The sequence below is a fragment of the Cenococcum geophilum genome, assembly GCF_001692895.1.
Source record: "Cenococcum geophilum 1.58 unplaced genomic scaffold K441scaffold_13, whole genome shotgun sequence".
In the NCBI taxonomy this organism is placed as follows: Eukaryota; Fungi; Ascomycota; class Dothideomycetes; order Gloniales; family Gloniaceae; genus Cenococcum; species Cenococcum geophilum.
In genome coordinates this window covers 1,434,047-1,503,012 of record NW_027137571.1, presented here as the reverse complement: position 1 = coordinate 1,503,012, position 68,966 = coordinate 1,434,047, and the positions used below count along the sequence as shown (strand labels likewise).

General features: G+C 41.9%; 12 protein-coding genes across 12 annotated transcripts; 7 read left to right on the top strand and 5 right to left on the bottom strand.

Moving 5' to 3' along the window:
- Nucleotides 1-22,792: 22,792 nt before the first annotated feature.
- K441DRAFT_657107 (uncharacterized protein) lies at nt 22,793-24,231 on the bottom strand. The gene has a single exon (XM_067648121.1). The coding sequence runs from the start codon at nt 24,053-24,055 to the stop codon at nt 23,078-23,080; it is 978 nt and encodes a 325-aa protein (XP_067505950.1). The 5' UTR covers nt 24,056-24,231; the 3' UTR covers nt 22,793-23,077.
- Nucleotides 24,232-24,339: 108 nt separating this feature from the next.
- K441DRAFT_607538 (uncharacterized protein) lies at nt 24,340-27,395 on the top strand (the record flags this gene model as incomplete). Its single annotated transcript, XM_067645443.1, has 8 exons — nt 24,340-24,457; nt 24,508-25,315; nt 25,377-25,382; nt 25,444-25,931; nt 25,996-26,031; nt 26,095-26,243; nt 26,312-26,648; nt 26,760-27,395. Exons 1-8 carry the CDS (start codon nt 24,380-24,382, stop codon nt 27,393-27,395), a joined length of 2,538 nt encoding a protein of 845 aa, XP_067505949.1. The 5' UTR covers nt 24,340-24,379.
- Nucleotides 27,396-27,773: 378 nt separating this feature from the next.
- On the top strand, nt 27,774-32,231 carry K441DRAFT_47055 (uncharacterized protein). Its single transcript, XM_067641859.1, has 8 exons — nt 27,774-28,265; nt 28,319-28,598; nt 28,654-28,971; nt 29,043-29,202; nt 29,253-29,294; nt 29,397-29,468; nt 29,523-32,008; nt 32,077-32,231. Exons 1-8 carry the CDS (start codon nt 27,931-27,933, stop codon nt 32,122-32,124), a joined length of 3,741 nt encoding a protein of 1,246 aa, XP_067505948.1. The 5' UTR covers nt 27,774-27,930; the 3' UTR covers nt 32,125-32,231.
- Nucleotides 32,232-32,338: 107 nt separating this feature from the next.
- Nucleotides 32,339-32,680, top strand: K441DRAFT_552161 (palmitoyltransferase; the record flags this gene model as incomplete). Its single annotated transcript, XM_067643131.1, has 1 exon — nt 32,339-32,680. A coding segment is annotated over one exon (342 nt), but the record flags the coding sequence as incomplete, so codon positions are not given.
- Nucleotides 32,681-33,640: 960 nt separating this feature from the next.
- On the top strand, nt 33,641-34,358 carry K441DRAFT_47057 (uncharacterized protein). Its single transcript, XM_067641860.1, has 2 exons — nt 33,641-33,667; nt 33,716-34,358. Exon 2 carries the CDS (start codon nt 33,794-33,796, stop codon nt 34,241-34,243), a length of 450 nt encoding a protein of 149 aa, XP_067505946.1. The 5' UTR covers nt 33,641-33,667; nt 33,716-33,793; the 3' UTR covers nt 34,244-34,358.
- Nucleotides 34,359-34,503: 145 nt separating this feature from the next.
- Nucleotides 34,504-36,912, bottom strand: K441DRAFT_47039 (uncharacterized protein). Its single transcript, XM_067641856.1, has 2 exons — nt 35,062-36,912; nt 34,504-34,944 (listed from the first exon to the last, which is right to left on the bottom strand). Exons 1-2 carry the CDS (start codon nt 36,811-36,813, stop codon nt 34,765-34,767), a joined length of 1,932 nt encoding a protein of 643 aa, XP_067505945.1. The 5' UTR covers nt 36,814-36,912; the 3' UTR covers nt 34,504-34,764.
- Nucleotides 36,913-37,900: 988 nt separating this feature from the next.
- K441DRAFT_551901 (uncharacterized protein) lies at nt 37,901-40,373 on the bottom strand (the record flags this gene model as incomplete). Its single annotated transcript, XM_067643122.1, has 3 exons — nt 37,901-39,915; nt 39,973-40,039; nt 40,263-40,373. 3 exons carry the CDS (start codon nt 40,371-40,373, stop codon nt 37,901-37,903), a joined length of 2,193 nt encoding a protein of 730 aa, XP_067505944.1.
- A 2,219-nt stretch (nt 40,374-42,592) lies between these two features.
- K441DRAFT_552349 (MFS general substrate transporter) lies at nt 42,593-44,610 on the bottom strand (the record flags this gene model as incomplete). Its single annotated transcript, XM_067643142.1, has 6 exons — nt 42,593-42,812; nt 42,866-43,294; nt 43,349-43,677; nt 43,731-44,005; nt 44,065-44,219; nt 44,279-44,610. 6 exons carry the CDS (start codon nt 44,608-44,610, stop codon nt 42,593-42,595), a joined length of 1,740 nt encoding a protein of 579 aa, XP_067505943.1.
- Nucleotides 44,611-48,198: 3,588 nt separating this feature from the next.
- Nucleotides 48,199-50,227, top strand: K441DRAFT_552316 (RNA-binding domain-containing protein; the record flags this gene model as incomplete). The annotated part of the gene is made up of 9 exons (XM_067643139.1): nt 48,199-48,574; nt 48,633-48,685; nt 48,776-48,783; nt 48,835-48,928; nt 49,039-49,191; nt 49,253-49,304; nt 49,392-49,837; nt 49,887-50,040; nt 50,094-50,227. 9 exons carry the CDS (start codon nt 48,199-48,201, stop codon nt 50,225-50,227), a joined length of 1,470 nt encoding a protein of 489 aa, XP_067505942.1.
- A 369-nt stretch (nt 50,228-50,596) lies between these two features.
- Nucleotides 50,597-52,159, bottom strand: K441DRAFT_607528 (mitochondrial carrier). Its single transcript, XM_067645442.1, has 4 exons — nt 51,566-52,159; nt 51,176-51,497; nt 50,994-51,124; nt 50,597-50,941 (listed from the first exon to the last, which is right to left on the bottom strand). Exons 1-4 carry the CDS (start codon nt 51,741-51,743, stop codon nt 50,667-50,669), a joined length of 906 nt encoding a protein of 301 aa, XP_067505941.1. The 5' UTR covers nt 51,744-52,159; the 3' UTR covers nt 50,597-50,666.
- Nucleotides 52,160-52,258: 99 nt separating this feature from the next.
- K441DRAFT_46816 (uncharacterized protein) lies at nt 52,259-54,819 on the top strand. The gene is made up of 3 exons (XM_067641835.1): nt 52,259-52,322; nt 52,375-52,580; nt 52,638-54,819. Exon 3 carries the CDS (start codon nt 52,725-52,727, stop codon nt 54,558-54,560), a length of 1,836 nt encoding a protein of 611 aa, XP_067505940.1. The 5' UTR covers nt 52,259-52,322; nt 52,375-52,580; nt 52,638-52,724; the 3' UTR covers nt 54,561-54,819.
- A 1,768-nt stretch (nt 54,820-56,587) lies between these two features.
- On the top strand, nt 56,588-58,381 carry K441DRAFT_46896 (aureobasidin resistance protein Aur1). Its single transcript, XM_067641845.1, has 3 exons — nt 56,588-57,130; nt 57,280-57,875; nt 57,931-58,381. The coding sequence occupies exons 1-3, from the start codon at nt 56,697-56,699 to the stop codon at nt 58,242-58,244; spliced, it is 1,344 nt and encodes a 447-aa protein (XP_067505939.1). The 5' UTR covers nt 56,588-56,696; the 3' UTR covers nt 58,245-58,381.
- The last annotated feature ends 10,585 nt before the right edge of the window (nt 58,382-68,966 follow it).

The window sequence follows — 68,966 nt, the reverse complement described above, 5'->3', positions numbered from 1 at the left end:
ATCTTTATATTTTCTAAGCTAACTATAACTATATCGCCTTTATAGAATAACGCGCTCTTATCCCTACGGGTATTAGCATTATCTTTATAGCGTTACTATGAAATCCGGGCTAGGGCCTTAAGCTATATTAATATCCGCTTAAAGCGGTTGGCCATAGAGTCTACGCGGAAGAACTCCTTCTTTGCTTATACTAATAGTGTTAGTAGGCGGGGACTAGCAGGCTTAATTCTAAGGCGAGGGTTAAAGCTATAGTTTATAAAGAACGGGGAGATACCTATGCTCTTGTTGACTTAGTTATTTATAGTAAACTTAGTAAGCGGTAGGTAGTTAACCTAGTTATCCTATATAAAGCTAACAAAAGCACGGAGGTACTTATTTATAACAGCGTTAATAATTTTAGTTTAGCCGTCCGTTTTTAGGTGCTAGGCTAAGCTTAGTTATAAGGTTGTCTTAAGGCGTTTACTTAGTCGTCACTAGAAGTCGCTAATAAATTATATACCGCGATTAGAGATAATCGTGCTTGGTACACTATAGAGCTTATACACGTTATTAATAAAGCTATTAACTAGCTCCTTTATTAAGAGTCCTATTACTAAAATAAGGTATTATATTTTAGTTAGGCGGTCTATAATAATAAGGATATATTTATATACCTTACCATAGCGTTAGTATACTAGTAGCGTTATAATATAGTTAATTAAAATATCTATCTATAGGCGAGCGGGTAGTTCTAGTGGCTTTAGAAAACCGGGTAGGGCAAAATAGGGGGTCTTAGTACAAAAGTATAGAGCACAGTTTTTAACAAAGGTAGCCGTAAACTGGGAGATTCCTAGCTACCAGTATATTTGGTTTAAAAGGTTAAGGGTTTTAACCTAGCTGGGGTAACTAGCGGGGCCGCTGCTATAAGATTAGTAGATAACTTTTAGGCGGAGGTCTAGGGCGTTAGGGATAAAGAGGCGTTAGCGGAAGTAGATCTATCCGTTAATAATACTGTATTCTGACTTATTATAATAGAGTAATTTCCTAATCTTCTTTGGCTAACGGCGAGCTTTCCGATCTTATAGGGCCGCCACTATATCTTTTATGAGTTCGTTCTCCTAGTATTTTAACCAGATTAGCTTATCTAGTGACTTTTCGGCTATTTTAGGGTCTAGAGTGGCTATAAACTCTACGTCATCGAAGTTGCGGGACTTATGTAGTAATTCTTTTAAGATTATAGGGTTAACTTTCTAGGGCGGTATAACGACTTAGGCTCGGTGGCGGAGGCGTTTGTTATTAGTATCCTTAGGTCTTATTCCTAGCAGCTAGCTTAGGGCGTTAAGGAGCGTGGCTTTGCTGCTAGGTCTATATATAATTATAAAGTTAAACTATAAAAGGAACTCTGCCTACCAGACTTAGCGCTAATTTAGCTGCTTAGTATATCGGGAAAATATTCGCAGGATAAGATTCAAGTTGACTTTGGTGTTCGCGTTTCGCGTAATTGACATGCAATTTAACCAACTTGACACGCAATTGACCAACTTAACACGCAATTAACTAACTTAACACGCAATTTGACCAACTTAACACGCAGTTAACCTACTTAATAACTTTAAAAGCTAACTATATATTCCTTAATATACAATTAAGGTAAAGTTATATACTAATTACGCAAATGAATTTTTACATAGTTTTATTACTTAGAGGCTCTGCATAAGGCTCTACACGAAGCTCTACACGAAGCTCTACACGAAGCTCTATACGAAGCTCTACACGAAGCTCTGCACGAAGCTCTGTACGAAGCTCTACACGAAGCTCTGCACGAAGCTCTGCACGAAGCTCTGCACGAAGCTCTGCACGAAGCTCTGTACGAAGCTCTGCACGAAGCTCTGCACGAAGCTCTGCACGAAGCTCTGCACGAAGCTCTGCACGAAGCTCTGCACGAAGCTCTGCACGAAGCTCTGCACGAAGCTCTGCACGAAGTTCTGCACGAAGCTCTACACGAAGCTTTGCATAAGGCTCTACACGAGGCTCTACACGAAGCTCTGCGTACAGAGGCTCTGCACGAAGCTCTGCGTACAGAGGCTCTGCCCGAAGCTCTACGTACAGAGGCTCTGCGCGAAGCTCTGCGTACGGAGGCTCTGCACGAGGCTCTGCACGAAGCTCTGCACGAGGCTCTGCGCGAAGCTCTGCGTACAGAGGCTCTACACGAAGCTCTGCATCGGGTCCCCGCTATATTCCCGATAGCCTCTCCTATATAGCCACCTTATTTTTTTTATCTATCCATCCTTCCTTATATTCTCCCTACCTAGGGAGGCACTAGAACGGCAGCCAGCAGAGGACCGTCGCTAGAACTAGACGACCGTTACCAGAACCAGACGACCGTCGCCGTCGCCAGAACTAGAACACCGTTACCAGAACTAGACGACCGTCGCCAGAACGAGACGACTGTCGCCAGAACGAGACGACCGTCGCCAGAACCAGACGACCATCGCTAGAACTAGACGACCGTTACTAGAACCAGACGACCGTTGCCGTCGCCAGACGACCGTTACCAGAACCATACGACCGTCGCCAGACGACCGTCGCCAGAGCTAGACGACCGTTGCTAGAACTAGATGATCGTTGCTAGAACTAGACGACCGTTACTAGAACTAGACGACCGTCGCTAGAACCAGACGACCGTCGCCAGAGCTAGACGATAACGACTAGCTAGCGAACACTATAAANGATTTAATCGATCGATCGAATTAAGGCAGTATAGACAGGTAGGCACAAATAGGGAGATGCTGACAGGTAGGCAGATGCTGACAGGTAGGTAGATATAGACTGGTAATTAGATATAGATAGGCAAGCAGATGCAGACAGGTAAGTAAATGCTGACGGGTAGGCAGATATAGATAGGTAGGCAGATGCAAATAGGTAGGCGATGTAGATAGGTAGGCGATGTAGATAGGTAGGCAATGTAAATAGGTAGGCGATGTAGATAGGTAGGTAATGTAAATAGGTAGGCGATGTAGATAGGTAGGCGATGTAGATAGGTAGGCGATGTAGATAGGTAGGCAATGCAGATAGGTAGGCGATGTAGATAGGTAGGCAATGTAGATAGGTAGGCGATGTAGGTAGGTAGGTAGATAGGTAGGTAGATAAGTCAATAGGTAAATAGGTAGAAGAGAACCATTGCTATATTATATTAAATTATCTAAAATAATATTTATTTTGCTAGCCTTATAAATAGCCTTAAAGTAGCTTTTATTTATTTAAAATATGCTATTAGTATAAAAGAGGTAAATATAATTGTAGTTGCCAAATGTGCAGATTGCTGGCAGGTTTCGCGCAGGTTGCGCGCAGACTGCGCGCAGGCTGCGTGTCAAAAAAACACGACATAGGCTAGTCGGTCGAGTTGCCAAATGCCCTCAACTGCGCGCCAATTGCGTCAACCACCAACCATTGAGGCCATTGGTAGGGTACCATATTTTGCCGATGTAGTTATAAATATCTATAGGTTTTTATGGTCGGTAATAATTTTAAACAGCTCCTTAGTCCCTTATAGCTTAGGGCGCCATTCCTTTAAAGCCTTAATAATAGCTAAGAGTTTTTTATTATAGATCTTGTAGTTATATTCTAGCGTAGAGTGCTTTACGGAGAAGAATGCGACTGGTCTTAATTTACTATTATCGCTGTACTAGGAAAGGACTCCACTAGAGGCCTAATTTAATGCGTCTATCTCTACTACTGTTTTCTTTATATAGTCGTAGTATGCTAGTACTAGTGCTAAAGTAAAGGCTTTCTTAAGGGCCTTAAATGATTTGGCTTGTTCTGGTCCCTATAGCTATCCGATATCCTTCTTTAGGAGTTTTATTATTAGTATAGCAACGGCAGAGTAGCCTTAGATAAATCGTTAGTAGAAGTTCGCGAAGCCGAGAAATTATTATAGTTCTTTAATTAACGTTGGGTTCTTCTATTCCTATAAGGCCTGTACCTTCTTAGGGTCTATAGTTATGCTATTAGTTAAGATAATTAAGCCGAGGTATTTTGTTTTAGTAGAGTAGAACTTAAACTTATTAATATTAATCTAAAGTCCAGCATTGCCAAGTCTTTAAATAACTTTATTTATATACTTAGTATACTTGGCGCGTGTTTTAGAAAAGATAAGGACGTTATTAAGGTAGGTAGTGTAGTAGTTATTAAAGGCGTTATATAAAATATAGTTAATATAGTTCTAGAATATAGCGGGTGCGTTATAGAGGCTGAATAGTATAACTAGCATTTTATAGAGTCTAAATTGGGTAATAAATGCTATAAGCTACTTATAGCCCTCTATAATCCAGATCCGGTTAAACGCAGTAATTATATTAAGTTTTATAAAGTACTTGGCACTATAGAGTGCGTTAAGTGTCTTATAGATTAGTGGCAATAGGTACCAATTCTTAATAGTAACTATATTTAGGCCTTAGTAGTTATAACAGATTCGCACACCGCCGCCAGGCTTAGTAGCGAGGAGGAGTGGTGTGGTAGCTAGTAAGGTTAATTCGCGGATAAAACCCTTATCTAGTATCTTATTAATCCACTTCTTTATATACCTAAGTTTAGTAGGTAAAAGTAGTCTGTTTTTATAGTATAGGGCCTAGTTTCCGGGGATAATCTTAATTTTGTGGTCCTATAGTTAGTAAGGGGGTAGCTTGTCTGCGTTTTTAGGGAGGAAGTGCTTAATATATTCGCGAAACTCCTTTAGTAGGTATTATAAAATATCCTTACGGGTTAATCCTGGTTTACCTTTTAGGAATTTCTTAATATTAGTGTCGATTATCTTCTAGTATAGAAGCTTGGGCTTGGTTTTTAAATTTATTTTAAGGAAGTTATAGAAATAGGGGGGCAGTACCTTGCGGGCTTCCTCTATTATATAGTTACCTTCCACTAGCTAGCAAAAGGATTCTTCTAATAGGTTCAGTACCTCTATTAAGCCTATAGGTAGTTCCTTAAGCAGCTGTCGGTGCTCTTCTTGTTTTATTAATTCTACTAACTCCGTTATATAGATCCTTATTACCTTTACGCTTTTTTGTTTATAAAACTAGGCAAAGTTTATAGCGCGTACGTTTATAATATCGTCTAGATTAGGGCGTATTTAGTCTTCTCCTAATGTTGCGGCGGGGCTAGCTCGTCTTAGTCGGCTTTTAGGAGCGGTTTTTAAGCGGCGGCCTTATATAAGGCGTGTGGGGAGTAGGTATGAGGTTAGGCGTTACAGTGGCTCGGTTTCTATTATCCGGGTCTTAGTAGTTCTATAGCCAGTCCTTGCTATAACGCGAGCTGTAGTGTGTGCGTATAGTATATAGCTTAGTTCTAAATGTTAGGCTAGGCGACTAGGGTTTAAAGGGTATCTAGGTTAGCGTTAAACTCTTAGTGGTAGCAGCGTAAAGCGGACCTTCTTTTTTAGTCTCGGTGAGGCTAGCTAGCCTATTATTTTGGTCTTAAGTGCTAGGGTAGTCCGGTCTTCTGCTACCTCGTTGCTTTACAGCTATATAAGCTCCCCTTTATTAGGAACGTCTTCTACTATTAGGGCTTTGTATATAGTCCTAGGCACTAGGCTTAGTAGTGCCGAGTATCCACGCAGGGCGTCCCTGCTACTGTCGGTTATCCCCTACGGGAGGTAGTGCCTAGAGTAGTAGTCTAAGTTAAAGCGGATCTTAAGCTTCCTAAAGCTAGGGCGGGGCTCGTGCTTTTAAAGCCAAGGCATACCTAAAATAATTAGGGTAGTGGGCGAGAGTTTAGTAATAAAAAAGAGTATGGCTTTAGTATGGAGGCCAATTAATATTTAGGCGGTGAAGTAGTCCGTAATAAGCGAAGTTAGGATACTATCTGTAAGGCGTAGTGGCCTAGGTGCTAGCAGCTTCTTAGTTATAACGTTATACTTTCTTATAATAGACTCTACGTTAGTAAATGCCATTATAGTACTACCGGAGTCCACTAGGCTTATTATATTAATATAGACTTAGGGGTATAGGTTACGCAGTAAAGAGAGTTGGGTTTAAATAAGGATTAATTTCTTATTACTGTTTACTAATCTAAGATTAAGTAATAGTTTACTAATAGAAAGGACTAATTAATCTAGTAATAGGGACCTAATCTTCTTATCTTCCTCCTTATATAGTTTAGACCCTTAGATATAACTTAGTCTAAGGGTTTGCCTTTTAACGACTAGGGTATAAGGCTGTCTTAGCGGGGCGGTCTAGTGTCCGTCTGGCTGGCGGTATTAATATTAGTATTGGTTGGGGTATAGGAAGACGATACCTTGCCAATAACGTGGCCGTGTTCGTATTTATTAGCGCGGAGTTACTAATACTAGGCGTTATTAACGGGCTGAGCTTCTATATAGGGTATTGTTTAGAGTAACTAAGCTATAGGGTTAAAGGGGGGGGTTATCTACCGCGGCTATAATAGGCTCCGCGGTTACCGCGTCTATAATAGACTCTACAGTTGCCGCGTCCGCGGTTATTAGTTCGCGTTATTTAATAGGGTGGTATTAGGACTGGGTTTACTATCTTAGCGGGGTTATAGGCGTCCTTTTAGTGACTAGGCAGGCCATAGGCAAGGTATAGTCTATTATTAAAGCGGCGCTTACACTCCGTGTCTAAGATTCTATTAAGGTCTATAGGTTCTCTAGTTACTACTAGGGTTAGGGTTAACATAGGGGTAGGGGCTTAAGTAGGTAGGCGGTAGTTAGCGTTCTTCTTAAGGTTGGCTTAGTGTATATAGTTCGCGAGGTTCTTAGCAAATATATCCATTTGCTTACTTTAACCTATATAGTCGTTATTGTTAATTTCATAGGTAAGTCCAAGTACCAGCTCTTCTATCTTTAAAGAGATAAACTTCCGAAGTAGGTCTATCTTCTATTTGTCTGTCTTCTTAGCGCGGGCTATTAGCTTATTAAGCTCTCCCTTCTAGGACCAGTAATTACGCTCGCCTTAGGGGAAATAGTTAAGCTTATTCTTTGCGACCTAGGTTATATTAAGGACCTTATAGTAAGTAGTAAGGTCTTTAAGCATATCTTCCTTAGCGGGCCATTTCCACGCAGATGTGTTGTTTAGGTTCTTATGTATAAGCTCTAGGCCCTACTTAATAAACTTATAGGCCTTGTCCTCTAGTATACCTAAGATATAAAGAATCTAGGACTAAACTATATTAAAGTAGTCCCAGTTGCGGTTAAAGACTCCCTTAATCTTAATATGCTAGGTCTTAAAATTAGCTTATTATTCTAGCGGGGTACCTTTTCCGCTAAATATTAGTAGGTCTTTAGACCTCCATTTTTTCTACTAGGTTACTACTATTGTTATAGAGGTTAATTGTTTTAGAACGGCAATAGTCTTTGCCTAGGAGTTAATAGTTCCTGTCTAGGAAGTAATAAGGGTACTAAGGTTTTTGTTAGCTTTCTTATTGGCGGTGTTTATATTATATATGCACTATAGTCCTACTTTAATATTATTAAGGAACTTATTAGTATAGTTAGTAAGGGTAAGGTAAGCTTTGCTGGGCTTAAAGGTCTTAGGGTATAATAGGGAGCGGCGGATTGTCCACGTAATATTAGGGTATATCTATATAAAGAGGTCTACGAAAACGTTGCGGGGGTTCTAGGTTTTAGCTATTTCGGCATTATTAGTATCGCCTATTTAGGCGCTAGGTAAAAACTAAGGATCGTTCTAGGACTATACTGGGGACGTATTAGTTTTAGCAGAGGCGCGCGCAGGTTGCGATTGCTCTAGGGTGAAGGTTAATTGGCTAGGGTACAGGGAATCAGTAATCGCGACGGGGCGCAAATTAAAGATACCACAAACTGTTACAGTGCTGCAATAAAGTAGACTAAATAACTACGTTGTGGTATAAAGAGGAGAAGGTGAAAAGGGGGTATTGTATATAAATAGTAGGGCCAGCCGCCAAGGCACTAGTGGTGGGCCAGCCAACAGTAGGAAATAGTATGAGACAGTATGGAACAGTATGCGTCAGGTCAGTGCCGTGACATTATCTGTGCCTTTAATATACTAAATCTCGAAATAGTATTCTATAAGTATCTCTGCCTATCTAACCTATCTTTAGTTAAGTTCCTTTATTATTAGAAATCCTATTAGGTTTTTATAATCTATCTTAACTATAAATAGTTTTTCTATACCTTATAAGAATACTTTTTATTTCTTTAGTGCTATAACTATACCTAATAACTCCTTATTGTAAATGTTATAGTTTAACTCTAGTAGTATTATCTTCCGACTATAATATGCCACTAGGTGTTATCTATCTTAATATTTTTATATAAAGTATACCCCTAGTATAAAGTCTAATATATTTGTCTTTATAACCGTCTTTAGTCCTAGTTAATAGATCTTAAGAACTAGCTCCTAGGTAAACAATCTTTTAACTTTTTTAAATAATTTCTTCTATTCTTCTCCCCATACTTATAGTTCTTCTTTCTTTATTAATCGCGTAAATAGTTTAATATCTTTTAACTATTACGCTATAAACCTTTTGTAGTAATTGCAAAACCCTAAAAACAATTTTAACTACGTAATGTTCTCTAGTTCTTACCAATTTACTATAGCCTTAATCTTCTTTAGATCTATACTAAGTTGGCTTAGTTTAATAATAAATCTAATAAAATTGGTCTTCCTAGTAAAGAACTCGTATTTTTTAATTGCTACTAGTATCTGTTCTTCCTATAATCTCTTTAAAACCTATTTAACGTATTCCCCGTATTCTTCCTTAGTTATTAAGTAGATAATAATATTATTAAGGTATACTATAATAAATTTATCTAAGTATTCTCCTAACATATTATTAATACGCTTTTAAAACGTTACTAGTGTATTTATAAGCCCGAATTGCATAACTAATAGTTTATATAGTCCTTCCTTTAACCTAAAGGCTGCCTTTTATTTGTTACCTTTCTTAATCTAAATCTAATAGTACGCCTATCTTAGATCTATCTTTATAAAGATTTGCGCATTACCTATCCTATCTTAGATTTCGCTAATTAAGGGTAAAAGATACCTATCCTTCCTGGTAATACTGTTTAACTATCTATAGTTAATACACAGCCTTAGTTTACCGTTTTTCTTTAGTACGAATAGTACTGGATAACCCGCTAATAACTGCAATGGTCTAATGTATCCTTTTCGTAGATTTTCCTAGATAAACTCTTTTAATGCTTTACCTTTTTCTTTAGTAAGCTTATAGATTAAAAAGAACCTTAAACTTATTCCTAGTTCTAATTCTATCTTATAGTCCTATACTATATACTCTAATAGCTTTTTACTCTCTAGTAACTATAGTTTTTTACTATACTTATAGTATCTCTTTAGTATATAACTTAAGCCTTACTTAGTCTCTTTATATATCGCTCTAATTTAATACTATACTAACTTAGTCTGTTATTATATCTTATAGTGTTAAGTATCCCTAATATTGACCTAACCTATAATCTAATTAATCTTTAGATTATATTCCTGTAAGTAAGGCATTCCTAATACTGCCTTATTATTCCCTAATAGTAATATATTAAAAGACATCTTAATTTATCTCCCTTTAATAGTTAGCTAAATTGGTCCTATTTTAAGGTTAATAATGCCTCCTCTATAGGCTATTAGATCTTCTAAAATTATCACTAATAGGTAAGGATGCTCCTTTTTCCTATATAGTAATCCTATTCTTTTAACTATTGCTAATAAAATATAGTTCCTTATTACTCCGCTATCTATTAATACTTTAAACTACTAATCTTACTATTTAACTTATAAATTTAGGTGTCTTTCTTAAATTCCTTTAAGGGTTTAAGGCTTTACTACTAGCTCCTTTTAGTTTTATAGGCCTCTACTTTTCCTAACTATTGGCTACTTAATCCTGTTTATACTTAGTCTAACTTAGGCTAATACTTAGTTCGCTTTTTGTCTTTAATATACTATAGATATATATTCTCTAGGCATTCCCACCACTGTTATCCGTCTAGGTATTCTTCTATAAGGAATCTTCCTAATTAAAGTATTAAGTCCCCTTAGCTTTATACTTTTACTAGGTGCTAACTATATATATACTTAGTGTTTTAATATTTCGCCTCGTCTAATAACTAGTATATCCTTACTAGGTACTTCCAGTTCTTATCTTTTAGTACTTTATATATATTACACGCATTATCTATATACGCTATCTATGCCAATATATAATATACTTAGTGTTTTAGGTTAACTCTTAGCTTATCTTTACCCTTAAGTTTAAACCTTTCTTGTATTAATCTAAGCGTTGCAACTTTATTTATAGGTACTATAATTTGCCTCTCGCTTCTCTAGTCCTCTAATCACTCCTCTAGATCTTTTAACGTTATAATTAAGGCTCCTTTAATATAACTTATAGCCTTTTCTATAATCGGGTAGTCTTAGATAACTTTCTTATCTAACTATATATAGAAATCTTCCCACTTATCATTATATCGTTGCCTATACCACTTTTAGTATAGCTGTTAAAGTATATACGGTTCGTTCGTAAGGAAGTATCTTCTTATTACTACATTATAATAGCCTTTTATATATCATTCCTCAAACCTAGTTAGAATCCCTAAATCCTCTTCTTATTCCAGTTTAGTAAGCCATTTAGCTTTTAGTATACCTATTATAACGGAACCTTATAGCAGGAACTACGATGGGCTTATTATTAGGCTAGGTATATAGGTAATACAAGTATAAAAGACGACAACGTAATAATAACTGGTAGAGTGGTTGCCTAATAGATTAACTCTAATTATATTCTAAGAATTACTATAAGGAAGGAACTATCTAGGTAGGGACTAAGGGTCCTTAAATACATAACCGTACTCCTATAAAATCGTCCTTATACATAATATACGTATACTCTATTTACTCTGTTATAGATTATATAAATCCTATAGATTATATAAATCACGTTACGTAACCTTAGTTACTATTCCTCGTTATATAGCTCTATCGGCTCTATTCTAGACTGTGCTTAAATTAACTAACTAGCTTCTTCTAACTCCTCTCTAAGTAGTTATAACATCGTACTTAAAGCGTCCGTAACACCTACTTTAGGCTTATTAGTAATCCTTTATATAGGTGCTTTGTCCCTTATATAACCTAATATACTAGATCTCTTATCTAGTTTTCGATCTTACTATAAGGTAATTCTTACTCTAAATTCCTCTATAGTTTCTTTCTTTTTACGTCTTATAAGTAGATCCTTAAAGTTATCTTACTTAATTTTAGTATTAACTCTTTAATCTTTAGGCCGAACGCTACGTTCTCCTAGTAAGTCTTCTAAGTCTATATACCTATCTCCTAGTCTAACTATTATTTATGCTATAGATTCTCTAATCTATAAAGAAGCTCCTTGCCTCTTACTTATAGGTTCTCTTATTTATACTCTAAATTCTTAGTCCCTTAGATTTTTTAATCCTAAGCCTACTTTTAACTTAAGCTTAGCTCCTACCTTAGTTTAACTAGGCTTAGGTGTTCTTATCTTATCTTAAGAGTCTTAAATCTTACTTATTTTATCTTAAGAGTCTTATACCTATAGGAAACTCTATCCTAAGCTTATTTATATATCTTTAAACTAAGCTGCTACTCTGCTCTATTAGTTATTGTCTATTATAGGTCCTTAAGCTTACCTTATCTTATCTTAAGAATCTTAGTCGTTTCTTATCTTGTCTTAAGAATCTTAAGCCTTTAGCTTTTTGCCTTTATTAAGTGCCAAAGTAGCTCGCTGTCCTACTTCTCTTACGTCTTGCGAAGCAATAGACATTATATCTAGTAGGGTCTTAATCCCTACTACTATTCCCTATTCTATAGTGGAATTATCCTTTACCTCTTATATAACATCTCTAAGGTCTATATACTCCTAGTAAGCTACCCTTATTACCTTATTATTATAAAATATTTCGCCTATATTGAATTTATTATCCTTAATATCCGATCTACGAACTAGTTTATTAGTTCCCCTATATTTTAAGGATTTTAGCTTTTATAGCTAATAGCTTACACTATATTTAGCGTCTTTATAAATTTAGTATGCGTTATTATAACAAAATGCAAAACTTCTAATTAAACACTCTTTTGTTCCTTATAGTATACTATTATCCCTCTATATATATATATCTTCTACTACTAGTTTTATTACCTTTATTATATAATATCTCTAACTATCTTTATAATCCCTCGCGAAGTAACCTTATTTTCCGTAATTTATATAAGCTCTATCTTTAAACTATTAACTTTGCTATAGAATCCGCCTAAACGTCTTCTACTGCTAAGATCCCTAGTTTAGCCTCTACTCCTTAGTCCTATAATTACTAGATCCTTAACCTTTAGGTTTTTATAGTCTCTTACTCCATCTTTTATAGGCTTCTTTAGTACTACTTAGGTCTATTAGCTTTACGCTATACTATAGTTTTTAACTTAGCTTTAATCGTTGCGTACTCTACGTCTTATATAATTATAAAACTCTATCCTAGCCTCTCTTAGCCTATTCCCTTTAGTAGATCTAATTATTAATCTTAATCGCTTAATTTATTAGTTCCCTTAGGGTACCCGCGTCTTCTATTAGAATAATTACATTCTAGACTTTAGCCTTAAGTCCTTATTTATACTATACTATAAGCGCCTTATTATTCCACTTAACTTATATTACTAACGTCTAGAACTATATTATATACTTAATTACTAAAGTTCGTTGCGTAATATCTTAGAGTTTTCTTTTTACTATAGTAACTGCCTTTAAGTCTCTAAATATCTATATAAGTTATTTTATAAACCCCTCCTAGCTTAAGAATATAAATCGCACCTCTTAATTAGTAGTTGTTATTCTATTCGCCTATATTTCTATAAGGTAAGGCTTAAACTATTTAAGTGCTCTTCCTAATAGGAATAATCCTATATCCCATGCGCTGTTGAGGCGTCCAATATATGTGGCCCGTGCACGAACACCAAAACATCAATCAAATGTCTTAAGTGTAGAATTAATGCAATATACCGCTCTGTAAAGAAGGACCTTGCTAGCAGGAACGCCTCGCCTTAATCCGATCGCAATTAAGACGATAATATAGCAAATTTGAGATTTATTATGCTGATTTGGAGCCTCATTGATTGTTCAAAATTACGACTTAATTTTGCCAAGACTCCTTTGATTTGAAGCCTTTGGTTGGCTCGTCTATTTGGACGCCTTTATCAACAGCGCATGGGATAGGCTATTCGATCTATAGGTGTTAGTAGCTTTACCCCTTTTTATATAACTTTAAAGTGCATCTATATAAAAAATCCCTTAAGCTTTAATCTCTCTTCTAAGTATCTCTTAATTAATAGTAACTTAATCTTTACTACTCCTATCCTATTAACCCTTTCTTCTAGCGCCACATTGTTTATTATTAACTAGTTAACTATCTTTTATAATTATCTAACCGTTACTAGTTGTTATAAATTAATATCTACTATACTGGTATCGCCTCCTAACCTTAAAGTAGTTGCCGCTATTAATGGCGTCGTGGTAGCTGCTTTTAGTAGTATATTATTTAACTTTCTATACTTAATACCGTAACTAGGTAGTAATTATATAACAGAACCTTATAGTAGGTACTACGGTGGGCTTATTAATAGGCTAGGTGTATAGGTAATATAAGTTAAAGTTAATAACGTAATAATAACTGGTAAAGTAGTTACCTAACAGATTAACTCTAATTATATTCTGAAAATTACTATAAGGAAGGAACTATCTAGGTAGGGACTAAGAGTCCTTAAATACACAACCGTACTCCTATAAAATCCTTCTTATACGTAATATATATATACTCTATCTACTCTGTTACGGATTATATAGATCCTATAGATTATATAGATTACGTTATATAACCTTAGTTACTATTCCTCGTTATATAGTTCTACCGGCTCTATCTTAGACTATGCTTATATTAACTAACTAGCTTCTTTTAACTCTTCTCTAAGTAGTTATAACATCGTACTTAAAGCGTCTGTAATAGCTATAGTGTAAGGGCGCGGAGAGACTTTAGGGAAGATTTAAAGGAATAATATAAATTCTATCTAAATCTAAGGGTATATAGCTCTTGCTAAGAACAAAACGTTACGTAAAGAAGAGAAGGGAATAACAAGAGAATTATATAATTAAATAGTTAGGGGCTTAGTAGTTAATACGTGCGTATATACGCACGCGGTCTTTAATAGACTTTAGTAATTTAATTAATCTAGCAGATTTTAGTTAAAGCGTTAGAATTTATCTATTAAGTGTTTTACTAAGATATTCCTACTATAACTAGGCTAGTCCCGTTATAGTACCCCCTCTTTTAGCCGAAGGTCTAAATAATTTAATTTTAGTTAAGACTTATAACTTATCACGTGTTGTATTTTTACGTTAGGTGGCGGTATAGGGTTTTACCGATTCTATTATTAAATAGACTAATTAGGATTTTCCATCCCCGGGATAGAAAATCGCTATTAGCTTGGTTAAGGCGGTAAATAAAACTAATATCTTTGCGGTAGGTCTTAGCAAGGCTATTACGGACGCTTTAAGTACGATGTTATAACTACTTAAAGAAGAGACGGAAGAAGCTAGTTGGTTAATATAGGCACAGTCTAGGATAGAGCCGATAAAACCATGTGACGAGGAATAGTAACTAAGGTCATATAATGTGATCTATGTAATCTGTGTAATCTATATAATCTATAACAGAGCAGATAGAGTATACGTATATTACGTATAAGAAGGATTTTATAGGAGTACGGTTATATATTTAAGGACCCTTAGTCCCTACCTAGATAGTTCCTTCCTTATAGTAATTCTTAGAATACAATTAGAGTTAATCTATTAGGCAACTACTCCACTAGTTATTATTACATTGTTAACTTTTATACTTATATTTCCTATACACCTAGCCCAATAACAAGCCCATCGTAGTTCTTGCTATAAGGTTTCATTATACAATCACTACCTAGTTACGGTATTAATATAAGAAGTTAAACAACATGCCACCAAAAGCAGCCACTATAACGTTATTAACGGTAGCAACTACTTTAAGGACAGGAGGTAATACTAGTATAGCAGATACTAACTTATAGCAACCTATAACGGTCGGACAGCTATAGGAAATAGTTAACTAGCTAACAGCTAATAATATAATATTAGAAGAAAGACTTAATAGGATAGGAGCAGTAAAGATTAAGCTACTATTAATTAAGAAATTTATAGGAGAGAGGTTAAAGCTTAAAGGATTCCTTACGCAGATACACTTTAAGGTCTCGCAGGAAGGAGTAAAGTTACCTACACCTATAGATCGGATAGCCTACGCAGGACTATTCTTATTAGGAAAAGCACTTAAGTAGTTCAAACCTTATCTTACGGAGATATAGGTAAACGGAATAACGACCACTAACCAAGACGTGCGATTTATATTCTTAAGTTAGGAAGGATTTATAGAATAACTTACGCAGATATTTAGAGACCTAGAAGAAATAACTATAGTGGAAAGAAAACTCTAGAACCTTATGCAATAAACTTTAGTAATTAAGTATATAACATAGTTCCAGACACTAGTAATATAAGTAGAGTGGAATAATAGGGCGCTTATAGCACAGTATAAATAAGGACTTAAGGCTAAAGTCTAGGACGTAATTATCCTAATAGAAGATGCGGACACCCTAAAGGAACTAATAGATTAAGTAATTAAGATTAATAATTAGATCTACTAAAGGGAACAGGCTAAGAGAGGCTAGGATAGAGTTTTATAGTTATATAAGGCGTAGAGTACGCAATAATAAAAGCCAAGTTAAAAACTATGGTATGGCGCGGAGCTAATAGACCTAAGTAGTACCAAAGAAGCCTATAAGAGTTAGAGTAAGAAACTATAGAAACCTAAAGGACAAGGATTAAGTGATTAAAGGTCTAAGGAGCAGAGGCCAAATTAGGGATCTTAACAGTAGAAGACATTTAGGCGGACTCTATAGCAAGAAAAATGGTTTAAAGAAGGAGCTTATATAAATTGCAGAAAACAGGGTTACTATATTAAAGACTATAGAAGTAAGCAGAGTCACCACGTAGTAAAGGGCATAAGACTAGCAGACGATATATACGTATAAAGGGATAACAATATGCTATAAGGGACAAAAGAATATTTAATTAAGAGTTTTGCGTTTTATTATAATAACACATACCAAATTTATAAGGACGCTAAGTATAGCGTAAGCTATTAGCTATAAGAGCCAGCACCTATAAGATATAGAGGAACTAATAAATCAGTTCGCAGATCGGATATTAAGGACAATAAATTTAACCTAGGCGAAATATTTTATAACGATAAGGCAACAAAGGCCGCTTACTAGGAGCGAGTAGACCTTAGAAATATTATACTAGAGGCAGAGGATAATTCTACTATAGAATAGGGAATATTAGTAGGGATCAAACCCCTACTAGATACGATATCTATCGCTTTACAAGACGTAAGAGAAATAGGACAGCGAACCACTTTGGCACTTAATAAAGGTAAAAGGCCAAAGGCTTAAGATTCTTATAGCGAGATAAGAGATAACTAAAACTCTTAAGATAAGATAAGGTAAGCTTAAGGACCTATAACGGACGATAACCGATAAAGTAGAGTAGTAGCTTAGTTTAAAGACATACGAATGAGCTTGGGATAGAAGTTCCTATAAGCACAAGATTTTTAAGACAAGATAAGTGAGATTTAAGACTCTTAAGACGAGATAAGGACACCAAGTAAGCCTAGTTAAACTAAGGCTGGAGCTAAGCTTAAGTCAGAAGCAAGCTTAGGATTAAAGAACCTAAGGGGTTAAGAATTTAGAGTATAAATCAGGACACCTATAAGCAAGAGGTAAGGAGCTTCTTTACAGATTAGAGAATCTAAGGCATAAATAGTAATTAGACTAGGAGACGAATACATAAACCTAGAGGATTTACTAGTTAAATAAAGTATTCGGACTAAAGATCGAAAAGTTAATACTAGGATTAAAAAGTAAGACAACTTTAAGGATTAGAGCGCGAGATATAAACTAAAAGAAACTATAGAAGAGTTTAGGTAAAGAATTATCGCATAGTAAGAACAGAAACTAGATAAGAAATCTAGTATATTAAGACGTATAAAGGATAGAGCACTAGTATAAAGAATCACTAATAGGCTAAGAGTAGGCATACTAAGAACTAAGTGGCTTACTAAACTAGAAGATAAAGAGGATCTAGGGATCCTAACTAAATTTAAAGAATGATATATAAAGAGCTATTATAACGCAGTAATAAGAAGATACTTCCTTACGGACAGACTATATACACTCTAGTAGCTGTACTAAAAGTAGTATAGGTAAAGGCATAATAATAAGTGGGAAGATTTCTATATATAGTTAGATAAAAAAGTTATCTAGGACCACCCAATTACGGAAAAGGCTATAACTTATATTAAAGGAGCCTTAATTATAACGTTAAAGGATCTAGAGGAGCGTTTAGAGAACTAGAGAAATAAGAGACGCATTTTAGTACCTATAAATAAAGTTATAACATTTAGATTAGTACGATAGAGGTTTAAACTTAAAGATAAAAATAAGTTAAAAGTTAACCTAAAGCACCTAGCATACTATACGTTATTATAGATTACGTATATAGACGACATATACAAGATATATAAGAATCTAAAAGAAAAGAATTAGAAATACCCTATAAGGATATACTGGATAATAAATAAGTAATAGTATAGGAATACTAAATATATATATAGATGGCATCCAGCAGAGGGCTAAAAGGAAGGAAGTTTAGTACTTTAACTAAAAAGATTCCTTATGGAAGAATACTTAGACGGATAATAGTGGTGGGAATACCTAGAAAATATATATCTATAGTATATTAAAGATAAAAAGTAAACTAGGCATTAGCTAAAGAGTAAGCCAAGTACACTAGAATTAAGCAGCTAATAGTTAGAAAAAGTAGAGGCCTACGGGACTAAAGGGAGCCAGTGGTAGAGCCTTAAACCCTTAAAGAAATTTAAGAACAGCACCTAAATTTATAAGTTAATTAGCAAGATTAGCAGTTTAAAGCACTAATAGATAGTAGAGTAACGCGAAACTATATCTTACTAGCAGTAGTTAAAAAAAATAGGATTACCTTATAGATAAAAGGAGCAACCTTACCTATTAGTTATAATTTTAGGAGATCTAATAGCCTACGGAGGAGGGATTATTAATCTTAAAATAGGACCTATTTAGATAACTATTAAAGGAAGACAAATTAAGATGTCTTTTAATATCCTACTATTAGGACGGGACGAGGCAGTATTAGGCATGCCTTGGTTATAGGAATATAATCTAAAGATTAATTAGATTACAGGTTAGGTCGATATTAGAGATATTTAACGCCGTAAAATATAATAATAAGCTAAAATAGTATAGTACTAAGTCGGAGCAATATATAAAGAAACTAAGTAAGGCTTAAGTTATATACTAAAGAGATACCATAAATACGGCAAGAAACTATAGTCACCAGAAAGTAAAAAGCTATTAGAGTATATAGTATAGGACTATAAGATAGAGTTAAAACTAGGAATAAGTTTAAAGTTCTTTCCAATCTATAAGCTTACTAAAGAAGAAGGTAGAGCGTTAAAAGAGTTTATCTAGGAAAATCTATAAAAGGGATACATTAGACCATTATAGTTATTAGCGGGTTATCTAGTACTATTTATACTAAAGAAAAATAGTAAACTAAGGCTGTATATTAACTATAGATAGTTAAATAGCATTACTAGGAAGGATAGGTATTCTTTACCCTTAATTAGCGAAATTTAAGACAGGATAGGCAATGCGCAAATCTTTATAAAGATAAATCTAAGATGGGCGTACCATTAGATTAGGATTAAGAAAGGCAATAAATAGAAGGCAGCCTTTAGGTTAAAGGAAGGACTATATAAACTATTAGTTATATAATTTGGGCTTATAAACGCATTAGCAATATTCTAGAAGCGTATTAATAATATATTAGGAGAATACTTAAATGAATTTGTTATGGTATATTTTAACAATATTATTATCTACTTAATAACTAAGGAAGAATATAGGGAATATATTAAATAGGTTTTAAAGAGACTATAAGAAGAACAGATGCTAGTAGCAATTAAAAAATGCGAGTTCTTTACTAGGAAGACCGATTTTATTAAATTTATTATTAAATTAGGCTAACTTAGTATAAATCCAAAGAAGATTAAGGCTATAGTAAATTAGTAGGAACTAGAGAATATTATACAGTTAAAATTATTTTTAGGGTTTTGTAATTACTGTAGAAGGTTTATAGCGCAGTAGTTAAAGGATATTAAGCTATTTACGCGGTTAATAAAGAAAGAAGAACTATAGGTATAGGGAAAGGAGTAAAGAAAACTCTTTAAGAAAGTTAAAGAATTGTTTACCTAGGAGCCAGTTTTTAAGATCTATTAACTAGGACTAAAGACGGTTATAGAGACGGATGCATTAGATTATATACTAGGGGTATACTTTATATAAAGGTATTAAGATAGATGGTACCCAGTAGTATACTATAGTCGGAAGATAATACTACTGAAGTTAAACTATAATATCTATAACAAGGAGTTATTAGGTATAGTTATAGCATTAAAGAAATAGAGAGTATTCTTATAAGGTATAGAGAAACTATTTATAGTTAAGATAGATTATAAGAACCTAATAGGATTTCTAATAATAAAGGAACTTAACTAAAGATAGGTTAGATAGGCAGAGATACTTACAGAATACTATTTTAAGATTTAGTATACTAAGAGTACAGATAATATACGGGCAGATACTTTAAGCTATAAAGCTAAACTATAAAATAATAAAAAGCCATTAGGGGCTTTACTGCGAAAAGATATAGACGGATTAATTAGGTATAATTATTTAAAAATTATAGCAACTTAAGAAGATAATAAACTAGAGAAAGTTTATAAGATACCGGAAAGCTTTTAGGCATAAAGAATTCTAGAAGTATAGCTAAAAGAACCACAGATAGATATATACAAAAATTAAGAAGTAAAGTATATCCTAAGAAGTATAGCAGAGTAGTTTATAGAAGACTTCTATAAGGGACTAACTTAAGGATATAATAGAGCTACGGGCTTAGTATTAAGACTTTAGAAGGAGTATATTATTAANNNAATCTNNANNATNNNNANAAANGTNATAAAGAANTATCTANATTNCTAAAGAAATAAACTAANNAGGCATAAGCTATATAGAGGGCTATAACCTATTAAAATACTAGAGAGACCATAGGAGGTCATATTATAGGACTTTATTATTAAATTACTAAAATTAAAAGATCCTATTACCGGATAAGATTATAACATAATCTTAGTAATAGTAGATAAGCTTATAAAGTGGGGATACTTTATAGCATATATAGAAGAAATCTTAGCGGAAGATGTTGCTAGAATCTATATTAAAGAAGTATTTATAAGATATAGAGCACTAAGTAAGATTATATTAGATAGAGATCTAAGATTTATAGTAGTATTTTAGAAAGTATTCTTAGCGGAGTAAGGAGTTTAAGTAGTAACTTCTACCGTATATTATCTATTGATAGACGGTTAAACGAAAAGATTAAATTAGACACTAGAGTAGTATCTAAGGCATTATATCAATTATATACAAAATAATTGGGTATTATTATTACTAGTTATATAGTTTGCATATAATGCAACACCTTAAGAAGGAATAGGCATATTACTATTTAAGGCAAATTATAGATATAAGCTAAGAATATCGTTATTACTACGGTAAGTAAAGAAAATGAGTAGTACAGCTAAAGAAAGAATAAAGACGTTAATAAATCTTTATATAGACCTTATAGAATTAGTAAAGAAAGTATAAAAGAGAATAAAAAAGTACTATAATGCTAAGAGATCTAAGGGACTAGATCTTAAGGAGGGAGATAAAGTATAGCTACTATATAAAAAATTTAAAAGTTGACGACTAAGTAAGAAGTTAGACCACGTTAGACTAGGACCTTTTAAAATTATATAAAGAATTTCACTGGTTACGTTTAAGTTAAACCTACTAGCTAAAATAAAGATCTACCCCGTATAGCATATTATAATACTAGAGCCAGTATATAGGAATATTAAGCCACCGGTCTATAAAGCAGATATATATAAAGGATAAGAAGAAGATAAATAGTAAGTTTTAAAGATCGTTAATTATAAGGACATTAATAACAAAATATAGTATAAGGTTAAGTAGATAGGCTACACTAAGACTACCTAGGAGCTACTAGAGAATTTAAAAAACGCTATAAAAAAGGTATAGGAGTATTAAAAGAGATTAGGTTAGGCAGTATTAATAAAGAAGGATTACTAAAGAATGAGTTACCTAAGGGGGACCTAAGAAGAGCAGTTGCCGAGCTACTTAGATCTATTTCCTTCTCTATTAGAAGAGAATCCGTTCTTTTATTACCTAGTTCCTATAAACCTTATTTTATAAGTTTCTACTTCTTAAAATAAACCTTCTTATATACCTTCTTAAGACGGATTAGTTAAGTAGACGCCGCTAAATAAGACTTAAGAGCCCGTTGCTAAGTATTAGCAGCCTCCTATTTAGCGTCCTAAGATTAGTATAATTTAGCAAAAGCAATAGACAGTTTATTATCTAGCTATATAGCAGTAGATTAAATATAAAACCCTAAAATAAATTAATTAGGGAACTAGATAACTATTAAGAGTAATAGGTTATGTATATTTAGTATTAGAGACGGAGCGAACGTTATAGGACAAATAAATATTTACTTTAGTGCACTTTAAATAAGAAAACGGTTATTGTAAAGATAGGTTCGCTAACATAATATAAACTAACCCCTCTTTTAAATAATAAGAATATAGAGACAGTATAATCTTACTAAGAGATAATATTGCAGCAATAGTGCGAGCACGACGAGCAGTTAAGGAAGAAGAAATTGCTTTAGGTATAATAAGCAATAATATTAACTAAATTAATTAGATAGATATTACACCTCTAGTAAATAACTTAGAGATATTTTAGATCTTTAAGGACAAAGATAAAGAGGAGGGAGATAGTGTTACGGACGCTTTAAGTATAATATTATAACTACTTAGANAAGAGNTANAAGAAGCTAGTTAGTTAATNTAGGNANNGTCTAGGATAGANCCGATAGAACTATATAATNAGNAATAGTAACTAAGGTTATATAATATAATCTATATAATCTATATAATCTATATAATCTATAATAGAGTAGATAGAGTATATATATATTATATATAAGAAGGATTTTATAGGAGTACGGTTGTATATTTAAGGACCCTTAATCCCTACCTAGATAGTTCCTTTCTTGTAGTAATTCTTAGAATATAATTAGAGTTAATCTATTAGGCAATTACTCCACCAGTTATTATTACGTTGTTGACTTTTATACTTGCATTTCCTATATACCTAGCCCAATAATAAGCCCATCGTAGTTCTTGCTACAAGGTTCCGTTACAAAGGCGGATCTAACTAATTAGACAACTTTAACCGGCGGTTAAAGTTCCTTAATATCTTACGTGTTACGTAATCGTATTATAAACGTTATAACGTATTTTAAGTCTTTTTTAATTTTAAGTCTTTTTTAATTTTGAGCTTCCTACTATTATGTTTTGTGTATTCGTATTAGGTGGTAATTATTTACTTCTATATTATGTTTATCTAGCCGGAGTAGGCCGCGAAGGATAGTCCTTATAGAATTCTTTTACTCATCACCTAGCTAAGGCGTAACTTTAGTAGCATTGCCTCGCCATAATTGTTAGGCTATTCCACAAGAACATTTCTTCCCGACACCGATTTCATTCCGTTTATCGTAAGTCCTATCATCAAAATATGTTGTTACATGCATCACCCTCATTGATTAGCAGCCCGTGTCTAATGAATCAACCTCAAAGCATCCTATTACTTTATGAACACTCCAAGAAACAAACCTCAAGTTAGATGCCTAATTATGTCTGGCCACATCGCTGGTTTTCATCATTCAACATCTTCAGCTGACTTTTGCGGGCTCGGTCCTTTCCAAATCTTTGTTAGCTTCTAGAAGTTGCGTGAGGAAGAAAAAACAACCCATCTGAATAAAATAAAACTGGCGTAACCTCCTCTGGCAGGTGAACAAACACAAGCTTATCCAATTCATTTCCCTCCACGAAAGACTTCAAGTTATTAAGATCCGTGTTGTTCGGTGCGGAACCCTGGACAGTCGGGTCGAAAACTTTCGAGGCTTCGCTCACGCCCGAAAATGAGACTTTATCCTTAACCTTCTGCCAAAGGGCCTCTGCTCCATACCAGAAATCGACTTTAGCCTTTAGATCAAATACGACCTTGAACTTGGAATCCCCGCTCCTTCTAACAACCACCCCCACAGCAAAAGTATCAGGTATGGCCTTCTGCTTCTCATTCTCAGTCAAAATCCACTGCACCTTATCCTCGCCTAGCCTCCCTCCTCCTCTATCTTGGGTCTTTGTCGCCAGCGCCAATATTGTCACCCTTCTAATCTGCTTCCACTCTTCCGCCTTCTTTTTCTCCGCAGACAAGTTCAATCCCAATGGCACAGGCGGCTGCTGTACGTCCACAGATGCGCCCAGTGTCGACTCCTGTTGCTGGAGTACCGAGGTCGGTAGAAGGTAAATGACGCCTTTCTGCGCAGGCGCAAAAGATTTGATGAACGGATCCAGGGCCGGAGTTTGTTTTGGGTCTGTCACGAATTGCATGGATACATCGAGGTGTCGGAATCGGCGGTGCTGGTTCGTGGCTGTGCTGCGCAGCTCGAACTGGAGGACAATAAGGCTGGCGGGCTGGTTGGTGTCGCCTCCAGTATATGTCCCGTGGACAACGTATTTTTGACGCACTGTAATACGGAATCCGGATGCTTCATGCTCATGAAGGGCTTCGAGCAACTCTTCACGCGCGGTGCCTGTTAGGCTGGGGTCCTGAATGAGCTCGAGGTCGAGATCGTCTTGTTGCCGGTCTGATTGAAGGGTGTCGGCGAGGAGGTCGAGTTCGTCCATACTGTCTATGTCGTCTAGCCTGAAGATGGATTAGTTATGAAGGGAAATGGGCGGAAAAATTATAGGAAGAGAATCCTGCCTGCCGGGCTAAAGGTATACAGCCTACGTATGCATGTCAATCGAAGGTGGTGGGGCTCTTGCCCTGGCAAGTTGGACAAGGCTGAGGCTTGTGGCTTGCCGCCATGGTCGAGACCGGGATGGTGAAATGACTTAGGGGCTGTAGAGTATTGAAAAGATCGCGCGCTCCGGCAAGGCTGGAAATCTGCCTAACCGGCGCTGAGGTGCCATTGTGCAAGCTTTGCGAACACTACTGTGAGGGTAGAGATGGATCTGCTCGAGGCCGCAGTGAAGATGGGGGAAGAAGAGCGGGTCGTGGAATTACTTGGCGGCGACATCAGGACGGTGTGAACCCTAGTCTCGGCTGGCCGCCTTCGCGCTAACCCTGAGAATAGGAAGCAGCAGATTTCATCAACCTACTGGGAACGTCTGGTTCTGAAAGCGTTTACGAGCATCTACTAAGCGTGATACAGGAGGAAGAAGAGTATGTGGAATACTGCTTCGGACAAGCGCTACTGAACAAATATAATGCAGTAAAGGAGAAACAAGAAGATGCGGAAAAGAAATGGCTCAAGATCTCTCTGGATATACTGAACAAGAACGAATATTTTGCACCGTATCTGAGAGACGATGGAAGCACAGCACCAGTCTGGAAGCAGGGCCATGCTCTTCACTACGCTGCTGACATGTGGTGCCCTGAGGTGGTCCAACAGCTTCTAAACATCATCAAGTCGAAGCATGCAGACAAACCAGATGACCTATTTGAAGCTGTTTCCGCAAGACACGACGATAAAACGCCGCTTATTATCGCGGTCCGAAAAGCTGATTTGGAAACAACGAAGATACTGGTTAGTTTCGAGCCGAGGCTTCTATACGAACGCTGGCATTCATCAAAAGATACGCCTTTGCACGCGGCAATCGAGTACTTTTCGCGGAACGATGACAGTTTCTGGCCGCCCATAGAAGCTCGCCATGCAATAGTTGAGTGGATAGCTGAATACGATCCTAATACCCTCTGCGAGTCCAATGAATCCATTGCAAAACTTCCTTGGGGACCGCCCTGCCGTTACGCAGAAAGTATCGTTGCTCGAACCAGAAGATTGGAGCCTGAATTGCAGAAACTAAGGGAGAAACTGAAGGACCTTATTTTCAGGAATTTGGATCAAGCTGCAAAGGTCGATCAGGCTCTTTATAGAACTGGTGGTATGTTTAATATCCAGCGAAAGAATAGGTGAACATGGGCAGACGCTAACCTTACTCCTAGACGAGCGTAGGTTTCCCTCACTCTCTGCGGGCTTAACCATGTACTAAACGTCGGGTCCACGATATAGGTAAACTTCATGAGCTGGACTTATCCGACTTCGACTATCAAGATGCGGCTCATAGAAAATGCAATTTCGCTCAATTCGTTGATACTTTTCAGCCGAAAAAGGGCCTCGATTTTGATAGCGTACTTATCCGTGTCCAATTGCCTGACATGTCCAAAGCATTGCATCAAGAAGGCGCGGCAGAAATTGCTAAGCTTCTGAATAAACTACGCAAAAGGAAGGAGGAAGGAGGGTTTGGCGTTAAAAGAATCGTAAATCTAAATGCATGGGATAACCCTTTCCATCCCATCAGCGACAGAGTCATCGCTGTTTTAGTTGACGTGTTCAAGGTTGAGAAATTAAATTGGTACAAATACGATCTCGACCTTGATGCTCTGAAGCGCTACGGTGCCCATTTAAGGAAACTGTGGCTTTATTCAAGTTGCAATTGGGGCGCTTTATTCCACTGGACAAGCGAAGATGGTTTTTTGAACTCTGGACATTTCCCACACGTCAGTTGTGCACCCCCGAGCCATTATGCTCCAATTACCTATCCGTTGTTGACTTTGAACCTAGCTAGAGGAAGTGCATATCATCATTGTTGACACCGATGTAAGTTGCGACTTGTAAGCGCCCCAAAAATGTACCTATACTTACAGCGGTCATTAACTTTAGGGAAAAGGGAAAACTCAGGCACGCCAAACTCTTGTTGATAGGGTAAATGGACGCATCAGAAGGAACAATATTAGAACCTACGTAACTGTCGAGGAGGCGCATCGGCCAATCTCTTATATGACATCCGAAGACAAGACTGCGAGCGAACGGTATGTGTTTTGCATTGATATGTATATACCATCAAAATCACGCGAATACTAATCTCTCGGACATGCAGCTTTTTTGGAACCTTCGCAAGTATCCATAAGTTCCTGGAATCAATGGAGAAAAAGGAAACACTTAAGCCCGAGTTGCGGCTACCACAGCGAAGGATCAAAATCGCCATCATCGACAATGGCATTGACAAATGGCAGGATACTATCTCCGAAAACATCAAGCATGGTGTTTCGTACGCGAGCAGAGTTGATGGCAAGCTTCTACCCTGGTTCACGGCCGCACATGCACATGGAACACACATGGCATCTCTTATTCGGAAAATAAACCCATATTGCGAATTATATGTCTTCAGAGTGAGCTCTTTGAGGGAAGGAATGGATCCTAAAAGGGCTATTGAGGTCAGTTCACATCGCTTTGAGTTTCCGGCACTCCCTCCAGCTCATAAAAGAAACTAAATGTCATTTCTATCGCGACAAATCTAAACTAATATTTTTTATTCATCTATGTAGGCTATGAAGGCCGCCAGTGAGGCTGGCGTAGACGTGATGAACCTGAGCTGGACCTTCGACCATTACTCCGAAGATCTCAGAAATGCTATCATCAACGCCACAAGCTTGTCAAACAGAAACCGCGCTCTAATCTTCTGCTCCACTTCTGACGAGCCCCATTACACAGGGGCCGTATACCCGGCCGATTTTAACTCAACAATCAGCGTCTGTGCAGCGGATAGTCGTGGAAGGCGACGCGCGGAATCACGGAAATCAGGAGATTTGATGATCCTGGGTGAAGGTATCAACGCCGACGGACCAAGTTATTTCAAACAATCTCAAGACTCGGTATCAGGGTCGTCAGTGGCGACAGCGTTGGCGACGGGGATCGCATCCGTGTTGCTGGTATATGCAATGTGTGCGGCTCCTGGGAAGGATGAATGGCAGTACTTTAAAGAGCGGAACATAATGCTAGAGCTGTTTAGAAAGCATATGGCTCCCTATCAGTATATGGGGGATAATGATACGGGTTCGTATAGGTTTTTTGAGGATAATTATGTGGATCCGTATAGGCTTTTTGGAAGGAAGCTTCAGCCCGGGATGGAGAAGGAATGGAGACATATCTTTGACTCGAGCAATTATAGGGGGGTTAAATAGACTAAGCGATGACTATGGCAGAGAAGGGTTGTTTGTGAAATTCGGATCCATGCACTTGTTGATAGAGCAGCGTAATCAAAGTAACCTTGGTAAGTGATATTGTATGTCCGTAATCCTAACACTTTGAATACCATATTTTCTCCATAGTGCATTGTATAGAAGACGAATCCCAAAGCACGAATAACTGTCAGACCAGTTACCTTAGAAAGAAAAGCCGTACTAGCAGCTACTATACAAGAAAATTACGCTGGATGTGCGTAATGCACTTATTTTCTGAAGTGTAAAGTTCGTAGTATCGTATCTCACTACTGCTCGATAGGCATCTGGTTCAGGTTGTAAGGCCTCACTGACGAGGCGAAGTAAACCTGGCAATGACAAGGCGTGATGCGCACGGATCATGTGGTGCGGCTGAGGAAGGAAGCCATCGCCCCACCAGCCGCATGGGCAAATTCTTCGTTTCTGTGATGCCTGTTCTCACGTAATACCTACTATATGTGTTATAAAGACCACCGTCCTCTATACCTTTCAGGGGTGGATGCGAACGCTTCTTATGTCCTTCGACGATCAGGGATCGGCGCTCGCAGAGCTCGCGCAAGCCTCGTCGATCTTCAATGAGGAACGGACAGAAGATAAGCATGAATCACGGCTCTTTACCGAACCGCTGGGTTCTCAAGGCACGATAGATGTGGAAATTCTTGGAGCGGGATCAGTGTTCGACGAATATGACGATATCGTTCTACCGGATGTCCCCGCTCTAGAAATCCCTGATACAAAGGCAGAAAGAGAAGTAGAGGAGCCGACCCCCTTAATCACTATCGGAACTAGCAAGCTTTATGAGCTTTTCGAAGGCGATAAACAACATGACTGCGAGTACGATGCCATATATCTGTTTCTGCGAATTTGCCGGCTGATGCTGGGGCTAGTATTATATTTGTCCATGGTCTGAACGGGGATGCTCTTTCGACTTGGCGATCTGGAAATGTGCTATGGCCCAAACACCTAATTCCCGAGGATTTCCCTCATGCGCGAGTTTTCTCATTTGGCTATGAGGCTCCAGTCGGATCTTTTCCTAATCCTTTGTTTGCCGACACCATTGCGGAGAATCTACTCGATGCCATGACAAAGGTTCGTCATTCCGAACAAGAAATCAATCGACCGATTATCTGGGTGGCTCATAGCCTTGGCGGGCTTCTGGTAAAAGCTGTATGTATACCTCGGTCTTGCTCTCCTAGCAAGTAGTAATAATTCAGCTATATAGTCCCTTGTTATCTCCAAAAGCAAGAGAGATATTGAACCGCTAGAAGCCGCTATCAATGATTCTACGATAGGCATTATTTTCCTCGGGACGCCGCATCATGCTCGCTCTACATTAGGGTGGGCCAACGTGGTCAGTAGGATCAAAGCTGTTGTCTCCCATTCAAGCGATCCCAGAGGGGAGATAGACAACGCTGCTAGTCACACTGATTACTTCAACCACTTACTATTATCCTTCGACGAAAATCTTGAACAGAGCCGTGTATCGATTTACTCGTTTTATGAAACACAGGAAATGGTCGCTGGTGGATTGGCTACATTGGTAGGTCCTAAAGCGACTTCTTTGCAACAACCATTTTTATAACAATCAGAGAAAACTCACAAATGATTTAGGTCACTCAACGTGACAATGCACTCTACCACCCTTCCGAAGAGGTTGGGTTCTTGCATGGGAATCACATCACCATGTGCAAGTTTCAGAATGCTTTTGAAAACGGCTATGTGCAAGTCACTCGAGCTTTGCGAGTGATTCTAACCCGTAACCTAGAATTTCGTACGTTCTTACAACCTATCTATAGATTAGCTACTCAATTAATTGTCCAGGACCGATACATCGATCGTCGAATGACATACTCCAGTCATCCGGTATATTACCTACTCTTGGATTGGACAAGAAAATTTTGACAACCCAAGGTTGCACATTTAATTCAAGCCCGAGTGAAGTGCTAAAACTAACTGACACCATAGGAAGCTTCGATCCAGATGTTGACCTCTCGGCCACGATGGCATCCTCAGCAATTTCACTAATTACGCAGTCAAGTATATTCCATTTAACAGGGATTTTCTAATATTTACTAACGTTATCTAACAAAGAAAAACTCCGCCACCTTAAAAGGATGCTCACTGCGCCTGTCATGGGCCGAAAACAAGTTCCCCCAAGATCCTTCGGAACTTGTGAGTGGGTTATCAATGCTCCAGAGTTTGATAGTTGGCGCAAATATAAGACATTTATAGTCGTGAAGGGCCCCCCAGGTTCTGGCAAGTCTGTCATCGCAAACTATCTCGTGGAATATCTTCAAGACCGCATAAACCGTGAAGACGACGCTACGGCAGGACCCTATATTCTACACTTTTTCTTTAACATCCAGGCAGACGTCAAACAAGCGGGAAGGGAGATGCTTCATCAGTTCCTACAACAGCTCCTCGAAGTTAATACCTCCCTTGTGCGTCATTTTCCTGATGAGAAGATCTTCAGCCACATCGACAGAGGAGAAGAGGCAAGGTGGCCAATAAAAGAAGCACAGGAGCCTCAGTCAACATATCATATGAATACTGCGCGACGATGGACTGTACCAGATTCGAGTGATGATGATGACAAGCCTACAGCCTGGGTTCTTACTAGCGAACTAGAACATCCACAGAAGCCGAAATCACCTTTTGATGTTGATGATCTGATCGGAATACTAGTAGCGATTCTAAGAGACACCGAGGTGCCTGGGAGCTATTTTGTAATTGATGGGTTGGATGAATGTGACGATATGTCTTTATCTTTGGTACTACGACTGCTCGATCACATCCGGAAGATTGATGGGACCAAAATATGCCTGACATACCGCCAAGATCCAGCATTGGAGATTAGATTGAAGGAGCACGTGATTGATGCCGAAATACTCTGGATTGCCTCTGGCGATGGTTTTCTTGAAGACATTGACTCTTTTGTCTGTAGACAACTGGATTCTCTCACCAAACAGCAACGGCTTCCACCATCCAGAATCCAAAAAATAGAACATCTCTTCCAGAAGACGCACTCGAATACATATTTATGGATCACCCTCATAACAAAGATTGCCGCCAGTCTTCCGAACCTAGGTTGCGTCAATAGTTTTCTTCAAATTTTTGAGGAGCGGAGCTCGTCTAATATAAGCGACCTCTCCCGGATACAAGAGATTTACAACTGGACCCTTTCATTCTTGGCGCGAGAGCGTGATCCAGTGGCTCTGTTAGCATTGTGCTTCGTCGCTATTGCATCTCGTCCCCTAACTGTCGAGGAGCTCTCCAATTTTTTAGCTGCGAGTGAAAGTTTTCAGAGGGAGGATCAATCCAACGCCAGCACAACATCGTCGAGCAAGCCTTCACAATTCCAGCTCTGGCTGCATCGTAAAACTGTGGCTGATCCCGCTTTGAAAGATATGTCGGACCTTGACGACACCAGACGGCTTAACCTTCAAACCTGGCTAGATTCGGAACTTTTTGGCCTTCTTACCATTCGAGGCGGCCTTGTTGCACTTATTCACCCATCTTTGAAAGAGTCTATCCAATCTTATCTTTTAAGCGAAGGTCTAATGCACTATGTTCAGCGATATCTGGGGGGAGCTTGTCTCGTCATTCTATGCCTACCGAGAAGGGGGAATGTTCACTTTCGTTACAGTGACAGAACTCATATACCACCCATTGAGGTCCTAGACTACGCTATTACCAATTGGTCTGAACACCTCCGAGAAGCTCGTGAATCCGCGCTGGAACTACAAAGTCTAGTAGAAGAGCTTTGGAAGAACCGTCAATTTCAGCCATTGCTTCTGAAGCTGGCTGGGAAAAATTATCTTCCGAGGTCAAAGCCATCTTTGCCTTGCGTACTTGCAGCATTTAACCTACGTTTCAACCTCGAACACTTCCTTCCCACGTTAGCGGCTGCTAAAAAGGAAAAGCGAAGTAGTGTGCTTTCAATGGAGGTAAGATATGCAGCAGCGAATGCGGCGTTTGAGTCAATTCAATTGCTTCAGCGTTGGGGTTACGACCTCACAGCTTATGACGAGAACAAGAAGAACGCAATGGATTACGCCGTATGGACCGGAAACAAGAAATTTTCGAGTAAGCTGGAAAAGCTCACAAACATCAAACCAACAGATGTTCCGGCGACTTATATCCTTGATACCGCTGAAGACGATAGAGAACTCAAGCGCGAATTAGACCGTATGATGGAGGAAATGAATCATGAGGAATTTCGACGTCGCCAAAGCGATCTCCTGAATTCCGCTGTGCAATTTGGCAAGACCAACTTCATATATGTTCTTCTCGTACCCCACATAGACGCTGGTCAAGCCCAATCAGCATTAGAGAGTGCGGTAGAAGCAAAACGACCGGAAATTCTGAGGGACTTACTGGAACGTTTTAGCTTAGGTGGCCAAAAGTCAAATATTCGATTCGGTGCAAGTTTACGACTGGCGGCCAAGAAAGCGGACGTGAATATCACAGAGCTGCTCTTGAAATACGGGGCTGATTCTAATGAAGAATACAAGAACGAACCATCGGCATTGCACTTCGGAGCCCAGAGCGGCGAATTGGAGGTTGTAGAGCTACTAGTACGTTTCCGAGCTCGGAAGTCCGCCACGGATAGCAGAGGGAGAAAACCGATTCACTGGGCCGCTAGACAGGGTTATTCCCGGATTGTCCAATTTCTCGCCTCACCTTCAACTGACCAAGATCTATCCGGAAAGAGCGCTCTTTTCTTGGCTTGCAAGAGTGAATCTTTGCCGACGATTCGAGTCTTATTAGAGTACGGGGCCAGCGTGAACAAACCGGACTTCCGTGGAAGAACTGCTCTACATGCTGCAGCATCTAGCGGAACAAGGGATATCGTGCGGTTACTCTTCGCAGAGGGGGCAGATGTAGAAGCGAAATCGGATACTGGGATGAGACCTCTGCACGAGGCAGCCCTTGGGGGTTGGACCGAGATCGTCGAAGAGTTTCTAGAGACTGGAGCCACGGTATATGCGCTCGATATGAGCAGACAGACAGCTCTGCATCATGCTTGCAGATCATCAAATTCGTGTATAGATTTGCTTAAGGTCCTCCTCCATCATGGCGCTGATCGAGAAGCTGAGGATGATCAGGGACAGCTACCTCTCCATTTGGCGGCTAAGAAGGGAAATCCTGCTATGGTGCTTTCGCTGGTCGAAAATATTGAAGATTCAATATGCAAAGAGGACAAGTATGGCAAGACAGCTTTGCACAATGCCGCACGAGCTGGAAACACTGCCGTAGTAGAATGTTTGCTTTCAGCGATACGGAAAGCCCCCAACCTAGCTAATAACCTTAAATGGTATGTTAATCGAACTGATACCAAATGGAAAACAGCACTACACCATGCTGTCGAAAAGGCGCCCATCGAACTTTTCAACTCGCTGCTCGACAGCGGCGCAAACCCCAGCCTGACAGACAACGAAGGCAACTCCGTGCTCCATTGCCTCTGCTCCTCCGAAAACCCTGTTGACTTTGTTCAGAAGCTAGAAAAACTGGTCGGCAATTTTTCAATATACCAATTCAACAAGAGGGGTGCAACTCCAATGTTGTGTGCGTTGCAAGGAATCAGCAATGAAGACGGCAAAAGATTGAATAAATGGGAAGCGTTAAATGAATTCAAGAAGTCTACAACAGGGTTCGAAGGGATGAAGCCGAAGGTTTTGATGATGGATTTTTGGAGAGTATTGAATGCTGGTCGGATGTTGCATATGTGGAAGAGGAAGGAGAAGATTCGACGAATGCTGCCACAACCGTGGGTTGTAATACTCGACAGCCTCCTGCCTCGGTGTAGAGCAATCAATGCTTGCCAGTGATCATTTGCTAATTTAGAATTGGGATCTCCTTCGGTTTCAGGAGGGGCAAAAGCCTGAGCTCTATCCGCATGAATACATTTTGTCTCTACCATTGTAAGTCCAGCATATATAGACTTCACTTCTGAGGCAAGCTGCTCTTAAGATATAGGGCGTGAGTCGGGTTGAAGTAGAAGGTTTGGATATCGAGAATCAAAAAGCCGAATTTGCCAAGAGGTTGGGGTTTGCATCAACGGGAGAAACCACGGTTCGTAGTTCGCCGGTTTGGGAAAATCTACTGTTTCGCGAATAATCTGTGTGTGTTTTTATAATAACCTGTATGACTCATAGACTACTAAAAGTTAATACTAATAAGAACTAATCCCCAGCACCCCGCAGAAACTATCAATCTCCAGCCCCCCAGCAGAGGTAAGAAACTGTCTTTTCCACTTGGCGTCTTTTCTAACTTGTTTATAGCCCGATGATATTGAATGCGTCGAGGTACAATCAAACGAGGACATCAGCACTGTTGCCGAGAGAACACTGAAAAGAGCCATGGGAAGCGCGGAATACGGAGCGGCCGGAGAGAGGAACACCTATGGGAATCAAGCAGGCCGGGACCCCCTGGAGGATAGATACGACATGAAGGAGAGGATCAAGAGGTTGGAGGATTGGATGACGAACATTGATACCCAAATGGCCGACCACCATGCCCAAATCGCTGATCTCCAAGATCGTGTCGAAATCCTCACTACAGATATTGAAGGATATCACAGTATTAGGCACAGATCTACCGATGTCCATCGCCGAGATGTCCTGCGGAACGTTACTGAGCAAGGAAGTATCAAAATTAATAAGGGTAATATAGCCGCCGATGAGGGTGATGCGATTACCGATGCAATGCTTTATGCCACCCACCAACGAGATGACGAGGATGTTCTAATTAGTCTTTACGGACTAACTGCCGATCAAATATTGTTTCTTAGTATGTGTCAGTTTATATAGCCGCAAGCTAATACTCTATAGTCCACGCCCGTGACTATCGTAGTATCTCTACCCTCAATGCCGGCGCAGCCTGGAGGGCAAAAGGACCGAATAATATCCCGGCAGATGTGGCCGCTACCTTTCAGACGTTTACCACAGAGCTTATACGAACCATAACCAGACGGCGCCACAACTCCTAACAGGGCTTATTCCGCGTTTTAGATGACTCTTAATAACCACAAGTAGAGGGCTACGCCAAAAAGGACAAAGCGTTACTGTGTGATAGTGTAACTGAGGCCCTTAATGAGCTGGCCGGTTGGTTGAGCGTTGCGCCTCTAAGGCATATACAAAAAAGTCGCCATTTAAGAATTTCATAGTTGGCACTGCGCCAAAGTAAGAAAGGGACTAGCCACCGACTTTGTACCTGAAACTTGCAGGTTCTCGACGTGGCTTTGAGGCTTGAGCCCTGGAACTCGATAACTAGTTGCTCGATGCATGAGACGCACATCTCATCATTTCATCCTAGATTCTCCCCCAGCCCCCTATCCAACAGCCATCACGACATCCCCATCTCCATCCGCCTCAGTATCTGTTTCAGCCTCTTCCTCCGCCTCTACATCATTCTCAGCATCTCCCTCCCTCTCACCAACCTTCCCCTCAATCCACCTCACCCTCACCAACTCCTCCCTCCACCCCACCCCCTCCCCCCCCCCCCTCCCCCCCTCAGCATCTCCCTCCCTCTCACCAACCTTCCCCTCAATCCACCTCACCCTCACCAACTCCTCCCTCCACCCCACCCTCTTCGCCCTCTCCCTCTCCCCCCTCCCGTCCAACTGGACCCCCTCCCCCCTCCCCCACAAAAACGCCTCCAACCACCCCTCGACCTCCTCCCTCGCATACCCCGTCCCACCCACTCTCCTCCTCCCACCATCCCTGAACCCGCCCGCCCCCCTACTCGCCCGGACCTCCTGCCCCGCCCACCCGGCCAACATCTCCCGGCCGGCCGAGAGGTGCGTCCAGAGTCGCTGCATGCCGGGGCGGCCGGACGGCCAGCGGGCGGCGAAGTCGGCGCGGGCGCGGGCGAGCAGGGGCGCAGAGAGCGAAAGGAGCGGCGTGCTGGGGTGGGCGAGGAAGGTGCTGAGAGTCAGGGACGGGATCGGGGCGAAGAGGGCCCAGATGTAGAGAGCCAGCGAGGGGTAGGCGAGCGGGAGGGTGGGGAGAATGAAGAAGGGGGTGGTGGGAGAGGCTGGGTGGCGGGCTTGCGGAGTGGGTGGAGTAGATGGAGCGGGTGAGAGGACTGCCGGTTGGGTTCTAGGTTGTGGAGGGTGTTTAGTGGAGGTTGGGAGGCGGTTTGGGGTGTGTGCAGCGTGCGTTTGAGATTTGATTGGTAGAGATGACTTGGCTGGTGCTGTCTCTGCTGGTTTGGATGCGGTCTTGTCGGCCTTGTTGCTGGTAGCTGCGGAGGGCCTGGCTTCTTTGCTTGTGTGGATGCTTTGACCCACACTCCCAGCTAGCCCTGTGCTATCCCGTCCTTTCTCTTCTACCAACTCCGCCAGAACTGGAGCCCAGGAATAGTCCTCGTTTATTAAGCTCAGGAATGCAAGAATAGCATCCCGAGTCTTGTAAGCCAAGCATATTATAAGGAGGTTCACCCGAATTTCATCGCTGAGATCCGTGGTCGCATTGATAAACAAGTCACGGTAATATGTGCGGAGGCTCGGTATTTGAGATTTGCGCGAGGAGACAGAGACAAAGTAGTGAAGTTGGTGCTCTGCTTCGCCATATATGAGATCGAACGGAGGAGGGGTAGATATTGCTGTGGCAAGCGGGACGGTGTGGTTAACTGTGAGGGTGTCAATCGGGACTGAGCGAGTCGGCAGTTCAAGTTGGAGGGACGCAGCTTCCTGCGTTGCTGCGTCTTTGTGAACCGAACTAGGTGGAGTGAAGTCGGCTCGAGTATCTACCATTTTGTCTTTAGTCGCAGCGTTTTGGGGGCTTGTGGTGAGATCAGATACTGCCCTTTTGCTAGCCCGTTGTGTCGACCTTTTGTGAGCGGCTTCTGGCTGTGAAGCTGCATCTTGAAGGTTTGTGCTATGCTGCCCGGTCACGCTAGAGTGTGAAGTATTTGTTTGGTTCTTGCTTGGGAATTTGTGAATTCCATCAGGTTGTGAAAGTCCGTTAAAGGCGACATTCGTTAGTGATTGTGCTTGGACTTCATCGAAAGTACGTTTGAACAAGTATACAGCTGTCGGCGGCCTGTCTTCCTCGTCTAACATGCCACTGTTTTGAATAGTACCAGTAGACCTCGTAATCCTCGAGCCACGCTGTTCGTATTCTTGGGCCGTCGTAGGGTTAGAGATTTGTTTGCCCGACTGCAATTGCCTACTTTCAATAGTTTGCGTCTTGCCCAAGCGTGATTCTTTTGTTAGGGGAGCAATCCCGCATGAACCAGAAGTTGCGCCTGCCGGCAGATCTGAAGTAGAATGCAATCCTCTGGTGTTGACAACACGCTCTGGCTGCTTGCGCTTTGATGCTATCTCGATGTAGTCGACGGGTTTGCGCGTTTTTTGGCCAGGACTTCGAGTTGCCATGACGGTAGCAGGTCCGGAATACCAAACTATGAATGCTCTCCGATTGAAGTTATATTTAGAGCAATATCCGAGCTTCTGGATGGCTTCAAATGTGAAGTATTGCCATGTGAGGTGAAGAACTAGCTGCCAAAAAAAAAAGACCAAGAGCCAAGTGCCAGATTTGAAACGGCTGAGTGGTTAGAATAGAAACGGCAGTTAATGGCTAAATCGGGCCGCCAGTTCAAGATTCGTGTAAGCTACAGGGCTCGTGGTTTTGGCTTGAGACGCAAATGTCAATCACTGTCAGAATGTGTGAGAAAGGAAATTCAGGAATTTCGATATCAAAACAGCAAATGCGGAAGGAAATGGCAGAAAGTGGCCGGCTGAGAAAGCGCCGGAGGGGTTTAAACATATATATTATTTAAATATATTCTCTCATCATATCGGTTGGTCGGGTGGCGGCGAAGTTAACAAAAATGTCCTATCCAGACTAGGATGTCTCGTAATCCATGAAAACCGTTGAGCAGCATTGAGTGTGGCAGTAAGTCACCTAAAGTAAAATGCCCTTTAGATGTTTTCTACCATTGTTGGTAGGGGGGTAGGCGGACATCCACAGGAGCTTCCTGCGATCACGTGATAGCCTCGCTAGTATATAGATTCGTTCTTCGTGACGGCTCCACCTTATGGACACACCATACACCTGCGTCCCCGTGTGACAACTATCTCTCTTCGGCGAGATAGTCTTTTTGCAGGTTCGCTGTGTGATCCTCGCAGGATCCTTTTCTTTTGCCCTTTTATATTCCGCTTTCCTTCAAACAAGCGAGATTATATATCAGTGAATCACTGAACGAATCAAATTAGAATCAGCTCGGTCAAACTTCCGCCTCACACTCACAAGACCTGGAAGAGTCTGCTTTTACAGCACCTGCTCACTTGCAATGCCGTCACAACCCTAGTCTGCCAGTATATCAATACTTCAATAATTAGTCCCGCCACCGCCCCTTAATCATGAAACCGCATCGCCCTTTCTGAGTAGTGACACTAATCGAAGAGTTCCTCGACGGATGAGCTTAAGATTATACGTAGTACAGCTGTCTGCGCATGGATTTCATGGAGTCTTCTTCGCACCCCATATGATGGAGTCCATCAAAGCATATGGCGACGCATCCAGGTCCAACCCATTTAGAGGAGACTGCGCCATGAAAGACGAATCATCGAAGGCTAGAGCATCATTGAGATCATCTAGTGTATAGCTTGCAGTCGTTGGAGAAGTCTGAGTCATCGTCGCCGAGGCATCTTCTGCTCTACGGCTTTGCGCTCTGGAGTCCTGAACATTGATGAGCTTTTGTAGTGCAGCAATCGATCTTGTGATTGGCGCCGAGAGCTCAGCGGGATCAACGTTGGAAGTAATATCTGAAAGGACGGAGACCAAATTGCTCAATAGTGTCCGGACTCGTTCATTTCTTGATGGTTCGCCTAGGAGGCCAAGGAGCAAAGCCGAGCTTAATGACCGGTGTACAGAAGCCCAAGATCGAGTCGCGAAAGGCGTCATGTTCTGGAGACCGAGAAATGCTTCTACCGTGTTAGCCAGGCTGTCGATACAGGTCTTCCGCAGGGTCTTTGACAAATCAAACGCTGCAGTGCTAGGACTGATCGCGGGGCGGCAGAGCTCTGATGTAATATATGAGACGTGAAGGTACAAAGCCCAGTGTTCTAATTGGTCCCTCATTGATCGACATCTCCGGGAGTCTTTGAGGTAGTCAGCGGCATCGAACATGATATCCTGAAGCTGATTCCGATGCTCGGTAATCCGCATCAAAGCATCGTTGGAGTTCTGAGGCGACTGCCGTTCGCGAACGATGTCAAGACCCACTTTGCAAAGGCGGTACATGCATTCAACATAAGTCCTTGTTCCGGGAGTTGAAGCTTGGCTTAATGGAACAGTATGGTCGATCGTGGTGGTGGAAGAAGCTCTGTCATAGGAGATTGAGAGTAGACTATCCTGCCAGAGAAGAGCCCACCAGATCTTGCTTCGGATGGCTTTAACCTGGGGAGCCACAGATGGAGGGCAGACTCGGTGCAGGCCTAGCGTCTGCGACAGACGAACGGTAAGTCCCATGAGCGACCAGGCCACTCCAGCATTCATATTGTTCGAAATGACATTTCCCAGGATCAGTAGTGTCTGAATGCTTTCCAATGTGGCGTGTGAAAGGAAGTTCGTGAAACGGAGGCATTCGAAACTGCAGCAAATATAAACCTGAGAAGTCAATTCCCGTTCCTTCCGCGGCAAAGCTGAGCATTGGCATCCGGACGCTAAAAGCGCAAATAGCAAACCAATCCATTGCAAGTTTTTGCCGTAGATGACTTCCTCTGTCACTCCACTATTGGCTTGGTTGGATTGAGCACTAGCGCGATTAATGAGAAACAAAAGAAGATCTGATTCGAATTGGTCAATATCCGCAACTGCAGGATAAACGATGTGCGCGGTCTCTCGATAACACCGGAAGAAGCTCAAACACTCAGAGTCATTTGGTAATGCGTTGGACAGCTCGACCGCTCGCGATATGGACCCATGTGGCAGCCCCCAAAGATCTACGAAAGGGTAGGTAGCACTCTCATTGTCCAGGCCAAACACGGGTAATATGCTCTTCTTCCCCAAGAGATCCTGTATACCAGGCCACTGGGTGTCACCACGGCCTAATGCCATCACCAATGCAGGCACGGAGCTAGGCCCAAGATGTATCGTCTGTCCAGTAAGATCGTTCTTGGTGTGTATCCCTTGTATGCGAACATGTCGTTGTTCGTTGTCGAGAGGAGCAGCCGCAGCAAGTGGGGTGTTAGTCGCAGTCGCAGGCGAGTATCCATTTGAAGGAGCATTAGGAGACACCTCAGAAACTGTGGTAATCGAGTTCTTCAAATCTGCTAGGGATTTCTCTGCACTCTGGAGCTTTGCGCATATCCGATCCCAATCCTCTCGAGGGAGAGTGACAGTCCCTCCATGAATGTGTACCATGCCATTTGAAAAGTCACCTCCGTTGTGCCCAACCCCAAGGCTTGCGCGTTTGGCAGGAGGGTGTGTCTCGGCTGGGGGGTGGTATGTACATAGTTCGGGATGTTCTCTGACTTCGGAAAGATTAGTGGTCTGCAACCGGGCATTTCTTTTGGCGATGAAGCACTCACCAATGCATGTCTTGCAAGGCACTGATTGATCGCATTTTACCTTGCGCTGTCTGCAAGGATAGCAAGCCTTGGTTCGAGATAGTTGTTAGTGGTATGTTATGGAAGTAATGCTCAATGAAGTAGGAAGCTTGTAGAGGTCGAGGATGGGCTCTCAGAAGAATGACGGTGCTGATGGTGGTAGATAAGCCTCGCATCCGAGAAAAAGCATCCAGTGGAGCAATGGCTAACATGCAGAGTTTGAGAAAGCGATGGTTTAACTTTCGACGGCTTGGAAACTTAAGCTGACGCACCTTGTATTCTCTGGCTTTCCGTTTCCGGCGAAGGATTTCATCGACGTCAGATCGTGGCGGTGTGTCTTGAGCAAAAGACAGGGAATTTGGCGGAGGGCTGTGATTGTCCATGTCCATAGTGGGCGACGAGTTTATTATCCGGCGGTAGTGCGTAGTGCGTAGTGCGGTGTTCGCGGTGTCGTTGGCTTTTCGACGAGCCAAGAGAGGGGTTCAAGCTTAAACCGGCAAACGAAAGGGCGCCCGTCTGTATACAGTAAAAACTAGTTAGTACGATACGAGTTGTACGGCCAACCGTATCGTCATACCAAGGGTATCGTTGTATTCAATATTTGTATGTCAGATGCACCCAAAATTAAAATTAGGTAATGATATTTATATATCTAGCAGGCCGAAATGGTGCGATCAGCTACACCAAAAATGGTCATAATCGACGTCTGTTTGGTGTTGCAATTTCATCGCCTTGGATTCGACGTTTCGTGCCTTATAAGGCTTATAAGTAAGTCTCTCTTACCGTCTTCTTGTTATTCCTAATATAAACGAAACTTTTATAAGGCCTGTAAGGCCTTATTAAGCTTAATTTAAGGTTGTTCAGATTCGTCGTTATCTATTTCTGCATCGCGATTAGGCCCTGCGTAGAGCTCTGCTACGTGCTCAATAAGATCCTTAGTTGAATCCTCTACTTCCTCACCTGGAAGCTCAATAAAATTGCGAATATTTATAACATTACGGATTCTTCCCGCCGTACGCAGCTGCTCTGCCATTTGCTCTAACTTATCTAGAACGGGAGGGTCTATATAATCGTAAGGGCGACGAACCTGATCCAACGTAAGTTGGATAGTTGGAGGCTTGTAAAGGCCATTGAAGATTTCGCGCCGATTGTCGACGCTCGAAGCTGTTCAGCAACGAAGCTNCATGATAATGCAGTGAGTGATTTTATCATAACGCTAAAAGGACCGACACTCAAATAAAATGTAGCCATCTGTGAATTGGCTCGTACGGAGATGTACCCAAAATGCTCTTAGAATGGCGACAGCACGGATAGCTAAGCATTTTTGTACTCTAAATCCTGCAATGGCGCTTGTTCAGAGTGATAATAAAACACGATAAACAGTCCAAGATGCCTAGACATGATGCTATCGTAGTAACTTCAGCCGCCAAGTAAGAGGTGCAGCTAGTAGACGTTTGTACAGTTCTCCGGTCAAGAACACTTCAGTGGCTGGTCAGTTTAAGAGAAGACTCTATTTCGACTACTAATCTTTCCCCTTTCCTCTAAGGCTCAGCCTCCTTATAACGAGATCGTTTTTTCACCCACGATCATGACAGGCCAACACAAACATGTCCCTCCCAGATTTAGGAATTTCATACGTGTCCTAATGGAAACGGAAAAGGGGCGACCCCATAGAACAATTCCCTTGGTGGAAGAATATGAGCAAGTTATCGCAGGACCTAATTTACCCTAGGAAATCCCAAGTTGGACTTATTAGGAAAGGAATCTCATATGCTAACTCTCTTCACCCTTAAGGAGCTGAATGGATTTAGTGAAAACCGGGATGTTGATATATTTCATGGAATGATTGAAGAGTTCTTAAAGCATCGAGAGAAGATCATTATTATCTCGTCCACAAGGCAAATGGGAGCGCCGCCTGAAATCCCGCAGTGGGCGACTGTCGTTCTGCTACTAGGAGCTGATAATCCAATGGCTCTCCTCCCAAAAGGGGGACCGTTATCAGTTTATTCGGCCCGCATCTATTTATGGAGTTATGAGTGGGGAAGCATGGGATGAGGACGATTGTCTAGAAATGTTTGCCCTTATTCGGTACTGCTGTTTGTTATATTTAGAGGAAATGAGTTACCCATCACAACGTGCACTGATAAGAGCCAAGTTGGAGTACCGCAGTGAGCAGACCAATGCGAAGAGAGCACTATGGATGATGGGGAGAGGAACGATAAGCAAGGAATCGTAATGAAACTTACATTATTTTTAAGGCGACGAGGTTCTGCCATGCTTGATTGGAGCCACATAACCGCACGGTGCAGTTCATAAGAAAGATATTTAAGAATTAACTTACAAAAGGCTAGTATTAATGACAAATACCTCTAAACCCCCCACCTCTTACCTCTATTATTTATAAGGATATGTCCTACAATGAATCTTTCTAACATCCGTAAAACAATCAGGACGCCTCCAATGTCGCTAAATAACTACCAAGTCAATCCCTCCAGCCTCTCCACCTATAATACAACAAGGACCCGGCAAGTTTCCGGAAAATGCGGATTTGAGAATTCGAATCCGAAAGTGCACTGTGGGATCTAGAATAGATATCGGCAGGTTAAACCAGGGCTTCTAGGTCACACGAAGATGATGTAGATGCCGATATATATTGAGGTTCTTTCTTGAGGATCACATCTTCTTCGTCGGGACTGTACGCGAACTTTGAGTATCTGCGGATAGCTTCGCCCTTGTAGTAGAAGACGAAAGGAATGGCACAACAAGCCAATCCGATGAAACCCAACAGAGACCCTGCCCACTGGTAACCTAGTCGGTTGAACCTAAACTCCTTGATTAGCTTAGTTTAACTAGAATGATTGTTCAATTGTCTCACATTTGGTTGGTGAAAAGAACTACAGCAGCGCCCCAGAATGACCGCAAACATGTTTTGGCCGCAAGCGCTGAAGCAGCTTGGTGCTGGTATGAGTCTACAAGGTAGTTGTTTGCAGAATTATACAAGAAGATGAAGCCGAATCCAACGGGGAAGCCGCCAAGGGCAGGACCAACCCACGATAATCGCGGATATGAAGTCCATGCAAAGATGAAAAGACCGATAGGGATCAGCCAGCAGGAAACCATCATTGGGATCAATCGAGCTTCTGCAGGTGGCCTGCCGTTGTATTTCTTGACTAGACTAAGGTAGTGCCTGTTTACAAATGGCGAGCATGCGGCGCTGAGTAGGACTCCCACAGCGAGAGGAATAAACATGAGGCCAGTAGTGCCAGCGCTATAGCCCTTGCCTTGCTGGTAGATGATTGGGTATCTGTACTGCATCAGCGCAAGGAAAATCCGTGTTGTCAAGCTAAGCAGTGCTTACGCAACAAAGAACATATAAAGCAGTCCGTAGAGAACAGACATGTAGAGAGCGATGAAGAACACGATGAGTTCCTGGAACAACAGCTGGAACGGACGGAGTAAAAAGAGTCGTAGTCGTTGGCTGAGAGGGCGCATATCTAGATCCCCCTCTGTGACGTATTTACTATCGCCGGTAGATTCCCTAAGCTTCGCTGCGCGACGAGCCAGGAGTTTTGGGGTGTAAGTTTCGGGCACCGTGAAGGATATAGCAAACCAGACAGCTCCAGATAGGATTAACTGTATCCAGTATAGCCATCGCCAGCCCTTAGCATCAGAGAGAAAGCCACCGACCTATTGGAAATAATGAGCATGCAGAAAACTTCTTTTTTAAGGGTCAAACTTACCAAAGGACCGATAGCAGGACCAATGAAAGGGGCAGCACTGAAAGCGGCCATGGGAACACCACGTTCCTCATTTTTCCACATATCTGCTAGTGTACCACCGACGAGTGTCATGGGTGCCGAGAAAGCGATACCAGCAATTGCTCGAGTCACAAGAAGTGTTGCGATGTTCTTGGCAACAGCTCCAGGGATAGTAAAGATAACGGCGAGCAGCAAAGTGCTGGCATATATTGGTCTTCTTCCGAAGATTTCACTTAGTGGTGCGAATACCATAGGCCCTAATCAACATATCCTGGTTAGCTTCAATGGGATGCTCAACAGAAGAACTTCGACGTACCGACACCAAACCCAACGACGAAAAGGGTAATGCTGAGCAATGCGACTTCAACGCTGACATGGAATTCCTTAGCTACTCCTTCAATATCGGCGGTAACAACTGCACTGTTGAAAGCCACCACAAAACAGGTCACGGCAACAGTCATAGTACACCACCTAGAGTAAGACGTTAGCAATATTGATCTATTAGAACACGCCCCTGATAATGTGCTCACCATTTGTATGCCTTTGACCAGTTCTTTGGGTTCTCAGGGTCGTTAACCTTCCACGTCACCAATTCATACCGCTCGACGTTGCCAGTAGCGTTCGATCTGACTTCCCTCAGGATCTGGCCGTCGATCGTCTCCGTGGTGTACTCATCGAGGCGTGCTTCGTTGCTAAGTGTCCGAGATGGTAGGTTGATCAAGTCGTCTCCATCTATGGGAGACGGCATTGACTCTCGGATTACTGGTTCATATCGTTGGAAGTCGCAAGTATGGGGCTCATTTACTCTTGTAGTCTCAGATGCTGTATCATCAGAAGGGGGTTGGTCTGCGAGCGATGCCATGTTTATTGAATGGATGAAAGGCCTCAGAATGCTGAGAAAACAAATTGTCGATGTACACGGTCGAAGGACCCATGGCGGTATGTATATATATATCATTCATAATGAGGAGAAAAATACACCATGGTCCACCCTAGGCTTGGACTCATGATGGAAGTGGCATCCATTCTCTGTATCTTGCCGGAGGAGACTCGGGAAAAACGAGATCTAGTCTGAAATAGAAAAAGCAAGAGTGCGGAAAGGGAGCGGGCCTTAGTGTAGAATAGTCATCCGGGAAACACTCGGAGAGACATAAATTTGACTCGCAATCAGGAGCACGACGACATTTTCTACAAGATATTAGTGGGAATAAAGGTTTACGAGCCAAATGAGAATTAAATCACTCGCGTGGAAATCGATACTGTAGTGTTTTGGGCGAAAGAGCTGGGAGAAGGAATCAAAAGCCGTATATTCGCTAAGGAGGTATTGCACGTGTTGTCATTGCTAACTGCTCTAGATCCCTCTTCCAGTTGTGTCACCTTGGGTACCTCCAGAGGCCTTACCGAAGTGTGAAAACGTGCATTAAAGAGCCCCCAAAAAGACCCACTTGCTTTAGAAGACTGCATGAGTTGCTTTTAACATACCGTGCCGGAGGTCTCCAAAAGCTTATCCGAATTGCGTATTGGTGGCAGTGGACGGATTCCGCTCCGTATCTAGCCTCGCCTAGAGATCAGAAAAGGCTAAACTAAAAATGCGCGAGCCGGAGAAAGACGATGAACTGGGAGAAGAGAGAAAGCAGTCGGTATTACGAATTGCAGAAGTTACCCAATACCCTGGGACATTTGAAAGCTTGTCTCTGCCCTATGCCTCGTGGCCAGCATGCCGACTTAGGTGCGAGGATAAAAACGCGGAATTTGCGGTGCCGATTCTTCCGCACAACAGGTGCACAAGGGATTATGGTACACATCTCGGCATTCGAAGGATCAATATAAACAGCTCATGGCGCCCGGCATACTGTTCCTTCCGGCTCGGCTCTGCACACAGCAAAGGCAGACGGCTCAATGTATACATGTGATGGATGCAGCGGGCAGGGAATGCTCACCGATCAGATAAAAACAAGACCCACAAAATATGTCTCCCGTGGAAGCAAGCCAAGGCAAGCCAAGGGAGGGGAAAGCCGTTCTCGGGCCGCAGAGGGGAGCGAGACAAGCGTTGGGGTTGATAGGAGAGGCATGCAGATATGTTGTGCCCGCATCGAGTGTCAAGTCACTGCTCTCTGATGTTTTTAACTCGTTAAAGCAGTGACAAACGGTAAGCCACTCCGAAAACCCATGACCCCACTTAGATTCTGCAAAAAGACGGCACGATCTCAAAGGTCGCAGTGCAGGCCTTGTGTAACGGCGCCACGGGCTGCAACAAGTTCAGATGCAAGTCAGTCTAGGCTACGCAGCACAGCATTTGGACGCTGAGCCACGGGCGGGGAACAGGACCCCGGCCAAGCAAGTCCCATGTTCTCGCAGCATGTTCGCTCTCGCCGAAGGTGCCGAGGCGTTTATGCGAAGGAGCCTGAGGTGACGTCTTGCAGGCTGGCGGAACGAGGTGCTTGACCGGGCTGATGCTTTGCAGGTGGGGGAGTCGGCATGATGATAGCGAAGGCTTGAACGCTGTGACTAGGCCCGTTGAGGTGCATCAACGGACATCTGGAAGGCAGGGATTGCGGGGGAGGGGAGGTCCACAGCTGTAAGGCAGCAAGAAAAATGTGATGGAAAAGGACAGAAGCATTGGCTGTGATTCACCGCAGTATACCGAGTAGATTGGCAACGGCGCCAATGATGTGAAACAGACGTCAGGATTCTGGTTCAACAGCCGCAGCGTTTATTGCGCATCGGCAGCTCAGCCCGCCCTGCCTCGCTGGAGGCGTCAACTACTACTGTTGCTCGTGCCCGATAAGGACAATGGCTTGGGCTGGGCACCCACTCGCCCTCGGACGCTCAAGGGTGGGAGAGGTGAGGTGTGAGGTGCGAGGTGCGAGGCGTGAGGTGATTGATGCGATGCGATGCGATGCGATGCGACGGGGATGGCAGCGTGCGGGAGGCATGGAGGTGGTGGGAGAGCGGATTGAGTACCTTGCAGGTGAACAATGAACAGCCAGCAGCTCGAGGTGAACGCTCGAGGTGAAGCGGTCCGCCAGGTGGACGACGCCTCCTCCCGTACCCGTGCCGTGGTTGTATGGGGCTCTTTCACCACCAAGGCTGCCTGTCAGATACACGCCTNCATGGCAATATACCTAGGCGCACTTCGGCCGACCAACTGCGGCTGCAGGCGGACCGGCAGCGCGACGAGATTTCTAGATTCCCTAGATTTCCTAGATTCCTGCTGTCGAGGCGTGCATGGCTAGATGCCCAGAACTTCGCGAGATTGATGCGATAGGGCACGGGCGGAGCGTGGAAGCGGATTAGCGTGCTGCTCGTGCTGGTTGTCGTGCTCTAAGGCTTGAGGCTTGAAAACACCCCTAGTGTTTTTCGCAGCTTTCTCCCACATCAAACGCTCCACTGTACTTCACGTCGTTCCTGCGCTTCGGCTCAACGTCTTCACCCCTCGAGCCCATCGCGCGCGCGCCCTCCCTGCAGCGGCCTGGGCGTTCATTGCCACTTCCCGGTCTCTCAACCCTACCCGCCCTCGCTGCCCGCCGCCGCCCGTTCCCTCGGGACCTACACCACAGCTGCGTCTGCCTTCCTTTCACTGAGACGTCCGCTGCTTGCCCCCCCCGGCGCCCCATTGGCGTCACTGCCACTGCTGCCATTGGCGTACACCTCTGCATCGGCCGCACTCCCACCACCTGGCGCATTTTCTGATCGAGGCTCATACCGCGGCATCGGGCAACGCAAGACCCTGGAAGGCAAAAGAAGGCAACTCTACTTTCTGCATCACTCCATCTCTTCACACGCGTCGGACCCGCTCACCGTTCTGCTCAGCTGGCCCGCCCGCAGGTCAATTGATCTCTTGCCGTCCGTTGCACGCTCCGACTGGTCGCTGCCTTAGCAATTCCCATCTCCCAGAGAGGTGCCAATCCCTGTCCCACCTTCCCCAGCAGCCCTCCTGCAGCAAAAGCGAGCGCGTTGCTTCCACCTGAAGACTGCCCTTATCCCCAGCGCTATAATGGGTAAGTGCGCCAGACCCTCCGCTCTTTCCAAGGCGATTTGATCCCCGCAGCCTCCTCCAAGAAAGCCGCCGTCTCCTCCCACACCCACCCTGACGCCTTTTTCTTGACGCTCACGCTCACCCCCCGACAGATTCCGCCGACACCTACCGTCCTCAACTTGTAAGTTCGCTGCTCTCTGTTGGTTTTTCTGCGTTGTTGGAGTATTCCGTGCTCGTTGCTTGCCCGCCACACCCTTCCTTCCAGCCAGGGTGCATGAGGCGCGGGCTGGAGCGTGGCGTTTGCGCCTTTTGAGAGGCCGAACGGCAGTAGTCCCAGGCGCGACACGGAACTTGCCCCTAGCTTCCCATTTGACTTCACCTTTCACCATTTACCTTTTGTAACCGGGCACCTTAATTCACCAGAACCCACATCAAAACCCCGCGCCCCCAACCCGCCTCCATCTCCATAACATGTCAATCGAAGCCACAAACACTCACGAGTTGCAGCGCGAGAGGTCCCGTTCTCCACGTCGACGATCCCGATCCCCGCGCCGCAGCCGTCGTTCCTACTCTCCTCGCAGCCGCTCGCGCAGCCGCGACGACTACCGACGCAGCGATCGTCGTTCTCGCTCGCCTATGACTGGTGCCCAAGGCGCCTCTGGAGGATACGCTGGTTCATACGGTGCGGCCCGTGGTGCGCCGCAGAGAAACGTTGAGGATCGAGCAGCCGCGAAAGAGCAAATGATGCAGAGTTTAAGAGAGTCCTCCCAGCAGGACCGTCGCGTCTATGTTGGCAACCTATCCTACGATGTCAAATGGCATCATCTCAAAGATTTTATGAGACAGGGTGAGTCGCGTTCGTTTTCTCGGTCGCCTCGTTCCATCATCGCTAACATCAAGCGCAGCCGGAGAGGTCCTGTTCGCAGATGTGCTTTTATTACCCAATGGGATGTCGAAGGTGGGCTGAACTTGGCTGGTTTTTTGGTTTTTCTTTGGTTATTTGGACGTTGGATTGACGGGTGGGACTGGTCGTCCGCGGGTTATGTAGGGATGCGGGTAAGCTCTCTCTAACGCGACAGCCGCTTCGGTGTGCTAACATCGTTGCAGAATTGTGGAATACGCAACGAGGGAGCAAGCCCAACAGGCGGTCAACACGCTCAGTAACCAGAACCTCATGGGTCGACTCGTATACGTCCGCGAAGTAAGTCCACCCACGCGCCTGATGAGGCGCGTCAGCCTCGCCCTCTATTTCAAACATCCGAAAACTCGTAAACCTATACCACCACTATAATACTAATGTCCTTCCAATAGGACCGCGAAGCCGAACCGCGATTCACAGCACCCGGCGCCGGCCGTGGGGGCTTCGATGGAGGAATGGCCCGTGGAGGCTACGGTGGTGGTGGTGGTGGTGGTGGCGGCTACGGCGCCGCTCCAGGAGGTGGACGTCAAATCTACGTCGCCAACGTTTGTTTCATCCGGTTTCATTCTATCTTATCAAGGTTTACAAGTTGACTTCATTGTGTAGCTCCCTTACAACGTAGGATGGCAAGATCTGAAGGACCTTTTCAGACAAGCAGGTAAGTTGCCCTAATTGAGATTTGAGCTTAGGTCTAGCAGCAGTCGAAGGGAAGGTTTCCTCGACATCCCACTAATTCCCCAATCAGCCCATACAGGTTCCGTCATCCGCGCAGACGTACATGTTGCCCCCGATGGGCGTCCGAAAGGTTCCGGTATTGTCGCCTTCGAAACCGCTGAAGACGCTCGGAACGCCATTCAACAATTCAATGGCTACGACTGGCAAGGTCGCAATCTCGAAGTTCGTGAGGACCGCTTTGCTGCAGCTGCTCCAGGAGGATTCGGCGGCCGTGGTGGCTTCGGTGGAGGCTTTGGCGCTCGAGGAGGCTTTGGAGGTCGTGGTAGCTTTGGCGCCCGCGGTGGGTATGGTGGTGGATTCGGTGGTGGTCGTGGTGGCTTTGGAGGCGGCGCTGGTGGCTTTGGCGGTGCTCCTGCTGCTGGTTACGACGCTGGTACTGCATCCAACCCGCCCAATCCATTTACCGACTTCGCGACTTCTGGTGGCGAACCTGGCGCGATTATCTACGTCCGAAACGTGAGTGCTCCGTATATTCCACTGGCTGCTGCGTGCTAAAATCAACTAGCTCCCATGGTCCACGAGCAATGAAGATCTTGTCGAGCTATTCACAACCATTGGCAAAGTCGAGCGCGCCGAAATCCAGTATGAGCCCAACGGCCGTTCTCGTGGAACAGGTGTAGTTGAATTCGAGAAAGCAGCAGATGCTGAGACTGCCATCTGTAAGTTTGACGTACTGTTCATGATCTTTCTAGCTTATTCTCACACTCTACAGCCAAGTTTACTGGATACCAATATGGAGGTCGTCCGCTTGGGCTGTCGTTTGTCCGTTACACCAACCAAAGCAATGGAGATGTTATGGAAGGCACTGAAGCCACAGGCGGCCTCACTCAGGATCAGATCATGTAATCTTATCATTTACGCCGCGTTTGCCATCATTGTTGCAATCGGTACTCCACGGGCAGACGAACTCGATTCGTTTAGTTAGACTTCTTCGTCTTGTGGACATCATTTACCTGGGAGGTCGATTACATTCTGGATCACATGGCTGGCTACTTTTCTTTGGACCTTGTCCCACCATTTCTCTTCTTACAGTGCTATCTCTCTGGTAAGGTTCTTTAAGTTAGGGCGTCTCTGCTTGATCATCTTCGGAGTCCCGCCAGCATCCAGTCATGGTTAGGCGGCCTGATAACAAAAAGTTTCATTTTGTACTGTTAAATTGCAATGCCACTTAAATAGTCCTAATCAAAGGCGTTATTGGTGGGCTCATAGTGTCTTCTATGCTCTAACTTTCGGTCGAATTCATCCATTCTAGGTCATGTGCGGCCTTTTTGGCCAATTCCAAAAGTCAAGCCTGCCTGAGAAGGCGCATCATCCATTCGTACGTAGCCCATTGGACAGCATTAACTACAAATGCCCTAATACTACAGACCCCCAGACCCCGAAAAAAAACAGCTATTCCCTCGTTACGGTATGATTCTCTGGCAATCTGAAAGGCTCCTTGCCTTTTCGATATTCCTAGCTTTGCTGGTTCTGGATCGCTTCGCAGCAGTCGTTGTTTCTCTGGTACGGTTGAAGAGAGGGCGTCTACAGCCTGTGTCTGCACTCTTGTCTTCACAACATCTAATAAACCCATCAGCAGATGTTCGGACTGGTGGAATTTCGGTAATTTTACCCAGAGGGAATATAGAAGCCCAGGTCACTATCCCAGCCAATCCTCCACAGAATAAGACTTTCATGGCCGCCTGTTTGTCGGTATCCTTGGGGGAGCTCATCGTTTGCTTACTCAATTCGTATGACCAGAAGCTGGTAGGTCTCAGCACTCTTGCTAGATTTCAGGAGACGCGAGATTCATACTAGAATCCGTAGCCCACAGCATCTCTGACGCTCGTTATGCATCCTCCATAGTAAAGTCCTCGAATACCCTCTTGCTTCCATGTGTCTCGTGCAATTGGCCATGAGCTAGTTGCTATGGTCGACACTTGAGCTCTGCATTTAACTAGCTCAGTGGGCGCGGAAACGACGAAGGTGGCTAAACCTCCAACTGCCCCTGCACACCAGACTTTCCACAGGTTGTTCGGAATAGCGGGATCGTCTCCAAAGAAAGTGAGGCTGCGGTTGTAGGTCACGAAAAGGGTGGCATTAAGAGCGCCATATCCTAAAATGGGAGCGGTCGCACCTGTATTGCGACAGAACAGTCAGCGTACTTGATGGCTATCTAAGACATGCTGCAAAGAGTGTGCCTACCTCTGGCTAGAGTGCCCGCGCGGTCGAAATTGCTTCTAAAATTGCGCGGGGAGGTTGGTTCTTCTGGTTTAGAGGTAGGGCTTCCTGCTTGTAGCCGTGTCTTTATAAGATCAAGAGGATTCCCTATGAGTATGCCTGCTGCGCCACTAAAGTAGCCAGCCCAGAAGTCGGCGGACATCTCTCTAGAAATTCTGGTGTTATGAGGGCAAGTGGAGGGATTCCGAGGATGCGGGAACTCCTTGATATCGCGCAAGGTGCGATATGCTCAATCGTTCGGCGCAACGAGCTTTTTCGATAACGGCCCTGAAGAAAATCCGTATAGAAAAGGTTTAGCATCTTATCCCATTCTTTCCATTCTTTCCAGTAGCAAAGTTTCTTGGAAACTTTTCCCCACCATCTTTAAAGCTGCGGCAAACTGTTTGAGGGCCTTGTAGCGAAACGGCCCCGTGCCTTGATGTGGGGTGAATTTGGCATGGCGGCGGAAGGTGCCTGTAGGTGCGTTGGCAAACGGTCGATCGAAACGTGCCGTTCCCCTTCCAACCTACAGACAGTGAGTTGTACCTGAAAGCAGTTCTTGGGAGCTGCCACGATCACTGCTACATACGGTCACTGCCACCCTTGCAGGAGCGAGATTAGCGACGCTCGGACAGGCACAGTGCGGTTCGCTCAGTCGTCGCCACGCAATAGCTATTTGTATGCACTTCGTCGGGCCGCTGTAAGCGTAGCATATAGAGAGAAGCCCGTGCAGTTTTCTTCGGTGAGTACAAACTTCTTGAAATAGTGTTTAGTTTGTGCTAAGGCGCTTAAAGCTACTGGCCGGCGATGACCCGCGCTTCGCTCAGACGCCGCACCGCATCCGTTCTCTGACATCGCTCCGTCACCTGTGTTGCTCATCACCTCCAGTCATACCGCCAGCAAAACGAATACAAGTAACCGGACCACCCTCTTCTATATCAATCATTTCTCAATACGACGATGCTAAAGCGACTGGAGGACTTCACTATCGACTCTCGCTGTACGGCCGACTTACTCCTACATGACATACCTGATCAGGCTGACAAGACCACTTCAGCTTTTACAGCATAGCACTTACCCAAAACGCACATTTTGAATTACAACAAAGATCTTTATTGAGCTTACCACAGCTCAAAATTCTCACATGCCATCGAGACCTGAGGATACTTCGTGGGACTTAAGTCCGGTTCTGGACCTCATCAACAACCTTTCCTACCACAATGAAAACGAAAAACATGGCGAGGTTCCTGTAAAGAAATCTAAAGAGCTAAAAAATGTTGTGGTGGAAAGAAAAGAAGGGGAGCCAACCGGGCTGGGCAACTTCAGCAAGATATGGGAGTTTTTGGGAGTTCCAGCCAACCTCCCTCCACCGGACATCGCCCCACCTGGCAAGGACGGAGTAGAACAAATTAAGGACAAGGACGCATACAATTCAGATGGTGCGATATACTGCCCCCCGGCCAATAAGGGCGTCAAATGGCGGGACGAAGTAGAGGGTGGCGATCTGGAAAATATCCCACAAGAAGACGACGATGGTGACCCATCTGCGCCATTGACGAAGAAGCAGAGGAAGCAAAAGAAAAAAGAAGAAAAGCGTCTAGCCAAGCAACAGGCTGAGTCCGAGCGTCTTGTTAAGGCCGCAAGCGATTTCGAGTCTGAGAGCGGGAGCCAGCGAGTTAGGAAAGCACCTGCGAAGAAAGCCAGTGTGCATTATTCCATCCCACCAGAAACGCCAACCCCTAAAAGCCTGAAGTCCAGAAACATTCCTTCTACACCAACTCCCAAGGGGGTGGGTGGTTTGGGTGATGCCGCGCCCTCGCAGTTTAAGACACTTAAGATTCTGGCTCCTAAAGTCGAACAGCAGGCCGCATCTATTTCAACACCTAAATTTTCCGCCCTTCTTCCGTCACAACTCTTTATTCCTCCTGCCACTTCGACTCGGAACGTGGCACCACTTTCAACGCCAGCAAATCCATTTCAAAATAATTTCCCGCCAGTCACACTGCCTCAATTGCAGGCACTTCAAGCACAGGGTGTCTTTTTCAGCCCGTATATGCTCAATCCGCATATTCCTGTTGTACCGCAGCCTGCTCTTCAGAAACCCTTACAATCATTTCAAAGTCCTTCGAAGCAGCACGGGCAGACGCTGACTGTGAGGCGTGGCGAAGACCGCCATTGGCACTTTCTACTTAAACTTATCCATGATTTCGGTGAAGACAAGAAATGGCTCGTCTCCCCTATGCAATTATCAAATAATAGAACCTCGCCAGAGGGTATCCATGTGTTCGTCGACGCTTCCAATATACTCATTGGGTTTTACGACCACCTTAAACGCCTCCAAGGCGTCCCGCTTCGACAACGGACACGACGCATAGATATTTCATTCGATTCGCTGGTCCTTCTCATGGAGCGACGCCGCCCAGTAGCGAAACGCGTCCTGGTCGGGTCGTCACCCCTGCTTCCAGCCTTTGAGACAGCCAAAGCAGTGGGATATGAGACCAACATTCTCGACAAGGTCTATAAAGCAAAAGAACTCACCGAACGGCAGAAGTTCTTTCAGCAGTCAGAAAAGAGTCCCCGGCACCTACGGCAACACTCCAGCTCAGGCGGCGAGGCCAACGGCAACAGCAGCGGATCTGAAACGGTCACTGCAAGCGCCCAGGCCTCGTTCGCGGCTGAGAAGTGGGTCGAGCAAGGTGTGGACGAGATTCTGCACCTGAAGATCCTCGAGAGCGTCGTCGATGCCGAGCGGCCCAGCACGATCGTCCTGGCGACGGGCGATGCAGCTGAGGCGGAGTATTCGGATGGCTTTATGGCTATGGTGGAGCGTGCGCTGAAGAAAGGCTGGAAGGTGGAGTTGCTCAGCTGGAGTAAGAATATCAGTTTTGCGTATCGAAAGAAAGAGTTCCAGAGCAAATGGGCTGGGAAGTTTAAGATTATCGAGTTGGATAATTATGCGGAGGATTTGCTGGATACGTGAGCTGATGGGACGTTCATGCGAACCATCCGGACGAGATGGAGATGGAAACTGAGCATTATTTGGATGAAAACCCGAGTAATACCCTAGCACACGTCTCACGGTGGAGCATGATGGTATGATAGCATGTTGGAATGGAATTGATGATGCTGCCTGACTGTATATGGTTCTGCGGATCCATCTATATGGACTCAGGTTATTTTCTCATTGGAGGTTTACTAAGGATAAACTGTCCATTGTGCTGACAGAATTCACCAATATTTTCGGAGATTTGAATATAAGATGGGGTATCACGGCTACAACTAAAAAAAAATCTACGCGGCGACAAATGAAATTGGTGCTGTGGCGCTGTGAGATTTACCCGCATGCAAAAAGGAAACCTTCGTAAAAATATCCCAAACAAACCAGCATTCCTAAACTTATCGGGCTATGCTTTCTTCGCCAACGGTGCATGGACCAGTGGATGAGCAGAGAAATGCCGGACGGGGGCGTGTGTGAAGCACTTTCGGGCCCGGCGCGTCATGAAACGCGATGTGCCATGCACTGCCAGGCTGATGGGTAGGGAACGGGCCGTTCTCGAAAGTGCCTTGCCGTTGCTCGGGGTTCGCGTGGGTTTCGTTCAGAGATGCGGCTCAGCGTTGAGGGAAGGAGCCATGCTCGCACCGATAGTGGCAAATATCCCGACGCGATGGCTGAGGTTTACGCGTTATGCATTTGTTCATTGTGCAAGACATTTCAGATGGCTAGACATCGCTATGAAGTAAAACAAGTTACCAGATGGGCGATTAACCTTATTAAACCGCACGGACAAATGAGAAAAGGGTTTTCTCAGTAATCCTTGAAGGCTGATTAGTCCGCCGTCGGGGTTGATTTTGATATCCAGAGGCTAGTCGAGGCGAGAAAAGGTGACACGCGAGTCGGTCCTCGGTCGCCGTTGGAAGGATTAAAATTGCAGCGACACGGGCTCGGGTTTTGCCAGCATCCGAGACGCCAGGACGTACCTCTGGCGATTGATCAGCAACACATTTCGTTTGAACAATGTTTGGGAACAAATATGCGCTGTAAAGCGGGGTGCTTCGTCAGGAGGGGGAGTTTAGGAGTCTGGAGAAGTTCGCCAGTGCGGCGAGTAGGTGTTTCGTTATGGTGGGCTATGTATGTTATATCTATCACGTCTCTGAGACATGATCGCCGTTGTCGACGCACGCTCCATGCCCAACCGTTGCTGTCGGCGCACTGAGGCTGATGAGCTTGAGTCGAGCTACGCAAAAGTTCATGATGTAGGCTGACATCATCCAATGCTAAATAATGCTCTGGATGCACTGCCGGCATTACTTTTAGTAACTATTTTGATGGAAGAAGCGTAGAGGAAGCATGTCGAAAAGAAATCCAGGGGCGATGGGAACCTATTCGCTGCATGCGCATGTCTTTTTCCATGTGGTGCTGATTCAAGGTTACGAGATCTCGGCGCCTTCTGGATCTCTGTGAATGGCCTCGCGCGACAGGGCGACGATATGCTAATGCTGCAGAGCGTTGGCCCATCACGCGACATTGTTTTTACGGGGTTGCATACCTTCAGAACCGAATGCCCAGCGGCCACGATAGTTTTGCGTTATTCTGCATAGCTTCATCATCGCCCAACTCGGGACGCCGTATTCGCATTCCCAGCATGTTCCCAGCATATTCCCAGTATATCGCATCTTCAGCCACCTGCATTTCGCACCCCTATTGGAACACCATCGCAACAAGCTCATCGTGACCGTCATTTAGCAAAATTAACGAAATTGGGCTGAGGCCTCTGCGCCATTGGTTACTAAGCGCGAGGCGGCGAAGGTTGTTGGTCTGAGGCCGGGTTCGCAAATTGCTACCAAGCCTCAGCATCCGATCCGTCACTCCCGGTCCTTCCACTAGCTGGTCTCTCATAATCCTCTTCCTTTCCCGCTACTTTGACCTTTCACTCTTCTGCCTCACCGAACTCCAAGACTCGCTGGTCCCAGCCTTCCCCGCCGTGCTTCTTGCAGCTGCTTCACGCCAGCAGTCTTTGGTGCTCGTTGCCTGCTCACCCTGGTGTCGCATGTAGCTTGGCCCTCGCTTCCATTGTCCAAGATCGACCGCGCATCGCAACTTTCCTAGCTTCGAACAATGAACAAGTCTTCCTACTTCGCATTCCTCGACAGTCCCTCGCCGCCGATGCTCTCCAGAGCCAAAATACCCGCCCTATCCTCCATACCTACCCTAATCCCTCACAGGGTACGGAGGAAATGGAGGGCTACCAAGTCGAGGATACGCAGCAGGCAGTCACCAACTTCATCCATTAGCTCCCTACAAACCTCCTTCTCTTCTGCGGACACATTGCGGTCTCTTCGAACACACCATTGGTCTTTCTATGATGGACAATACTTGATACTGGCAATAGTGGCCATCTTCGCGCTCTCCGTCATGGAGACTCCGGGGCCGTTTGCAAAGACCTCCGTCGCTGCGCTCCTGATGCTCGGACTGGTGCTTCCAATCACGCGGCAATTCCTTCTACCATTTCTGCCAGCGTTAACTTGGCTACTGCTATTCTATTCCTGCAAGTAAGTTGTCCCCTTCTTGAACTTCGCCACAGTCGGTGCTTAGCGTTCGTTTTGGAAAATGACACGGACCCGAAACGGGCTACACAGCCCATCAAAAAAGTCCAAAGCCATAAAGTTGACGCAAGCATTCTGACCCTTCCTTTCCATAGATTCATTTCCGGCGATTATCGGCCTCCGATCTGGGTCCGCGTGCTCCCAGCTCTTGAAAACATACTCTACGGTGCCAATCTTAGCAATATTCTCTCGGCGCATAAACATGTTGTTTTGGACGTTCTTGCTTGGCTGCCGTACGGAATTGCACATTATGGGTCTCCTGTCGTTGTCTGCATTTGTTTGTTCATTTGGGGCCCTCCCGGTACCATGCCAACCTTTGCCAGAGCCTTCGGGTATATGAACATTGCCGGAGTGACCATTCAGCTCTTATTCCCTTGTTCACCACCATGGTATGAGAATCTTTATGGCTTAGCACCTGCCAATTACTCTGTCCCGGGTGATGCCGCAGGATTGAAGGCAATTGACAAGCTATTTGGAATTGATCTGTACACATCTGGCTTCCATGCCTCTCCAATGGTATTTGGAGCTTTCCCTTCGCTTCACTCTGGGTGGGCAACCCTGGAAACTCTGTTCATGGGCCACGTTTTCCCCAGAATGATGCCGGTCTACATTGCCTATACAATGTGGCTGTGGTGGGCGACCATGTATTTGTCGCACCATTACGCGGTCGATTTAGTCGCCGGTAGTCTACGTAAGTTGTGACAGATCCCCCTTTATCCCCCCGAATATCAATCTAATCAGATCAGTTGCCGGAATTGCATATTTCTTTGCCAGAGCCAAATTTCTTCCCCGAGTACAGCCCGATAAAGAGTTCCGGTGGGACTATGACTATGTGGAGATTGGAGAGCCTCAAGACGGTTTCTCATATGGCATGTTGGATATCTATGAGGAGTTCCACCCGCAATCCGACAGCGATGAGTGGACAATCGGATCATCCTCATCGTATTCCTCTGGCGGCAGGAGCCCATCCGCAGGTTCCCGAAGTCCTATCGACGATACTCAGTCTCTTTGGGAGGGTGATACTCTAGCCTCGGCATCCGATCACGAGCAAATGCGGTAACAAGATCGCCCACTCAACCCCTCCAGGCGTCCCCTTCCCCTCATACTGGCTCACTAGCCTATTGGCCCATGGTCACGCTGGTCACGCTGTTCACGACTCATGCATAACCGGAGTTTATTTGAGCATTTCTGAGCGACCACTGATACTTTTATCACTTCGCATAGAACGAGCGTCCGTCGATTGAATCGACGTCGAGCATTGGCATTGTCAAGCATGACCAATATTCATACCGTTCTTCTACTCTTGCGAGCCCTCTCCGTCCCGACAGGCTATTTCAACGCCGCCGGCCCGCTCGCTCGATTTTTCTCTTCATATTCAGCCCTCTTCGCATATACCAGGAGTCGAGGCACTGCATTTCACGATTGGGGACTTTGAGAGCCTTCACTTTTTTTTTTCTGAAGATCGCTCGCTCCTCTTGATACCCAGATCTGTCGCTTCTGTACCAACATTTTTTTTTGTACATTAACATTCGCTTCATCTTGACCCAGTTAAATGGCATTTTTATTGGCCAGCTGAAGGTCTTTTTGGTTTTTTGGTTTTTGGTTTTTTTCAACAGACTCGATGTGGGAAGTCGAGCTGCGGATTCTTCACGTTCGCTGAGTGTAAAACTAGGAAGAACTGGTTATATGGGAAAGAGACGGGACATCGGACAGGATGTAAAGGATCAACACAGCGAGTTGGGAGTCGTGTGGTCTTGCCTTTTTCGACCGCAGACAGGGTCCGGACCGCGAGGCAGGGCGGTAGATGTAATAATCTTATTACCATAATGCTTAATCGATGAAGGGGGAGAATCGATGTTGATTATTTCCATGCAGCTTGTGCTAGTGATGGGTAGACTTGGCCGTGAGGATCTACATTTGACGGCTGACGGCTGCGGTACCAAAGACACATGAGAGCACTCCAGCATGCACTGAGTCGTGATGTGGTGAGTCGTAGCGACGCAATTCAGATCTGATTGGGAATCAAACTATATTTTAGTCACAGCTACGCAACACCCATCCACACAACAATACCCGGAGTCCAAGCACTTCCCAGCACTCCCCAAATGAGCACATCTCCCCCTCCCCTCTCCCACCAAAAAGTTTCCCTGAAGATCTCAGGCTACCAGCGCCAGCTGGTAGCCACTGAAGGAGCGCGCAGGCTGATTGCCCGATTTGTCAGCCGGAGTCCGCGGCATCCGCGCATCACGGGGCGTCACGGTGTCGGTGCGAGGCAGAAGCGCAGCCGGTGAAGTTTTTTGGATGGCGGGATGCGATTGGAGGACCGCCCGCGCCTTTTTGCTTACTTAGCAGCCATCTGGCTTAGAACCTTACAGTACCTCAGCGAGCCCAGACGTAATTTTTTTGCCTAGCGTCGGAATAACAGCTACGCCGTTTTCCTTCTTCTCGGATGGTAACCGTCCAGGCGCGGACGGTCGGGGCGCCAGGCCCGAAACGGCCTAGTTTACACCGTCGTCGGCCGTGCAGATATGGCCTATGCGCGACCTCAAGAACATCAAAACCTCCAGCACCAAAATGTAAACAATACTATCAACACCCTATATATATTAACACTATGGTAAGAAATAGGCTTTTAATAACGAGGACTTAATTCTACTAACTATATATCTAAACTAGCTAGCTAGTTTAAAGAAAAAAGCCCCCCCTTAGCCTAGGCCTCTACTTGTAACGGAACCTTATAGTAGGTACTACGGTGGGCTTATTATTAGGCTAGGTATATAGGTAATGCAAATTAAAGTTAACAACGTAATAATAACTGGTGGAGTGGTTACCTAATAGATTAACTCTAGTTGTATTCTAAGAATTACTATAAGGAAGGAACTATCTAGGTAGGGATTAAGGGTCCTTAAATATATAACCATACTCCTATAAAATCCTTCTTATACGTAATATATATATGCTCTATCTACTCTATTATAGATTATATAGATTACCTTACATAACTTATACTACTATTCCTCGTTATATAGTTCTACCAGCTCTATCCTAAACCGTGCTTATATTAACTAACTAGCTTTTTCTAACTCCTCTCTAAGTAGTTATAACATTGTACTTAAAGCGTTTATAATACCATCTTCCTCCTTTTTATCTTCGTCCTTAAAGATTCCAAATATCTCTAAGTTATTTACTAAAGGTGTAATATCCGTCTAATTAATTTAGTTAATATCGTTACTTATTATACCTAAAGTAACTTCTCTTTCTTCTATAGCTTGCCGCGCTCGTACTATTGCTATAGTGCTATTACTGGGTGAAATAATACTATCTCCATATTCTTGTTATGCGAAAGAGGGGTTAGTTTATATTACGCTAGTAAGTCCTTTATCTTAGCAACCTTCCTTTTACTTAGAGTATACTAAAGCAAATATTTATTTGTCCTATAATATTCGCTCTATTTCTAACGCTAAGTATACGCGTCCTATAACTCTTAATAGTCTTTAAGTTTCCTAAGTAATTTATTATAGGGTCTCGTGTTTAATCTACTACTATAAAGCTTAATAGTAAGCTCTTAAGTGCCTTTAATAAACTATGCTAATCGCAAGAGGCGGAATAGGAGGCTGCGGCTGCTTAACAGCGTGCCCTTAAAGCTTGTCTCTTAGCCTCTGCTTATCTTCTGCGTCTTAAACGGGTTTATAAGAAGGTGCGTTTTAAGGAGTAGAAACTTATAGAATAAGGTCTATAGGAACTTAGTAATAAGAGAACTGACTTTCTTTCTATAAAGGGAATAACTCTAAGTAGTTCAGCAGTTGCTCTTCCTAGGTCCCCCTTAGGTAACTCTTTCTTTAGCGATCCTTCTTTATTAATATTACCTAACCTATTTTCTTCTAATACTCCTATACCTTTTCTATAGCGTTCTTTAAATTTTCTAGTAGCTCCTAGGTAGTCTTATTATAGCCTATCTACTTAACCTTATACTATATTTTATTATTAATGTCCTTATAACTAATAATCTTTAAAACTTACTATTTATCTTCTTCTTATCCTCTATACGTATCTGCTTTATAAACTAGTGGCTTAATATTCCCGTATGCTAGCTTTAGTATTGCGATATACTATATAGGGTAGATTTTTATTTTAGCTAGTAGGTTTAACTTAAACGTAATTAGTAAAATTTTTTATATAATTTTAAAAGGTCCTAGTCTAACGTGGTCTAACTTCTTACTTAATTGTTAACTCTTAAAGTTTTTATATAGTAGCTATACTTTATCTCCCTCCTTAAGATCTGGTCCCTTAGATCTCTTAGTATCGTAGTATTTCTTTATTCTCTACTATATTACCTTAGCTATTTCTATAAGGTTCTTATAAAGATTTATTAATATCTCTATCCTTTACTTAGCTGTGCTACTTATCTTCTTTACTTAGTATAGTAATAATGATATTCTTAGCTTATATCCGTAATTCGCCTTAAATAGTAACGTACCTATTTCTTCCTGTAGTGTTATATTATATATAAACTATATAACTAGTAATAATAATATCTAATTATTCTATACGTAATTAATATAGTGCCTTAAATACTGCTCTAGTGTTTAGTTTAATCTTTCTATTTAACTGTCTATCTGCGGATAATACGCGGTAGAAGTTACTACTTAAACTCCTTACTCTACTAAGAATACCTCCTAAAATACTATTATAAATCTTAGATCTCTATCTAATATAATCTTACTTAGTGCTTTATATCTTATAAATACTTCTTTAATATAGATTCTAGCAACATCTTCCGCTAAGATTTCTTCTATATACGCTATAAAGTATTTTCACTTTATAAGCTTATCTACTATTACTAAAATCGCGTTATAATCTTATCCGGTAATAGGATCTCTTAATTTTAGTAACTTAATAATAAAGTCCTATAATATAACCTCCTATAGTCTCTTTGGTATTTTAATAGGTTATAGCCCTCTATATAGCTTATACCTTATTAGTTTATTTCTTTAATAATTTAAATATTCCTTTATAACCTTTTATGCTAGGTTTTAGATTCTATTAATAATATACTCCTTTTAGAGTCTTAACACTAGGCCCGTAGCTCCGTTATGTCCTTAAGTTAATCCCTTATAGAAACCCTCTATAAAGTGCTCTGCTATACTTCTTAGGATATACTTCGCTTCTTAGTTTTTGTATATATCTATCTATAGATCTTCTAGCTATGCTTTTAGAATTCTTTATATCTAAAAGCTTCCTAGTAACTTATAGACCTTCTCTAGTTCTTCCTAAGTTACTATAATTTTTAGATAATTATATCTAATTAATCTAATTATATCTTTTCGCAATAAAGCCCCTAATAGCTTTTTATTATTTTATAGTTTAGCCTTCTAACTTAGAGCATCTACTCTTATATTGTCTGTACCCTTAGTATACTAAATCTTAAAATAGTATTCTATAAGTATCTCTGCCTATCTAACCTATCTTTAGTTAAGTTCCTTTATTATTAGGAATCCTATTAGGTTCTTATAATCCGTCTTAACTATAAATAGTTTCTCCATGCCTTATAAGAATGCTCTTTATTCCTTTAATACTATAACTATACCTAATAACTCCTTGTTGTAAATGTTATAGTTTAACTCTAGTAGTATTATCTTCTAACTATAGTATACTACTAGATGCTATCTATTTGGATACTTTTGTATAAAATATACTCCTAGTATAAAGTCTAATATATTTATTTCTATAACCGTCTCTAGGCCTAGTTAATAGATCTTAAGAACTAGCTCCTAGGTAAATAATCTCTTAACTTCCTTAAATAGTTCTTATTGCTCTCTTCCCTATACCTATAGTTTTTCTTTCTTTATTAACCGCGTAAATGGCTTAATATCCTTTAACTATTACGCTATAAACCTTCTACAGTAATTGCAAAACCCTAGGAACGATTTTAACTATATAATGTTTTCTAGTTCCTACCAATTTACTATAGCCTTAATCTTCTTTAGATCTATACTAAGTTAGCCTAGTTTAATAATAAATCCTACGAAATTGGTCTTCCTAGTAAAGAACTCGTATTTCTTAATTATTACTAGTATCTATTCTTCCTATAGTCTCTTTAAGACCTATTTAACGTGTTCTCCATACTCTCCCTTAGTTATTAAGTAGATAATAATAATATTAAGATATACTATAATAAATTCATCTAAGTATTCTTCTAATATATTGTTAATTCGCTTCTAAAACGTTGCTAGTGCGTTTATAAGCCCAAATTATATAACTAATAGTTTATATAGTCCTTCCTTTAACTTAAAGGCTGCCTTTTATTTATTGCCTTCCTTAATTCTAATCTAATAGTACGCCTATCTTAGATCTATCTTTGTAAAGATTTGCGTATTACCTATCCTATCTTAAATTTCGCTAATTAAGGGTAAAGGATACCTATCCTTTTTAGTGATGCTGTTTAACTATCTATAGTTAATACACAGCCTTAGTTTACTATTTTTCTTTAGTACGAACAGTACTGGATAACCCGCTAATAATTGCGATGGTCTTATATATCCCTTTTATAAGTTTTCTTAGATAAACTCTTTTAGTGCTTTATCTTCTTCTTTAGTAAGCTTATAGATTAGAAAGAACCTTAGACTTATTCCTAGTTCTAATTCTATCTTATAGTCCTATACTGTATACTCTAACAGCTTTTTACTTTCTAGTAACCATAGTTTCTTGCTATACTTATAGTATCTCTTTAGTATATAGCTTAGCCCTTTTTCTATTTCTTTATAGGTTGCCCCTACTTAGTACTATACCAACTTAGCTTATTATTATATCTTATAGCGTTAAGTATCCCTAATATTGACTTAACCTATAATCTAATTAATCTTTAGATTGTATTCCTATAACTAAGGCATTCCTAATACTGCCTTATTATTCCCTAATGGTAATATATTAAAAGACATCTTAATTTATCTTCCTTTAATAGTTAGCTAATAGGTCCTGTTTTAAGATTAATAATGCCTCCTCCGTAGGCTATTAGATCTCCTAAAATTATCACTAATAGATAAGGACATTCCTTTTTTCTGTATAGTAACCCTATTCTTTTAACTGCTACTAGCAAGATATAGTTCCTTATTGCTTTACTATCTATTAATGCCTTAAACTGTTAATCTTACCACTTAACTTATAAATTTAGGTATTGTCCTTAAATTCCTTTAAGGGTTTAAGGCTCTACTACTAATTCCCTCTAGTCCTATAGGCCTCTACTTTTCCTAACTATTAGCTACTTAATCCTATTTATACTTAGTCTAACTTAGGCTAATACATAGTTCGCTTTTTATCTTTAATATACTATAGATAGGTATTCTCTAGACATTCCCACTATTATTATCTATCTAGGCATTCTTCCGTAAGGAATCTTCCTAGTTAAAGTATTAAGTCCCTTTATTCTTAAACTTCTATAGGGTACTAACTATATATATACTTAGTGTTTTAATATTTTGCCTTATCCGTTATCTAATACATTTTTATTAGATACTTCCAATTTTTGTCCTTAGGTGCTCTATATATATTACACACATTATCCACGTATACTATCCACAATAGTATATAATATGCTTAGTGTTTTAGGTTAACTCTTAGCTCATCTTTATTCTTAAGTTTAAACCTTTTTTATATTAATCTAAGCGTTACAACTTTATTTACTAGTATTAAGATTCACCTTTTACTTCTCTAGTCCTCTAATTACTCCTCTAGATCTTTTAACGTTATAATTAAGGCTCCCTTAATGTAGGTTATAGCCTTTTTTATAATTAGGTGGTTTTAGACAACTTTTTTATCTAACTATATATAGAAATCTTCCTATTCGTTATTGTGTTATTATTTATACTACTTTTAATATAATCCTTTAAGTGTATACGGCTTATCCATAAGGAAGTATCTTCTTATTACTGCGTCGTAACAGCCCTTTATATGTTATTCTTCGAACCTAGTTAGAATCCCTAGATCCTCTTCTTATTCTAGTTTGGTAAGCCACTTAGCTCTTAATATACCTATTCTAGGCCTATTAGTGACCTTCTATATAGGTACTCTGTCCCTTATACGTCCCAATATGCTAGATCTCTTATCTAGTTTCTGTTCTTGTTATAAGGTAATTCTTACTCTAAATTCCTCTATAGTTTCTTTTCTTTCGCGCCTTACAAGTAGATCCTTAAAGTTATTGTACTTTTTAATCTTAGTATTAACTTTTTAATCTTTAGGCTGAATACTATATTTCCCTAGTAAGTCCTCTAGGTTTATATATCTATCTCCTAGTCTAACTGCTATTTATATTACAGATTCTCTAATCTATAAGAAGCCTCTTGCCTCTTACCTATAGGTGTCCTTATTTATACTCCAAATTCTTAGTCCCTTAGATCCTTTAATCCTAAGCTCGCTTCTAACTTAAGCTTAGCTCCCGCCTTAGTCTAACTAGGCGTCTATAGTGTTCTTATCTTATTTTAAGAGTCTTAAATCTTACTTATCTCGTCTTAAGAATCTTATAACTATAGGAAACACTATCCCGAGCTTATTTATATATCTCTAAACTAAGCCGCTACTCTACTCTATCGGTTTTCGTCTATTATAGGTCCTTAAGCTATTCTTATCCTATCTTCGGAATCTTAAATCTCTCTTATCTTATCTTAAGAATCTTAAGCCTTTGGCCTTTTGCCTTTATTAAGGGGTAAGCTAGCACTAGTAGTCGTCTGTTTATTTAATCTTCTTTAAATATTACTCCTTCCTTCTTATAAAGCGATGGATGCCATATCTAATAGTGTTATAATACCCGTTATTAAACCTTACTCTATAGCGGTCTTAGTCTCTACTTCTATTATAACTTCTCTAAGATTTGCACGTTCCTAGTAAACTGCCCTTGTTTTCTTATTATATGCAAATATTTCGCCTATATTAAACTCGTCATCTTTAATATCTAATCTACGTAATAGTTTATTAGTTCCTTTATACTCTATAAATTTTAGCTCTTATAGCCAATAGCTTATACTATACTTAGCGTCTTTATAAATTTAGTATGCGTTATTATAATAAAACGCGAAACTTCTAATTAAACATTCTTTTGTTCCTTGTAGTATACTATTATTCCTCTATATATATATATCTTCTACTAGTCTGGTTCCCTTTATTACATAGTAACTCTAACCATCCTTATAATCCCTCGCGAAATAACTTTATTTTCCGTAATTTATATAAGCTCTATTTTTAAACCACTAACTTTACTATAGAGTCCGCCTAAATATCTTCTACTAATAAGATCCCTAGTTTAGCCTCTACTCCCTAGTCCTATAATCACTAGATCCTTAACCTCTAGGTTTTTATAGTTTCTTACTCTATCTCTTATAGGCTTCTTTAGTACCACTTAGGTCTATTAGCTCTGCGCTATACTATAGTTTCTAACTTAGCTTTAGTTATTATATACTCTATATCTTATATAACTATAGAACTTTATCTTAGCCTCGCTTGGCCTATTTCCTTTAGTAGATCTAATTATTAATCTTAATCGCTTAATCTATTAACTCCCTTAGGGTGTCCGTATCTTCTATTAAAATAATCGCGTTCTAGACTTTAGCCTTAAGTCCTTATTTATACTGTGCTATAAGCGCCCTATTATTCTACTTAACTTATATTACTAGCGTCTGGAACTACGTTATATACTTAATTACTAAGGTTCATTGCGTAATGTCTTAAAGTTTTCTTTCTGCCGTAGTTGTCGCCTCTAGGTCTCCAAATATTTATATAAGTTGCTCTATAAACCCTTCCCAACTTAAGAATATAAATCATATATCTTAATTAGTAGTTGTTATTCTATTAGCCTATATCTCTATAAGGTAAAGTTTAAACTATTTAAATGCCCTTTCTAATAGGAATAGCCCTATATACGCTATCCAATCTATAGGTGTTACTAGCTTTACTCCCTCTTGCGTAACCTTAAAATATATTTACATAAGGAATCCTTTAAGCTTTAATCTCTCTTCTAAGAATCTCTTAATTAATAGTAACTTAACCTTTGCTACGCCTATTCCGTTAATCCTTTATTTAAGTATCGCATTGTTTTCTATTAACTAGTTAACTATCTTTTATAGTTATCCAACCGTTATAGGTTGCTGCGAGTTAGTATCTACTATACTAGTATCGCCTCCTAATCTTAAAGTAGTTGCCGCCGTTAATGGCGTCGTGGTGGCTGCTTTTGGTGGCATATTATTCAACTTTCTATATTAATACCGTAACTAGGTAGTAATTATATAACGGAACCTTATAGCAGGTACTATAGTAGGCTTATTATTGGGCTAGGTATATAGGTAATATAAATTAAAGTTAACAACGTAATAATAACTAGTAGAGTGGTTACCTAATAAATTAACTCTAGTTATATTCTAAGAATTACTATAAGAAAGAAACTATCTAGGTAGGGACTAAGGGTCCTTAAATACACAACCGTACTCCTATAAAATCCTTCTTATACGTAATATATATGTGCTCTATCTGCTCTGTTATAGATTATACAGATTACACAGATTATATAGATTACCTTACGTGACTTGTACTACCATTTCTCGTTATATGGTTCTACCGGCTCTATCCTAGACCGTGCTTATATTAACTAACTAGCTTCTTCTAACTCCTCTCTAAGTAGTTATAATATTGTACTTAAAGCGTTCGTAACACTACTTAATTTCATACCTCTATATATTAATAATAATAACNAATATAGACGCCTAAATCTTCTATATAACGTTAATNTAGGCNATNCATATAGTATATTTAAGCTATTCTTTACTAATAAGCTACTTAATAAACTAGTAAACTTTACTANNCTATATATAGAGCTGTATTTAACACTAGAGGATAAATAGCTAAAGGGACGCCTATATATATAGAAGTTAATATATAAGCTAGAGCTTTATATATACTTTATAGTGCTAATCTATATAGGAATTTATATTAAACTAACTATTAAAGACTATTGGCGATAGAACTTTCGGCGTANAACGATATATATATATATATCGCGAATATATTTTCTATACGAGATAGCAGCAGATTAACCGCTATTTCTACTATACTATACCTTAAAAAGATCGTAATAAGGCCTTCTATAGTACCTTTAAACGTATTTAGGACCTTAGTAAGTATATTTAAACTTACTATTATTAATATTATTACCCTAGAGTCTATCTTACTATTAATAAGANAACTAACNGGTTTACTAGCTAGGTATTTAAAATAGTTAATATTCTAATAAAGCTAATANTAGAAGGTTATAAGATATAGGTCCTAGTAAATTAAGGCTACCTTCTTAATTAATATCTTATACGGTCCTAAACTTAGTCTATATAGATAAATACCAATAATTTAGATATAAAAAACCTTTAAGGGAGACGTAAGTAGTAATACAGCATATACCCCTCTAAGTATTACGCCTATACTATATTAATAATCTGAAATATAAAATATATCTTCGCGAATATCTGGTCCGATGCATTGAAATGCCCGATCTTTATATATATCCTGTCGATTGAATATCTGATATATTATGCATATACCTATTGAGAATTATGCCGATATTAACTCTCGCATAATTGAGCCGATCTCTATATGATAATCTTTTGAATTTGATTCTTTTTATATGGATCCTTTAATGAGTCTATCTGACCGCTGATTATAGAATCCATTGACGATTTCCTATAGTCCCACTGATATTCATTGACGTATCTTCTTATGATGGATTTTCCGGATCGAATCATTTCAAGCG

What these genes read in the sequence shown, in the direction of transcription:
- K441DRAFT_47039 (XM_067641856.1), bottom strand. Translation starts at nt 36,813, where the DNA reads ATGGCAACTCGAAGTCCTGGCCAAAAAACGCGCAAACCCGTCGACTAC. An exon ending in TGTGGGGGAGGGGGGAGGGG is followed by an intron (nt 34,945 to 35,061) that starts GTCCAGTTGGAC and finishes GGAGATGCTGAG; the next exon opens with GGGGGGAGGGGGGGGGGGGA.
- K441DRAFT_47055 (XM_067641859.1), top strand. Translation starts at nt 27,931, where the DNA reads ATGCGAACGCTTCTTATGTCCTTCGACGATCAGGGATCGGCGCTCGCA. An exon ending in GATAAACAACATGACTGCGA is followed by an intron (nt 28,266 to 28,318) that starts GTACGATGCCAT and finishes TGCTGGGGCTAG; the next exon opens with TATTATATTTGTCCATGGTC. An exon ending in CTGGTGGATTGGCTACATTG is followed by an intron (nt 28,972 to 29,042) that starts GTAGGTCCTAAA and finishes CAAATGATTTAG; the next exon opens with GTCACTCAACGTGACAATGC.
- K441DRAFT_46816 (XM_067641835.1), top strand. Translation starts at nt 52,725, where the DNA reads ATGCCATCGAGACCTGAGGATACTTCGTGGGACTTAAGTCCGGTTCTG.
- K441DRAFT_607528 (XM_067645442.1), bottom strand. Translation starts at nt 51,743, where the DNA reads ATGTCCGCCGACTTCTGGGCTGGCTACTTTAGTGGCGCAGCAGGCATA. An exon ending in GCTGTGGGCTACGGATTCTA is followed by an intron (nt 51,125 to 51,175) that starts GTATGAATCTCG and finishes GAGACCTACCAG; the next exon opens with CTTCTGGTCATACGAATTGA. An exon ending in GGCTTCTATATTCCCTCTGG is followed by an intron (nt 50,942 to 50,993) that starts GTAAAATTACCG and finishes TGGGTTTATTAG; the next exon opens with ATGTTGTGAAGACAAGAGTG.
- K441DRAFT_47057 (XM_067641860.1), top strand. Translation starts at nt 33,794, where the DNA reads ATGGGAAGCGCGGAATACGGAGCGGCCGGAGAGAGGAACACCTATGGG.
- K441DRAFT_46896 (XM_067641845.1), top strand. Translation starts at nt 56,697, where the DNA reads ATGAACAAGTCTTCCTACTTCGCATTCCTCGACAGTCCCTCGCCGCCG. An exon ending in CTGCTATTCTATTCCTGCAA is followed by an intron (nt 57,131 to 57,279) that starts GTAAGTTGTCCC and finishes TCCTTTCCATAG; the next exon opens with ATTCATTTCCGGCGATTATC. An exon ending in TTTAGTCGCCGGTAGTCTAC is followed by an intron (nt 57,876 to 57,930) that starts GTAAGTTGTGAC and finishes TAATCAGATCAG; the next exon opens with TTGCCGGAATTGCATATTTC.
- K441DRAFT_657107 (XM_067648121.1), bottom strand. Translation starts at nt 24,055, where the DNA reads ATGGACGAACTCGACCTCCTCGCCGACACCCTTCAATCAGACCGGCAA.